This window comes from Salvia splendens, chromosome 11 (assembly GCF_004379255.2).
Source record: "Salvia splendens isolate huo1 chromosome 11, SspV2, whole genome shotgun sequence".
In the NCBI taxonomy this organism is placed as follows: domain Eukaryota; kingdom Viridiplantae; phylum Streptophyta; class Magnoliopsida; order Lamiales; family Lamiaceae; genus Salvia; species Salvia splendens.
The window spans coordinates 882,676-944,895 of record NC_056042.1 but is presented as its reverse complement, the minus strand read 5'-3'; the positions used below and the strand labels follow the sequence as shown (position 1 = coordinate 944,895).

General features: G+C 38.7%; 3 protein-coding genes, 1 long non-coding RNA gene and 2 pseudogenes across 4 annotated transcripts; 2 read left to right on the top strand and 4 right to left on the bottom strand.

Moving 5' to 3' along the window:
* The first annotated feature begins 16,973 nt into the window (after positions 1-16,973).
* On the top strand, positions 16,974-17,378 carry LOC121755408. Its single transcript, XR_006040722.1, has 3 exons — positions 16,974-17,098; positions 17,215-17,283; positions 17,360-17,378. It is a non-coding gene; the product is annotated as an uncharacterized LOC121755408 (long non-coding RNA).
* A 16,079-nt stretch (positions 17,379-33,457) lies between these two features.
* Positions 33,458-34,485, bottom strand: LOC121754163. Its single transcript, XM_042149511.1, has one exon. It carries the CDS (start codon positions 34,462-34,464, stop codon positions 33,643-33,645), a length of 822 nt encoding a protein of 273 aa, XP_042005445.1. The 5' UTR covers positions 34,465-34,485; the 3' UTR covers positions 33,458-33,642.
* An 897-nt stretch (positions 34,486-35,382) lies between these two features.
* Positions 35,383-40,551, top strand: LOC121754944 (annotated as a pseudogene).
* A 251-nt stretch (positions 40,552-40,802) lies between these two features.
* LOC121754945 (bifunctional epoxide hydrolase 2-like) lies at positions 40,803-42,997 on the bottom strand. The gene is made up of 5 exons (XM_042150228.1): positions 42,841-42,997; positions 42,518-42,729; positions 42,181-42,351; positions 41,849-42,084; positions 40,803-41,225 (listed from the first exon to the last, which is right to left on the bottom strand). The coding sequence occupies exons 1-5, from the start codon at positions 42,908-42,910 to the stop codon at positions 40,970-40,972; spliced, it is 945 nt and encodes a 314-aa protein (XP_042006162.1). The 5' UTR covers positions 42,911-42,997; the 3' UTR covers positions 40,803-40,969.
* Positions 42,998-43,685: 688 nt separating this feature from the next.
* LOC121754775 lies at positions 43,686-45,529 on the bottom strand (annotated as a pseudogene).
* Positions 45,530-50,017: 4,488 nt separating this feature from the next.
* Positions 50,018-53,733, bottom strand: LOC121755266 (pentatricopeptide repeat-containing protein At4g02750-like). The gene is made up of 2 exons (XM_042150546.1): positions 51,259-53,733; positions 50,018-51,184 (listed from the first exon to the last, which is right to left on the bottom strand). The coding sequence occupies exons 1-2, from the start codon at positions 53,629-53,631 to the stop codon at positions 50,378-50,380; spliced, it is 3,180 nt and encodes a 1,059-aa protein (XP_042006480.1). The 5' UTR covers positions 53,632-53,733; the 3' UTR covers positions 50,018-50,377.
* Between the last annotated feature and the right edge of the window lie 8,487 nt (positions 53,734-62,220).

The window sequence follows — 62,220 nt, the reverse complement described above, 5'->3', positions numbered from 1 at the left end:
CGAAATATTAAACACCTTTGCTGGAGATGTCTACCGACTCCAACACCGCCGCTGCCACCACCGCCGCCGCCATTCCCTCCACCATGGCGACCACTGGACCGGTCAACACTTCATCGATTCCCTCGATGATGCCAACTTCTGGCTTCCCAGCCGCTTCATCCACCGTCCCTTGGGTTTGGGACAACCCCTTCGGGGCGTCCACTGGTTCCACCTTTGGTGGTTCGGTTGGTTCCACTTTTAGTGGTTCCTTCGGATCCTTTAATGGATCGAGTGTTGGTGCCTTCGGGCTCAATACTAGTGTTGGATCTTTCGGGATCAACACGAATGCTGGGGCCTTCGGGTCTCATGCGGGTGCTAGTCCCTTCGGGGCTGGTACGACCATGGCGGGCTCTATGCCCAACATGAATGGTGGGGGCTCTATGCCCAACCAAGTTGTTGGCTCCTTCGGGGGCAACGGAATTGGTTCCTTCCAAGGACCAACTGCGGCACCTTTGGCACCAAGAATGATGCCACCTGCCGAGAAGCCACCAAAGTTTGGAGGATCTGACTTCAAGCGGTGGTACCAGAAGATGTTGTTCTACTTGACAACATTGGGCGTCGCCAACTTCCTCACGGAGAACGAGCCGCCCGCGCCAAGCGACCAAGAGACTAGGCTCGAAGTCATGGCGGACTATGAAGCTTGGAGAAAAGGGGATTATCTATGTAAAAACTTTATTTTAAGTGCATTAGATGATAGCCTCTATAATGTATACTCCAATGTAACCACATCTAAACAAATGTGGGAAAGCCTAGAGAAGAAATATAGCATAGACAATGCTGCAGGGACTGAACAGGTTGTAGCATCCAAGTTTATGGACTACAAGATGGTCGACTCTCGACCCATCATGGAGCAAGTCCAAGAGCTCCAAATGATCATCCACTCCTTAGTGGCTGAAGGGATGACCTTGCCCGATAAGTTCCTAAGGTGCACGATCATTGACAAGCTCCCTCCAAGTTGGAAGGACTTCAAGAGTTATCTCAAGCACAAGCGAAAGCAGATGACCCTTGAAGACTTGATCGTGAAGTTGCGCATTGAGGCCGACGTGCGCAAAAGTGATCAAAAGGCTAAGGGCTTCACCCCAAATGAAGCCAAAGCCAACCTGTTGGAGCGGGGCGGTCCCTCCAACAAACGCCCTCGCCCAAACCGTCCAAACGACAAAGGGAAGGGAAAGCAGCCTTCAAAGAAGTTTGAAGGCGACTGCTACAAATGTGGCAAACCGGGCCACTTTGCCAAAGACTGCCGCAGCAAGAAGAAGAAGCCGGCAGCCCACGTCGTTGAGAAGGAGTTCAAGGACTGGGATGAGAACGACCTCATTGCAGTGGTCACTGAAGAGGTTAACCTTGTTGATAACAAGGGAGGCTGGTACATCGACACCGGCGCTACTGCTCATGTTTGCTCCGACAGGAGCAAGTTTGCCTCCTACACTGCTGTTGAAGGGAGGAAGATCAACATGGGGAATCAAGCATCGTCAGAAGTCCTCGGCGTTGGCAACGTGATTCTCATGATGACGTCTGGCCTAACTATCACTTTGAAGGATGTGCTGCATGTCCCGGACATCCGCAAGAACCTAGTGTCAGGATCAATACTAGTTAATAAAGGGTTTAAACTTGTATTTGAGTCCGATAGGTTTGTCTTGTATAAGTTTGGAAAATCCATCGGAAAAGGTTATGTAACCGATGGGCTTTTCAAGCTTAGTGTAGTAACTCGAAGTGTTGCGAAGCCATTGGCCAATAAGAATAAAGCATCTACTTCCTCTTATTTGATTGAGTCTTCAAATTTGTGGCATTGTAGATTGGGACATGTAAATTCAAAAGCCATTAAAAGATTAGTAAATTTAGATTTACTAAAGGCTAATGAATTGGATATCCAAGATAAATGTGAAATTTGTCTTGAAGCAAAAATGACTAAGTTGCCGTTTCACTCGGTTGAACGAAGCACAAAACCCCTTGAATTAATTCACACGGATGTATGTGATTTAAAGATGTTGCAAACTAGAGGTGGTAAAAAGTACTTTATCACTTTCATAGATGATTGCACAAGATATTGCTACATTTATCTTTTAAGAAGCAAAGATGAAGCAATAGAGGCGTTCAAAAATTATAAGAACGAAGTTGAGAATCAACTTGGTTGTAAAATCAAAATGATTCGAAGCGATAGAGGAGGCGAATATGTAGCCCCGTTTGAGGAGTTATGCAACGCAAGTGGTATAATTCATCAAACAACTGCTCCATATTCACCACAATCCAATGGTGTTGCAGAACGCAAGAATCGAACTCTAAAAGAGATGATGAATGCACTGCTACTCAGTTCAGGATTACCACATAACATGTGGGGGGAAGCTGTTTTGACAGCAAACTATATCTTGAATAAAATCCCTCTCAAAGGAAAAGATGTTACTCCTTATGAGTTGTGGAAGGGAAGGAAGCCATCCTACAAATACCTCAAAGTGTGGGGGTGTTTGGCAAAGGTGATGGTTCCTCCGCCCAAAGAAGTTACAATCGGACCTAAGACGGTTGATTGCATCTTCATTGGATATGCACTTAACAGTAGTGCATATCGATTTGTTGTTCACAAGTCTGAAATATCGACTATCACAGTAGGAACAACAATTGAGTCGAGGAATGCTGTATTTCTCGAAAATACCTTTCCTTGCAAAGATAAGGAAAAAGTATCAACCAATTCTGAGACAAGAATTGAAGAAGCCACTAGTTCTAAACAAGTGGAAGAAGAAGCCACTAGTTCTAAATCAACAGATGCGGAACCTGAATCGCGCAAGCGTGCAAGGCCCGATCCAAAAGATACAGTACTAAGACGTGGTAATAGAGTCAGAACACCAAAAACTTTTGGTCCTGACTACATTGCTTTCATGTTGGATGAAGAACCAACATCGATAAAAGTAGCCTTTGCTGGCCCAGACGGGCTGCATTGGAGAGAAGCTGTTCAAAGCGAAATTGATTCAATTTTGCTAAACCACACATGGGTGTTGGTTGATTTGCCCGAAGGTGCTAAACCTTTAGGATGCAAATGGGTTCTTAAAAGAAAGTTTAAGGCCGATGGAACAGTTGATAAGTATAAAGCCCGATTAGTAGTAAAGGGTTTTAAACAAAAAGAAGGACATGACTTCTTCGATACCTATTCACCTGTAACAAGGATTACATCTATCCGGGTGCTTCTCGCTATTGCTGCATTGCACAATCTCGAGATTCATCAAATGGATGTAAAGACCGCGTTTCTGAATGGTGAACTAGAAGACGAAATCTACATGGAACAACCCGAAGGGTTTGTAGTACCTGGACAAGAGAAAAAGGTATGCAAGCTCGTGAAATCCCTATATGGATTGAAACAAGCGCCATTGCAATGGCACTTGAAGTTCGATAATGTGATGTTATCAAATGGGTTTAAAATCAACGAGTGCGACAAATGTGTCTACATCAAGAGCACTAATAACGGTCATGTTATAGTGTGTCTCTACGTTGATGATATGTTAATCTTGGGTAGCAACACTCAAGTAATTAACGATACAAAGGCCATGTTAAAGAGAAACTTTGACATGAAAGACATGGGTCTAGCCGATGTAATTCTTGGAATGAAGATTTTAAGAACGAATGATGGAATCATCTTAACACAATCACATTATGTTGAGAAGATATTGAATAAATTCAAAGCCTATGATGGCGCGCCGGTTAAGACTCCAATTGAACTCGACGTTCACTTGAGCAAAAACAAAGGCGAGCCCGTTGCACAAGAAGAGTATGCACGGGTCATCGGGTGCATTATGTACTTGACTAATTGCACTCGACCTGACATTGCTTGTGCCGTGAACAAGTTAAGTCGTTACACGAGCAATCCAAGCAAAGAGCATTGGAGAGCTCTTGTGAGGGTTTTGAGATATTTAAAACACACTCAAAATCTTGGGCTACACTTCTCGAGATACCCCCCGGTGCTTGAAGGGTACTGTGATGCCAATTGGATATCCGATAATAGAGACTCACTTTCAACAAGTGGATATGTCTTTACTATTGGGGGTGGTGCTGTATCGTGGAAATCCACAAAACAGACCTGTATAGCCCGATCAACAATGGAATCGGAGTTCATTGCCTTGGATAAGGCTGGTGAGGAAGCCGAGTGGCTTAAGAACTTCCTTGAAGACATTCCATGTTGGTCTAAGCCAGTGCCACCAGTGCTGATTCACTGCGATAGCCAAGCGGCTATTGGAAGGGCAAACAATGGTTTCTATAACGGTAAGTCTCGACATATACGTCGACGACATAACACCGTGAGACATTTGATCACAACAGGGGTGATTACAATTGACTATGTGAAGTCAATAGATAATCTAGCGGATCCGCTAACCAAAGGGTTAAACCGTGATCAAATGAATAAGTTGCTAGAGGGAATGGGTTTGAAATCCACAAACTAAAGAATTGTCATAGTGGTAACCCAACCATGATGACTGGAGATCCCAAGAACTTGGTTCAAAGGGACAACTAAGCTATGAGAGTTCATGGAAAAACACTCAAACTATATCTATTCCCTAGAGAGCAATAGAGTGTTGGAGAACTTGCCTCGTGGTAAAGGCTAAGTCTATGACTTTTAATGGTTCTTAAGGATCTCAAAGAGATGGAATTCTCAAAGAGACCAAGTATGGCAAGGTACTTGACTAAGAATCACCTACGTAAGTGCGAAGTGTGGTCGCTTCATAAAAAACGCACTTATGAATCCAAAGTGGTGTCCAAGACCGCAATGGACACAAAACGTGAGAACGGATGAGGTTGAGGTGTTTAAGTGTTAACACCATTGTCTCGGTGCACGCCGTGGGGGATTAGTTCAAAGCATCGCGCTACTAAGCCGCCTGTGTATCCGATGGTGTCGACTATGGAGGGTTCAAAGTCAACAACTACCTATCCTTATGCTTATATACCTCGCGAGGGTTGAGCTTGTGTCTGCATGCATATGCATTCGGCTATTTCCACTCATGTGGGGGATTGTAAAAAATCATGGATTAAATATGCCCGGTCAATGGATTTTGACCAAATAATAAATGTGACGAGACATTTAATTTTGTGAAATTAAATGACATAGCGTCGATCTACATTTTACGTAGGTAAATGTAGTATATTCACTTTCTCAAATCCGATTTCCGGTGAGTGAGAAATAGTGGATTAAAGTTGGGCATAATTAGCTTTTAATTAAAGCTTGGAGATGGAGCTTAGGGAATAATTAACTAGTGTTAATTATCCCACATTGGAGGATTAACACATCTTTAATGTGTATAAATTAAGTGACTTTATGTTACTTAATAATTATAGTGGACCAAGATGGGTGAAAGAGCCCACACGCGGGCACACGCGCGCGCCGCCGCCGCCCGCCCGCCCGAGCCCGAGCCCGTGCCCGTGCCCGTGCACGTGCTCGTGCTCGTGCTCGTGGTCGCGGGCGCGGGCCGCGGGCCTCGGGCCTCGGGCCTCGGGCCCGGGCCCGAGCCCGATCCCGATCTCGATCCCGATCTCGATCTCGATCTTGATCTTGGACTTGGACTTGGACTTGGACTTGGATCTTGGCAATTGGTCTTTGGGTGGTCTTTGGGCTTGGTGCTTGGCCCAAACTATTCTTTTTGGACCACCGCCGAGTCAGCAATCCAAGTGGCTTGACACGTCGTCAAGCGAGGCACAGTCACGGTTGCCACGTGAGAAATCCACACGCTCCACACACGGATGGCACACTCCTGCCACACGTCTGTAACCGACGTCGGTTACGAATTGCCATGATGACAGCCATCATGGCTGTTGACCCCCTGCAGTGGACTGAGCCTATAAATAGGCCAGCCATTCCATGCATCACTACACAATTCAAAAAGCATTCTGCATCATAAGCTCTCTCCCTCTCCCTGCATAGTTTTTTCTGTCGAAGCTCTGCCCTCTCCTCCATCCAGTTCGCCGGAGCTCTGTTGATTGCGGTGCTGCATCAATAGAGACGTAGCCGTTTTACCTTTGGGGACGACACGCCAAACCGAAGAGCACTACCGGGGCGTATCTCGTCTTGCGGGAAGAGGCCTCCTCGACTCGGCTAATCACACTGGTTTAGTAGTTTCGATTATACGTTGTATTTTTAAGTTCAGTTCTTCCTTTCCTTTCTTTTGGGTTGTATTACGCCCGGTAGTTATCTTTGTAAAACGGCTACGTCTCTATTGATGCAGCACCGCAATCAACAGAGCTCCGGCGAACTGGATGGAGGAGAGGGCAGAGCTTCGACAGAAAAAACTATGCAGGGAGAGGGAGAGAGCTTATGATGCAGAATGCTTTTTGAATTGTGTAGTGATGCATGGAATGGCTGGCCTATTTATAGGCTCAGTCCACTGCAGGGGGTCAACAGCCATGATGGCTGTCATCATGGCAATTCGTAACCGACGTCGGTTACAGACGTGTGGCAGGAGTGTGCCATCCGTGTGTGGAGCGTGTGGATTTCTCACGTGGCAACCGTGACTGTGCCTCGCTTGACGACGTGTCAAGCCACTTGGATTGCTGACTCGGCGGTGGTCCAAAAAGAATAGTTTGGGCCAAGCACCAAGCCCAAAGACCACCCAAAGACCAATTGCCAAGATCCAAGTCCAAGTCCAAGTCCAAGTCCAAGATCAAGATCGAGATCGAGATCGGGATCGAGATCGGGATCGGGCTCGGGCCCGGGCCCGAGGCCCGAGGCCCGAGGCCCGCGGCCCGCGCCCGCGACCACGAGCACGAGCACGAGCACGTGCACGGGCACGGGCACGGGCTCGGGCTCGGGCGGGCGGGCGGCGGCGGCGCGCGCGTGTGCCCGCGTGTGGGCTCTTTCACCCATCTTGGTCCACTATAATTATTAAGTAACATAAAGTCACTTAATTTATACACATTAAAGATGTGTTAATCCTCCAATGTGGGATAATTAACACTAGTTAATTATTCCCTAAGCTCCATCTCCAAGCTTTAATTAAAAGCTAATTATGCCCAACTTTAATCCACTATTTCTCACTCACCGGAAATCGGATTTGAGAAAGTGAATATACTACATTTACCTACGTAAAATGTAGATCGACGCTATGTCATTTAATTTCACAAAATTAAATGTCTCGTCACATTTATTATTTGGTCAAAATCCATTGACCGGGCATAATTGTTGGTTTCTCGGATTACAAAGATAACTACCGGGCGTAATACAACCCAAAAGAAAGGAAAGGAAGAACTGAACTTAAAAATACAACGTATAATCGAAACTACTAAACCAGTGTGATTAGCCGAGTCGAGGAGGCCTCTTCCCGCAAGACGAGATACGCCCCGGTAGTGCTCTTCGGTTTGGCGTGTCGTCCCCAAAGGTAAAACGGCTACGTCTCTATTGATGCAGCACCGCAATCAACAGAGCTCCGGCGAACTGGATGGAGGAGAGGGCAGAGCTTCGACAGAAAAAACTATGCAGGGAGAGGGAGAGAGCTTATGATGCAGAATGCTTTTTGAATTGTGTAGTGATGCATGGAATGGCTGGCCTATTTATAGGCTCAGTCCACTGCAGGGGGTCAACAGCCATGATGGCTGTCATCATGGCAATTCGTAACCGACGTCGGTTACAGACGTGTGGCAGGAGTGTGCCATCCGTGTGTGGAGCGTGTGGATTTCTCACGTGGCAACCGTGACTGTGCCTCGCTTGACGACGTGTCAAGCCACTTGGATTGCTGACTCGGCGGTGGTCCAAAAAGAATAGTTTGGGCCAAGCACCAAGCCCAAAGACCACCCAAAGACCAATTGCCAAGATCCAAGTCCAAGTCCAAGTCCAAGTCCAAGATCAAGATCGAGATCGAGATCGGGATCGAGATCGGGATCGGGCTCGGGCCCGGGCCCGAGGCCCGAGGCCCGAGGCCCGCGGCCCGCGCCCGCGACCACGAGCACGAGCACGAGCACGTGCACGGGCACGGGCACGGGCTCGGGCTCGGGCGGGCGGGCGGCGGCGGCGCGCGCGTGTGCCCGCGTGTGGGCTCTTTCACCCATCTTGGTCCACTATAATTATTAAGTAACATAAAGTCACTTAATTTATACACATTAAAGATGTGTTAATCCTCCAATGTGGGATAATTAACACTAGTTAATTATTCCCTAAGCTCCATCTCCAAGCTTTAATTAAAAGCTAATTATGCCCAACTTTAATCCACTATTTCTCACTCACCGGAAATCGGATTTGAGAAAGTGAATATACTACATTTACCTACGTAAAATGTAGATCGACGCTATGTCATTTAATTTCACAAAATTAAATGTCTCGTCACATTTATTATTTGGTCAAAATCCATTGACCGGGCATATTTAATCCATGATTTTTTACAATCCCCCACATGAGTGGAAATAGCCGAATGCATATGCATGCAGACACAAGCTCAACCCTCGCGAGGTATATAAGCATAAGGATAGGTAGTTGTTGACTTTGAACCCTCCATAGTCGACACCATCGGATACACAGGCGGCTTAGTAGCGCGATGCTTTGAACTAATCCCCCACGGCGTGCACCGAGACAATGGTGTTAACACTTAAACACCTCAACCTCATCCGTTCTCACGTTTTGTGTCCATTGCGGTCTTGGACACCACTTTGGATTCATAAGTGCGTTTTTTATGAAGCGACCACACTTCGCACTTACGTAGGTGATTCTTAGTCAAGTACCTTGCCATACTTGGTCTCTTTGAGAATTCCATCTCTTTGAGATCCTTAAGAACCATTAAAAGTCATAGACTTAGCCTTTACCACGAGGCAAGTTCTCCAACACTCTATTGCTCTCTAGGGAATAGATATAGTTTGAGTGTTTTTCCATGAACTCTCATAGCTTAGTTGTCCCTTTGAACCAAGTTCTTGGGATCTCCAGTCATCATGGTTGGGTTACCACTATGACAATTCTTTAGTTTGTGGATTTCAAACCCATTCCCTCTAGCAACTTATTCATTTGATCACGGTTTAACCCTTTGGTTAGCGGATCCGCTAGATTATCTATTGACTTCACATAGTCAATTGTAATCACCCCTGTTGTGATCAAATGTCTCACGGTGTTATGTCGTCGACGTATATGTCGAGACTTACCGTTATAGAAACCATTGTTTGCCCTTCCAATAGCCGCTTGGCTATCGCAGTGAATCAGCACTGGTGGCACTGGCTTAGACCAACATGGAATGTCTTCAAGGAAGTTCTTAAGCCACTCGGCTTCCTCACCAGCCTTATCCAAGGCAATGAACTCCGATTCCATTGTTGATCGGGCTATACAGGTCTGTTTTGTGGATTTCCACGATACAGCACCACCCCCAATAGTAAAGACATATCCACTTGTTGAAAGTGAGTCTCTATTATCGGATATCCAATTGGCATCACAGTACCCTTCAAGCACCGGGGGGTATCTCGAGAAGTGTAGCCCAAGATTTTGAGTGTGTTTTAAATATCTCAAAACCCTCACAAGAGCTCTCCAATGCTCTTTGCTTGGATTGCTCGTGTAACGACTTAACTTGTTCACGGCACAAGCAATGTCAGGTCGAGTGCAATTAGTCAAGTACATAATGCACCCGATGACCCGTGCATACTCTTCTTGTGCAACGGGCTCGCCTTTGTTTTTGCTCAAGTGAACGTCGAGTTCAATTGGAGTCTTAACCGGCGCGCCATCATAGGCTTTGAATTTATTCAATATCTTCTCAACATAATGTGATTGTGTTAAGATGATTCCATCATTCGTTCTTAAAATCTTCATTCCAAGAATTACATCGGCTAGACCCATGTCTTTCATGTCAAAGTTTCTCTTTAACATGGCCTTTGTATCGTTAATTACTTGAGTGTTGCTACCCAAGATTAACATATCATCAACGTAGAGACACACTATAACATGACCGTTATTAGTGCTCTTGATGTAGACACATTTGTCGCACTCGTTGATTTTAAACCCATTTGATAACATCACATTATCGAACTTCAAGTGCCATTGCAATGGCGCTTGTTTCAATCCATATAGGGATTTCACGAGCTTGCATACCTTTTTCTCTTGTCCAGGTACTACAAACCCTTCGGGTTGTTCCATGTAGATTTCGTCTTCTAGTTCACCATTCAGAAACGCGGTCTTTACATCCATTTGATGAATCTCGAGATTGTGCAATGCAGCAATAGCGAGAAGCACCCGGATAGATGTAATCCTTGTTACAGGTGAATAGGTATCGAAGAAGTCATGTCCTTCTTTTTGTTTAAAACCCTTTACTACTAATCGGGCTTTATACTTATCAACTGTTCCATCGGCCTTAAACTTTCTTTTAAGAACCCATTTGCATCCTAAAGGTTTAGCACCTTCGGGCAAATCAACCAACACCCATGTGTGGTTTAGCAAAATTGAATCAATTTCGCTTTGAACAGCTTCTCTCCAATGCAGCCCGTCTGGGCCAGCAAAGGCTACTTTTATCGATGTTGGTTCTTCATCCAACATGAAAGCAATGTAGTCAGGACCAAAAGTTTTTGGTGTTCTGACTCTATTACCACGTCTTAGTACTGTATCTTTTGGATCGGGCCTTGCACGCTTGCGCGATTCAGGTTCCGCATCTGTTGATTTAGAACTAGTGGCTTCTTCTTCCACTTGTTTAGAACTAGTGGCTTCTTCAATTCTTGTCTCAGAATTGGTTGATACTTTTTCCTTATCTTTGCAAGGAAAGGTATTTTCGAGAAATACAGCATTCCTCGACTCAATTGTTGTTCCTACTGTGATAGTCGATATTTCAGACTTGTGAACAACAAATCGATATGCACTACTGTTAAGTGCATATCCAATGAAGATGCAATCAACCGTCTTAGGTCCGATTGTAACTTCTTTGGGCGGAGGAACCATCACCTTTGCCAAACACCCCCACACTTTGAGGTATTTGTAGGATGGCTTCCTTCCCTTCCACAACTCATAAGGAGTAACATCTTTTCCTTTGAGAGGGATTTTATTCAAGATATAGTTTGCTGTCAAAACAGCTTCCCCCCACATGTTATGTGGTAATCCTGAACTGAGTAGCAGTGCATTCATCATCTCTTTTAGAGTTCGATTCTTGCGTTCTGCAACACCATTGGATTGTGGTGAATATGGAGCAGTTGTTTGATGAATTATACCACTTGCGTTGCATAACTCCTCAAACGGGGCTACATATTCGCCTCCTCTATCGCTTCGAATCATTTTGATTTTACAACCAAGTTGATTCTCAACTTCGTTCTTATAATTTTTGAACGCCTCTATTGCTTCATCTTTGCTTCTTAAAAGATAAATGTAGCAATATCTTGTGCAATCATCTATGAAAGTGATAAAGTACTTTTTACCACCTCTAGTTTGCAACATCTTTAAATCACATACATCCGTGTGAATTAATTCAAGGGGTTTTGTGCTTCGTTCAACCGAGTGAAACGGCAACTTAGTCATTTTTGCTTCAAGACAAATTTCACATTTATCTTGGATATCCAATTCATTAGCCTTTAGTAAATCTAAATTTACTAATCTTTTAATGGCTTTTGAATTTACATGTCCCAATCTACAATGCCACAAATTTGAAGACTCAATCAAATAAGAGGAAGTAGATGCTTTATTCTTATTGGCCAATGGCTTCGCAACACTTCGAGTTGCTACACTAAGCTTGAAAAGCCCATCGGTTACATAACCTTTTCCGATGGATTTTCCAAACTTATACAAGACAAACCTATCGGACTCAAATACAAGTTTAAACCCTTTATTAACTAGTATTGATCCTGACACTAGGTTCTTGCGGATGTCCGGGACATGCAGCACATCCTTCAAAGTGATAGTTAGGCCAGACGTCATCATGAGAATCACGTTGCCAACGCCGAGGACTTCTGACGATGCTTGATTCCCCATGTTGATCTTCCTCCCTTCAACAGCAGTGTAGGAGGCAAACTTGCTCCTGTCGGAGCAAACATGAGCAGTAGCGCCGGTGTCGATGTACCAGCCTCCCTTGTTATCAACAAGGTTAACCTCTTCAGTGACCACTGCAATGAGGTCGTTCTCATCCCAGTCCTTGAACTCCTTCTCAACGACGTGGGCTGCCGGCTTCTTCTTCTTGCTGCGGCAGTCTTTGGCAAAGTGGCCCGGTTTGCCACATTTGTAGCAGTCGCCTTCAAACTTCTTTGAAGGCTGCTTTCCCTTCCCTTTGTCGTTTGGACGGTTTGGGCGAGGGCGTTTGTTGGAGGGACCGCCCCGCTCCAACAGGTTGGCTTTGGCTTCATTTGGGGTGAAGCCCTTAGCCTTTTGATCACTTTTGCGCACGTCGGCCTCAATGCGCAACTTCACGATCAAGTCTTCAAGGGTCATCTGCTTTCGCTTGTGCTTGAGATAACTCTTGAAGTCCTTCCAACTTGGAGGGAGCTTGTCAATGATCGTGCACCTTAGGAACTTATCGGGCAAGGTCATCCCTTCAGCCACTAAGGAGTGGATGATCATTTGGAGCTCTTGGACTTGCTCCATGATGGGTCGAGAGTCGACCATCTTGTAGTCCATAAACTTGGATGCTACAACCTGTTCAGTCCCTGCAGCATTGTCTATGCTATATTTCTTCTCTAGGCTTTCCCACATTTGTTTAGATGTGGTTACATTGGAGTATACATTATAGAGGCTATCATCTAATGCACTTAAAATAAAGTTTTTACATAGATAATCCCCTTTTCTCCAAGCTTCATAGTCCGCCATGACTTCGAGCCTAGTCTCTTGGTCGCTTGGCGCGGGCGGCTCGTTCTCCGTGAGGAAGTTGGCGACGCCCAATGTTGTCAAGTAGAACAACATCTTCTGGTACCACCGCTTGAAGTCAGATCCTCCAAACTTTGGTGGCTTCTCGGCAGGTGGCATCATTCTTGGTGCCAAAGGTGCCGCAGTTGGTCCTTGGAAGGAACCAATTCCGTTGCCCCCGAAGGAGCCAACAACTTGGTTGGGCATAGAGCCCCCACCATTCATGTTGGGCATAGAGCCCGCCATGGTCGTACCAGCCCCGAAGGGACTAGCACCCGCATGAGACCCGAAGGCCCCAGCATTCGTGTTGATCCCGAAAGATCCAACACTAGTATTGAGCCCGAAGGCACCAACACTCGATCCATTAAAGGATCCGAAGGAACCACTAAAAGTGGAACCAACCGAACCACCAAAGGTGGAACCAGTGGACGCCCCGAAGGGGTTGTCCCAAACCCAAGGGACGGTGGATGAAGCGGCTGGGAAGCCAGAAGTTGGCATCATCGAGGGAATCGATGAAGTGTTGACCGGTCCAGTGGTCGCCATGGTGGAGGGAATGGCGGCGGCGGTGGTGGCAGCGGATGTTTAGAATAGAGGTTACAAATTTTGTTAAATCACCTATAAAAACATGCTTAATTTAGGGAAAGAGTTATCTTTTCCTCAATATATTAAGTTCTTAAATCACCTTTATGAAATTTCAAATATATAGAGATGCTACTTTATTTCATGTGAAAGAGGGCCACAGACGTTTCATATCCAACTTTTATACTAAATGTTTCCTATAAAAACTATTTCGAATACTTTGTGGATTTAATCTTGAAAGCTTTCGTTTTTATGAAACTAGTATTACACCCGTGCTATGCACAGACTAAAATAATTTTAAAATATTAATTTTAGAGTGTAATTAAATAACTAAATTATTAAATTTAGAATGCAAATAATTTTAAAATTATTTGTTATAAATTAAATTAATAATAAATGAGTTACAAATTATTTGACCTTTCACGTTATGATCTATTAGTAAAGAATTGTATAATTACCACTTCTCCTAATGAGATTTAAGGTATTGTTTATCAAAAGCTATAATTTAAGATTGTACTGGTGAGGCACTTCCTAGTCGAGCTTCATTTCATTGCAATATAGTGACCCTATACAATAAAAACTCAAACCTTGAAACCTAAATCATAAACCCTTAACTTTAAAATATACTGTACTCATCATGACCAACAAATGAGTCAAATATCAATAAAATTCTCCCTCTGTCCCAGTTCAATTTTACTTTGTTAATCACTTATTCTATTTTGAAGGTTTTAGATCTATAACATTTGTAATTGTGTGCAATAATAGGAACATAAATAAACAAAAATAATAATAAATCAATATATAAAATAATAAATTTGCACCAAGAATCACTTTACAGTCGATATTCATCATCCTCAATATTTATTTTTTCATCCTCAATATTCATCATCCTCATTATTACCAACCCATTCCGACCCACGACACAACAACGAAGTAGCCGAAGCTATAACTCCCAATAAACACACGGACAATGCCGATTGTCCTACCTAAAGTCCATCTTCACCATCTGATAAATTAGAAAAACAAAGGCAAAAGTTTAATATCCAAAATAAAAACAATTCACAATCACAAAACAACTAATCACAAAACAACTGAAAGTGAATTGAGGATACAAAACAAACATTATTAACACATAAACCACAAAAAGGAATCATAAAATAGAAAACTGACTTCATGTTATAATAATATAGATGAATAAGGGGAAGAATACCAAGTGAGTAAATTTCATCAAAAATTTCAACGAAGAATGTAATGAAAAAAATGTAGGAACGAGTGGATTATAACATAACAAATGTCATGTATTTATAGTAAAAAAAAATTACGAAAGTCTTCCTAAACTTTTCACTTTTCCCATTTAGAATACGAATAAAATAAAAACTTTTTAACTTCCCTAATATCGGAATTTGTAAATATCAAAACCTACAAAAATGTTATTAATATTGGGTCCAATTAATTATACGACATAAGTTAAGTTATATATTTATGAGTAAATAACGGTTACATCTATCTATGCATAACAACGTTTGATAGAATTTTATGATTGTGCATAAAATTTTAAAATTCATGATTAAACATTAAATGTAAAATTGGCATTTTCTATTTTTTCCCCTAATGTTTGAGTGTTTTAGTTATGGTAAAACTAATTAATATTAAAACATAATAAACATGAAACAACTCCAAAATATAATGTTTCAATATTAAATTACATGATATAAAACCCATCACAATAACCAATTGAATAAAAGAGTAATTGCTCATAAGTCGTTTTTGATAACTTATTTATACAATTGGTTTCATGATTAAACTATCATCACTAAAACTAAACTGTCACGACCGCCCTTCTAGGGTATAATAAATGCGGCGATCGCGACAAAACTGACTTAAATACAATTAAAGAAAAAAAAGAACTAGGGTTTTATAAAAGGGGTTTGACCAAGGTATTTAACGACAAATAATCAAAAGCAAAGGGCAGAGCGACGCCTTGACAGATAGACTAAATAGAGGAAACAATTATCATCATTTATTTCGAAATAACGAGGGTTCAACGTATTCCAAAACATATCATGTCTTTAGATTCTAAACGAAATCAAAATAGTTTAGAGAATTCAACAATAAGTAAAACGGTTTTCAGCGGAAGCATCCAAGAGAAAAGTGACGTCATGTATGAAGACACAACGACACTCGTAGTCAAAAATATATATATAAATGTTTAATTCTTCATTTAATTTGCTCAACACCGCCAACCGCTCGTCGCCGCTCAACCTGCACATAAGGAAAACACATGCAGGGCTGAGTACTAAAAATAATACTCAATGGGCTCATGCCGAAATCATTTTCAATAAAGAGTTTTATTTATCATGCCATACGAGAGTAACCATCGGGTTTTAGCTTTTAGAAAGGCCCGAGGCACTAAAATCATTTCTCATTGTAAAAGTCGACTGCAGTCATTTTCCCATAGACGTTAGCCATATCTGCCAATACATGACAAGGAATGCGGCCGCAAACCAGGTCACTAGACCGGCCAGCCCGTACGCTAGCACACGATCTACCATAGGTGTACACTAATCCAAGTAGGGTTTGCGGCCCTACGAGGACCCGAATTCGATTTATATAATAATGGCTTCAAGCCATATCAGATAGGCACGTTAAAATCAAACAAGGCATGATAAACACGATTTCATTTTCATCGATAAAAACATTTAGGACATCGTCCTTATTTAAAAGAAAGCCCACCTCAAAGTGCTTAAGTCTCAACTATATCCTTTCCCTTGGAATCAAGTTTCGCGCGCAATATCACCTTTAAATATTGGAAATAGCACATATATCAACATGAGAGGTCAAGCAAAAGCTAAGATGCATGCATCCTAAAGCTTCAATTATTCTACCGGTATGATTATGAATTCTTTCCAATTAAATCTTGATCTTTTCAATTAATTTCGCCCGCTCGCGTCTCAACAAATTATATTAAAACAAGTCTAAACCAACTAAATTAAGTGGCCAAGAGGAAGAGGAAGAGGAAGTAAGAAAGAAATTTTAAATACTCCAGCCCATACGCACACACCCATTCCCACTTTTAGCTTAATCACCAAAAATTAAAGAGGTAAAACATATAAAAGTCAAAATACTCCTTTCTTTTCAAAATACACGTATGCTTCCCCAAATTCCATTTTAAAACATATATCAAAACTATATTAAAATAAAAAGGGCAGAACTCCCTTTCCAGAACTCGTCGTTCTTTCTTTCTCCCTCAAATCTCTTTCCTCCCCAAAACAGAACTCACCCGAAAAAATTCACTAAATTTGATACACCATTTTCTCCAATTCGTCGTGGTACCAGAATCGGTGCCGCCGCAGACCCAACACCGCGACATCGTCGTCGCAGGGCTCAGCCGGATGACACCCGATTCGCGATGGTTGTCGTCAGCTCTCCGTGGTGCCGCCGCTGAAGTTGGTCGCACCGTCCAGATCGGAAGATCCGTTTTCATCCCCCGATGAATCCCGATTTACCCCGCAGATAAGTTCTTAAATTGAGTTCGTGAGTTACAGCTTGAATCTTTGGTTTAGATTGTTCGGATTTATCAATTTGATTGAGCGAGAAACATGCTATGCAGTTCATAGATTGATGAATTGAATTGGGGAAGAAGATTATACCTTCAAAAGAACAACTTGGCTTGAAACAAAAGCTTGCAGTTTCTGGCTTCCCCCTTTCTACTGCTCCCTCCGCCGTTTTTGTGAAGAGGTGAGTGGCTGCGAATTTGTGTGAGGGATAGTGATTAGGGTAGGAGGATTTATATATCCGTGTACTGAGAGCAAATTTTGGTGATTGATTTCACCTTGATTGCCATCTAAAATTAGGAAGATATGCCAGAATGGGTGAAGAGATGGAGACGTAATTGCTGCGACGTGGGAGGGGAGCAAATTTTGGTATTTGATTGCTCAATCAATTTGGGATTAATTGCTTTGACTGAATTTTACAATTTAAACGGATGTTTCCTTGCAGAATGGAGGATTCAACGTGAGGAGAAGGGTTCTGATGTCGGAAGGAAGATTTTAGAGAATTGGGCTCAAAAGGAAATGAGATTGGGCCAGAGATATTATTTGAATGAGTATTAATTTGGGCTCAAGACCCCATTTAAAATTTTATTTAAATAGTATAGCCCACCATTTATTCTTTATTAGATTGGACTTGTATCAATTATTTACAAACAAATAATTTCATCCCACATCAATTATTCAAAAATAACCACGTCACATATTCAACGGAGTTGACTCGGTCAACCCACAATCATAACTCCGAACCAAAATTAGGTCACCAAAGAAATCACATAACAAATCCACTTGTCATTTAATTTATGGCATTAAAAGAAATAAATGAAATCGTCATAGGGTTCGAAAATTAGGGTTCAGAAAGTGGGGCGTTACATCCTACCAATCTTAAAAGAAATTTCGTCCCGAAATTTGGCATCCTCAAGGAAAGAGTTCAGGGTACAGTTCTATCATCTTTTCCTCATTCTCCCACGTGGCTAGACGTCATGTATGAAGACACAACGACACTCGTAGTCAAAATATATCAATATTTAATTCTTCATTTAATTTGCTCAACACCGCCAACCGCTCGTCGCCGCTCAACCTGCACATAAGGAAAACACATGCAGGGCTGAGTACTAAAAATAATACTCAATGGGCTCATGCCGAAAACATTTTCAATAAAGAGTTTTATTTATCATGCCATACGAGAGTAACCATCGGGTTTTAGCTTTTAGAAAGGCCCGAGGCACTAAAATCATTTCTCATTGTAAAAGTCGACTGCAGTCATTTTCCCATAGACGTTAGCCATATCTGCCAATACATGACAAGGAATGCGGCCGCAAACCAGGTCACTAGACCGGCCAGCCCGTACGCTAGCACACGATCTACCATAGGTGTACACTAATCCAAGTAGGGTTTGCGGCCCTACGAGGACCCGAATTCGATTTATATAATAATGGCTTCAAGCCATATCAGATAGGCACGTTAAAATCAAACAAGGCATGATAAACACGATTTCATTTTCATCGATAAAAACATTTAGGACATCGTCCTTATTTAAAAGAAAGCCCACCTCAAAGCGCTTAAGTCTCAACTATATCCTTTCCCTTGGAATCAAGTTTCGCGCGCAATATCACCTTTAAATATTGGAAATAACACATATATCAACGGAGTTGACTCGGTCAACCCACAATCATAACTCCGAACCAAAATTAGGTCACCAAAGAAATCATGTGAGAGAACATTTTTTAGGGTTCTTACTCTTTTACCAACAATAGTAGTACATCATTTATTTATCCACTCTTTTTGTTTAATTATTTTTTAATCATATTTTGATATTATTAGAAAAAGAAAATTGAAACCAAGGAATTCATCTTCTTCGAAGACCTACAACCTAGCATAACTTAGTCGGTGAATATGGAGTCAAGGAGGCGGCGTAGATTACTCATGTGAGAGAACATTTTTTAGGGTTCTTACTCTTTTACCAACAATAGTAGTACATCATTTATTTATCCACTCTTTTTGTTTAATTATTTTTTATTCATATTTTGATATTATTAGAAAAAGAAAATTGAAACCAAGGAATTCATCTTCTTCGAAGACCTACAACCTAGCATAACTTAGTCGGTGAAGATGGAGTCAAGGAGGCGGCGTAGATTACTCATGTGAAAGAGAGTGAAAGGCAACAATGAGGAAGAAGCGAATTGGAGACTTTGGAAAGAGTCGTGTGAGAGAAGGTGAAATGAAAATAGCACTTAAATCCTATTTTGAAGATTGATCTGCGCTTTGAGTTGTGTTAGTTCATATTTTAGCTTTTTTTAATTTTTGTTTATAATAATTCTTTTTTTACATATTATATTATCAATTGATTTTGTTGCCATTATAAATATTTAAATGAAATTATAATGTGTGCTGTTTTTATTGTTGTTACAATAAATTAATAATTTAGGGGAGTGGAAGTGGAAAAGTTATAGCTAACGTAAAGAATTTGGCACAAGACGTTTCAAGGTTGCTTCTTCATAATAATAATTTAATGTAAATTTATGGCTGCTAATTGGTGAGTTTCTAGCTATTTCTTTATTTTTTATCTATAAATAGGATGTGTTATTTGCATTCTTATTACTCTACTTCCTCATCATTTGCATAAAACATTTTTTAGGGTTCTTACTCTTTTACCAACAATAGTAGTACATCATTTATTTATCCACTCTTTTTGTTTAATTATTTTTTTATTCATATTTTGTTATTATTAGAAAAAGAAAATTGAAACCAAGGAATTCATCTTCTTCGAAGACCTACAACCTAGCATAACTTAGTCGGTGAAGATGGAGTCAAGGAGGCGGCGTAGATTACTCATGTGAGAGAGAGTGAAAGGCAACAATGAGGAAGAAGCGAATTAGAGACTTTGGAAAGAGTCGTGTGAGAGAAGGTGAAATGAAAATAGCACTTAAATCCTATTTTGAAGATTGATCTGCGCTTTGAGTTGTGTTAGTTCATATTTTAGCTTTTTTTTAATTTTTGCTTATAATAATTCTTTTTTTACATATTATATTATCAATTGATTTTGTTGCCAAAAAATATGTGGAGAAACGTTTTCCAATAAATTACCATAATTTTTGGTGTAAACAAATTATAAAATTATCTTAATTAAATTATTAAATTATCTTAATTTTGCATCTAATTCTTTTATTGTGACTATAGATTTCATGGCCAATAAATATAGTAACAGCATATTAGTGTAGCAAAATAATTAGATTACCTTCCATTTTGGGTCAATCAAATTGCCTTAATTTATCAATAACTTGTAATAAACATGTAATGAAATTTATTATAGAGAGCCATTTGTTGGTCATGATGAATATATTTTAAAGTTAAGGGTTTAGGATTTAGGTTTCGAGGTTTGTGTTTTTAGTGTATAGGATCACTATATTGCAATGAAATGAAGCTCGATAATTTATAATTTCTATCTCTATTAACATCTATTAATAATTAATTGTATGACAAATATATCAAATATAGTATATTACTGATATGAAAATTGGGTATGTATATAATATTTTTATTAGAATTAAATTAGCCATTCAAATTTGGTCGACTAATCTGGAAAATGGCCATATATATTGCAATCAATTTGGTATTTTTGATTTAATTAATCATCATAAACGATTGATAAATTATATCTTCCTATAAATCTGATCAAATTAGTGTACGATTGTAATTTCTAATTTAACCGTTAGAACTTAAGTGAATCAATTCCTATATAGAATTCTAATTAAATCGGTCAGCTACTTTTAATAAAAAGAAACGCTCCTATTAAATATTTTAAATAACCATTTAATGGAAATAGCTTAGAATTTATCCTCTTTCTGTCAACCAAGATTTAAATATGAATGGCATAGGGCCTCTATAATTAAGCCATGGAATGTTTAATGTATACTAAGATTTATAACCGTTGCCTTATTAAGAATTGATTTATTAATATGTAACTGCCATGTATTATTAATAATCTTTTGAAACAACATTTTGTAAAGAATTTGGCACAAGACGTTTCAAGGTTGCTTCTTCATAATAATAATTTAATGTAAATTTATGGCTGCTAATTGGTGAGTTTCTAGATATTTCTTTGTTTTTTTATCTATAAATAGGATGTGTTATTTGCATTCTTATTACTCACTTTCTCATCGTTTGCATAAAACATTTTTTAGGGTTCTTACTCTTTTACCAATAGTAGTACATCATTTATTTAAACCCTAAACGATATACACCCGTGCATTGCAATCAATTTGGTAATTTAGGGTTGCGGTAGTGAGATTAATGAGGTAATTTTGGTAAAATGCTTTTTTATTTTAATTTTATGAACAGTGGATTTAAGGCTTACCTTAAATAAATTGCATAATACATATCAGTATGTTTAATGTATTTTAATTTGCAAACTTTGTAATTTATTGAATAATAAATTATATATTTAAGATATAAATTAGTGATAATACTACTAATACCCTGAACTACTACTTAAAGACATAATCAGAGAAATACAACTAATTAATATAGGTCCATATTGAGCATTGTGTCTTAAACAAAGTGCAAGCCTGCAATTTATATCGCATGTACTGCAAGTATCCCTCTCGATCCACGTTAATTATAAGGACAAATTTATTGGTTAAAGAATTTATAAGAAAAGATAGCCTGTAAAAGAGAGCTAATAAAGACACTGAACCAACTTCCAATACTTGGGGAGAGAGCCTTTACAGCTGCATGCAGACAAACATTTTTCAATTTTAGAATGTCTTGATATAAGGCTTACAATAGAAGATTTCAATAGAACAAGATGTTGTGAAAACACCACCAAGTTAACACCAATTGATATGCATGCAATAGAAAAAAGTTCAAATCTTAGAGCGGTAAATTCTTCATTTACTAGGGAGTAGTAAATTCTTCATTTAGAATGAGACAAGATATGTACATTTTTGTTTTTGTAAATCTTCACATTGTCTTTAATTCATTTTTCTATGTATTTATTACATTTTGGTTATTCTCGTACCCATCATGGAGCAAGTCCAAGAGCTCCAAATGATCATCCACTCCTTAGTGGCTGAAGGGATGACCTTGCCCGATAAGTTCCTAAGGTGCACGATCATTGACAAGCTCCCTCCAAGTTGGAAGGACTTCAAGAGTTATCTCAAGCACAAGCGAAAGCAGATGACCCTTGAAGACTTGATCGTGAAGTTGCGCATTGAGGCCGACGTGCGCAAAAGTGATCAAAAGGCTAAGGGCTTCACCCCAAATGAAGCCAAAGCCAACCTGTTGGAGCGGGGCGGTCCCTCCAACAAACGCCCTCGCCCAAACCGTCCAAACGACAAAGGGAAGGGAAAGCAGCCTTCAAAGAAGTTTGAAGGCGACTGCTACAAATGTGGCAAACCGGGCCACTTTGCCAAAGACTGCCGCAGCAAGAAGAAGAAGCCGGCAGCCCACGTCGTTGAGAAGGAGTTCAAGGACTGGGATGAGAACGACCTCATTGCAGTGGTCACTGAAGAGGTTAACCTTGTTGATAACAAGGGAGGCTGGTACATCGACACCGGCGCTACTGCTCATGTTTGCTCCGACAGGAGCAAGTTTGCCTCCTACACTGCTGTTGAAGGGAGGAAGATCAACATGGGGAATCAAGCATCGTCAGAAGTCCTCGGCGTTGGCAACGTGATTCTCATGATGACGTCTGGCCTAACTATCACTTTGAAGGATGTGCTGCATGTCCCGGACATCCGCAAGAACCTAGTGTCAGGATCAATACTAGTTAATAAAGGGTTTAAACTTGTATTTGAGTCCGATAGGTTTGTCTTGTATAAGTTTGGAAAATCCATCGGAAAAGGTTATGTAACCGATGGGCTTTTCAAGCTTAGTGTAGCAACTCGAAGTGTTGCGAAGCCATTGGCCAATAAGAATAAAGCATCTACTTCCTCTTATTTGATTGAGTCTTCAAATTTGTGGCATTGTAGATTGGGACATGTAAATTCAAAAGCCATTAAAAGATTAGTAAATTTAGATTTACTAAAGGCTAATGAATTGGATATCCAAGATAAATGTGAAATTTGTCTTGAAGCAAAAATGACTAAGTTGCCGTTTCACTCGGTTGAACGAAGCACAAAACCCCTTGAATTAATTCACACGGATGTATGTGATTTAAAGATGTTGCAAACTAGAGGTGGTAAAAAGTACTTTATCACTTTCATAGATGATTGCACAAGATATTGCTACATTTATCTTTTAAGAAGCAAAGATGAAGCAATAGAGGCGTTCAAAAATTATAAGAACGAAGTTGAGAATCAACTTGGTTGTAAAATCAAAATGATTCGAAGCGATAGAGGAGGCGAATATGTAGCCCCGTTTGAGGAGTTATGCAACGCAAGTGGTATAATTCATCAAACAACTGCTCCATATTCACCACAATCCAATGGTGTTGCAGAACGCAAGAATCGAACTCTAAAAGAGATGATGAATGCACTGCTACTCAGTTCAGGATTACCACATAACATGTGGGGGGAAGCTGTTTTGACAGCAAACTATATCTTGAATAAAATCCCTCTCAAAGGAAAAGATGTTACTCCTTATGAGTTGTGGAAGGGAAGGAAGCCATCCTACAAATACCTCAAAGTGTGGGGGTGTTTGGCAAAGGTGATGGTTCCTCCGCCCAAAGAAGTTACAATCGGACCTAAGACGGTTGATTGCATCTTCATTGGATATGCACTTAACAGTAGTGCATATCGATTTGTTGTTCACAAGTCTGAAATATCGACTATCACAGTAGGAACAACAATTGAGTCGAGGAATGCTGTATTTCTCGAAAATACCTTTCCTTGCAAAGATAAGGAAAAAGTATCAACCAATTCTGAGACAAGAATTGAAGAAGCCACTAGTTCTAAACAAGTGGAAGAAGAAGCCACTAGTTCTAAATCAACAGATGCGGAACCTGAATCGCGCAAGCGTGCAAGGCCCGATCCAAAAGATACAGTACTAAGACGTGGTAATAGAGTCAGAACACCAAAAACTTTTGGTCCTGACTACATTGCTTTCATGTTGGATGAAGAACCAACATCGATAAAAGTAGCCTTTGCTGGCCCAGACGGGCTGCATTGGAGAGAAGCTGTTCAAAGCGAAATTGATTCAATTTTGCTAAACCACACATGGGTGTTGGTTGATTTGCCCGAAGGTGCTAAACCTTTAGGATGCAAATGGGTTCTTAAAAGAAAGTTTAAGGCCGATGGAACAGTTGATAAGTATAAAGCCCGATTAGTAGTAAAGGGTTTTAAACAAAAAGAAGGACATGACTTCTTCGATACCTATTCACCTGTAACAAGGATTACATCTATCCGGGTGCTTCTCGCTATTGCTGCATTGCACAATCTCGAGATTCATCAAATGGATGTAAAGACCGCGTTTCTGAATGGTGAACTAGAAGACGAAATCTACATGGAACAACCCGAAGGGTTTGTAGTACCTGGACAAGAGAAAAAGGTATGCAAGCTCGTGAAATCCCTATATGGATTGAAACAAGCGCCATTGCAATGGCACTTGAAGTTCGATAATGTGATGTTATCAAATGGGTTTAAAATCAACGAGTGCGACAAATGTGTCTACATCAAGAGCACTAATAACGGTCATGTTATAGTGTGTCTCTACGTTGATGATATGTTAATCTTGGGTAGCAACACTCAAGTAATTAACGATACAAAGGCCATGTTAAAGAGAAACTTTGACATGAAAGACATGGGTCTAGCCGATGTAATTCTTGGAATGAAGATTTTAAGAACGAATGATGGAATCATCTTAACACAATCACATTATGTTGAGAAGATATTGAATAAATTCAAAGCCTATGATGGCGCGCCGGTTAAGACTCCAATTGAACTCGACGTTCACTTGAGCAAAAACAAAGGCGAGCCCGTTGCACAAGAAGAGTATGCACGGGTCATCGGGTGCATTATGTACTTGACTAATTGCACTCGACCTGACATTGCTTGTGCCGTGAACAAGTTAAGTCGTTACACGAGCAATCCAAGCAAAGAGCATTGGAGAGCTCTTGTGAGGGTTTTGAGATATTTAAAACACACTCAAAATCTTGGGCTACACTTCTCGAGATACCCCCCGGTGCTTGAAGGGTACTGTGATGCCAATTGGATATCCGATAATAGAGACTCACTTTCAACAAGTGGATATCTCTTTACTATTGGGGGTGGTGCTGTATCGTGGAAATCCACAAAACAGACCTGTATAGCCCGATCAACAATGGAATCGGAGTTCATTGCCTTGGATAAGGCTGGTGAGGAAGCCGAGTGGCTTAAGAACTTCCTTGAAGACATTCCATGTTGGTCTAAGCCAGTGCCACCAGTGCTGATTCACTGCGATAGCCAAGCGGCTATTGGAAGGGCAAACAATGGTTTCTATAACGGTAAGTCTCGACATATACGTCGACGACATAACACCGTGAGACATTTGATCACAACAGGGGTGATTACAATTGACTATGTGAAGTCAATAGATAATCTAGCGGATCCGCTAACCAAAGGGTTAAACCGTGATCAAATGAATAAGTTGCTAGAGGGAATGGGTTTGAAATCCACAAACTAAAGAATTGTCATAGTGGTAACCCAACCATGATGACTGGAGATCCCAAGAACTTGGTTCAAAGGGACAACTAAGCTATGAGAGTTCATGGAAAAACACTCAAACTATATCTATTCCCTAGAGAGCAATAGAGTGTTGGAGAACTTGCCTCGTGGTAAAGGCTAAGTCTATGACTTTTAATGGTTCTTAAGGATCTCAAAGAGATGGAATTCTCAAAGAGACCAAGTATGGCAAGGTACTTGACTAAGAATCACCTACGTAAGTGCGAAGTGTGGTCGCTTCATAAAAAACGCACTTATGAATCCAAAGTGGTGTCCAAGACCGCAATGGACACAAAACGTGAGAACGGATGAGGTTGAGGTGTTTAAGTGTTAACACCATTGTCTCGGTGCACGCCGTGGGGGATTAGTTCAAAGCATCGCGCTACTAAGCCGCCTGTGTATCCGATGGTGTCGACTATGGAGGGTTCAAAGTCAACAACTACCTATCCTTATGCTTATATACCTCGCGAGGGTTGAGCTTGTGTCTGCATGCATATGCATTCGGCTATTTCCACTCATGTGGGGGATTGTAAAAAATCATGGATTAAATATGCCCGGTCAATGGATTTTGACCAAATAATAAATGTGACGAGACATTTAATTTTGTGAAATTAAATGACATAGCGTCGATCTACATTTTACGTAGGTAAATGTAGTATATTCACTTTCTCAAATCCGATTTCCGGTGAGTGAGAAATAGTGGATTAAAGTTGGGCATAATTAGCTTTTAATTAAAGCTTGGAGATGGAGCTTAGGGAATAATTAACTAGTGTTAATTATCCCACATTGGAGGATTAACACATCTTTAATGTGTATAAATTAAGTGACTTTATGTTACTTAATAATTATAGTGGACCAAGATGGGTGAAAGAGCCCACACGCGGGCACACGCGCGCGCCGCCGCCGCCCGCCCGCCCGAGCCCGAGCCCGTGCCCGTGCCCGTGCACGTGCTCGTGCTCGTGCTCGTGGTCGCGGGCGCGGGCCGCGGGCCGCGGGCCTCGGGCCTCGGGCCTCGGGCCCGGGCCCGAGCCCGATCCCGATCTCGATCCCGATCTCGATCTCGATCTTGATCTTGGACTTGGACTTGGACTTGGACTTGGATCTTGGCAATTGGTCTTTGGGTGGTCTTTGGGCTTGGTGCTTGGCCCAAACTATTCTTTTTGGACCACCGCCGAGTCAGCAATCCAAGTGGCTTGACACGTCGTCAAGCGAGGCACAGTCACGGTTGCCACGTGAGAAATCCACACGCTCCACACACGGATGGCACACTCCTGCCACACGTCTGTAACCGACGTCGGTTACGAATTGCCATGATGACAGCCATCATGGCTGTTGACCCCCTGCAGTGGACTGAGCCTATAAATAGGCCAGCCATTCCATGCATCACTACACAATTCAAAAAGCATTCTGCATCATAAGCTCTCTCCCTCTCCCTGCATAGTTTTTTCTGTCGAAGCTCTGCCCTCTCCTCCATCCAGTTCGCCGGAGCTCTGTTGATTGCGGTGCTGCATCAATAGAGACGTAGCCGTTTTACCTTTGGGGACGACACGCCAAACCGAAGAGCACTACCGGGGCGTATCTCGTCTTGCGGGAAGAGGCCTCCTCGACTCGGCTAATCACACTGGTTTAGTAGTTTCGATTATACGTTGTATTTTTAAGTTCAGTTCTTCCTTTCCTTTCTTTTGGGTTGTATTACGCCCGGTAGTTATCTTTGCAACTACCGGGCGTAATACAACCCAAAAGAAAGGAAAGGAAGAACTGAACTTAAAAATACAACGTATAATCGAAACTACTAAACCAGTGTGATTAGCCGAGTCGAGGAGGCCTCTTCCCGCAAGACGAGATACGCCCCGGTAGTGCTCTTCGGTTTGGCGTGTCGTCCCCAAAGGTAAAACGGCTACGTCTCTATTGATGCAGCACCGCAATCAACAGAGCTCCGGCGAACTGGATGGAGGAGAGGGCAGAGCTTCGACAGAAAAAACTATGCAGGGAGAGGGAGAGAGCTTATGATGCAGAATGCTTTTTGAATTGTGTAGTGATGCATGGAATGGCTGGCCTATTTATAGGCTCAGTCCACTGCAGGGGGTCAACAGCCATGATGGCTGTCATCATGGCAATTCGTAACCGACGTCGGTTACAGACGTGTGGCAGGAGTGTGCCATCCGTGTGTGGAGCGTGTGGATTTCTCACGTGGCAACCGTGACTGTGCCTCGCTTGACGACGTGTCAAGCCACTTGGATTGCTGACTCGGCGGTGGTCCAAAAAGAATAGTTTGGGCCAAGCACCAAGCCCAAAGACCACCCAAAGACCAATTGCCAAGTCCAAGTCCAAGTCCAAGATCAAGATCGAGATCGAGATCGGGATCGAGATCGGGATCGGGCTCGGGCCCGGGCCCGAGGCCCGAGGCCCGCGCCCGCGACCACGAGCACGAGCACGAGCACGTGCACGGGCACGGGCACGGGCTCGGGCTCGGGCGGGCGGGCGGCGGCGGCGCGCGCGTGTGCCCGCGTGTGGGCTCTTTCACCCATCTTGGTCCACTATAATTATTAAGTAACATAAAGTCACTTAATTTATACACATTAAAGATGTGTTAATCCTCCAATGTGGGATAATTAACACTAGTTAATTATTCCCTAAGCTCCATCTCCAAGCTTTAATTAAAAGCTAATTATGCCCAACTTTAATCCACTATTTCTCACTCACCGGAAATCGGATTTGAGAAAGTGAATATACTACATTTACCTACGTAAAATGTAGATCGACGCTATGTCATTTAATTTCACAAAATTAAATGTCTCGTCACATTTATTATTTGGTCAAAATCCATTGACCGGGCATATTTAATCCATGATTTTTTACAATCCCCCACATGAGTGGAAATAGCCGAATGCATATGCATGCAGACACAAGCTCAACCCTCGCGAGGTATATAAGCATAAGGATAGGTAGTTGTTGACTTTGAACCCTCCATAGTCGACACCATCGGATACACAGGCGGCTTAGTAGCGCGATGCTTTGAACTAATCCCCCACGGCGTGCACCGAGACAATGGTGTTAACACTTAAACACCTCAACCTCATCCGTTCTCACGTTTTGTGTCCATTGCGGTCTTGGACACCACTTTGGATTCATAAGTGCGTTTTTTATGAAGCGACCACACTTCGCACTTACGTAGGTGATTCTTAGTCAAGTACCTTGCCATACTTGGTCTCTTTGAGAATTCCATCTCTTTGAGATCCTTAAGAACCATTAAAAGTCATAGACTTAGCCTTTACCACGAGGCAAGTTCTCCAACACTCTATTGCTCTCTAGGGAATAGATATAGTTTGAGTGTTTTTCCATGAACTCTCATAGCTTAGTTGTCCCTTTGAACCAAGTTCTTGGGATCTCCAGTCATCATGGTTGGGTTACCACTATGACAATTCTTTAGTTTGTGGATTTCAAACCCATTCCCTCTAGCAACTTATTCATTTGATCACGGTTTAACCCTTTGGTTAGCGGATCCGCTAGATTATCTATTGACTTCACATAGTCAATTGTAATCACCCCTGTTGTGATCAAATGTCTCACGGTGTTATGTCGTCGACGTATATGTCGAGACTTACCGTTATAGAAACCATTGTTTGCCCTTCCAATAGCCGCTTGGCTATCGCAGTGAATCAGCACTGGTGGCACTGGCTTAGACCAACATGGAATGTCTTCAAGGAAGTTCTTAAGCCACTCGGCTTCCTCACCAGCCTTATCCAAGGCAATGAACTCCGATTCCATTGTTGATCGGGCTATACAGGTCTGTTTTGTGGATTTCCACGATACAGCACCACCCCCAATAGTAAAGACATATCCACTTGTTGAAAGTGAGTCTCTATTATCGGATATCCAATTGGCATCACAGTACCCTTCAAGCACCGGGGGGTATCTCGAGAAGTGTAGCCCAAGATTTTGAGTGTGTTTTAAATATCTCAAAACCCTCACAAGAGCTCTCCAATGCTCTTTGCTTGGATTGCTCGTGTAACGACTTAACTTGTTCACGGCACAAGCAATGTCAGGTCGAGTGCAATTAGTCAAGTACATAATGCACCCGATGACCCGTGCATACTCTTCTTGTGCAACGGGCTCGCCTTTGTTTTTGCTCAAGTGAACGTCGAGTAACATATAATCATGGATTAAATATGCCCGGTCAATGGATTTTGACCAAATAATAAATGTGACGAGACATTTAATTTTGTGAAATTAAATGACATAGCGTCGATCTACATTTTACGTAGGTAAATGTAGTATATTCACTTTCTCAAATCCGATTTCCGGTGAGTGAGAAATAGTGGATTAAAGTTGGGCATAATTAGCTTTTAATTAAAGCTTGGAGATGGAGCTTAGGGAATAATTAACTAGTGTTAATTATCCCACATTGGAGGATTAACACATCTTTAATGTGTATAAATTAAGTGACTTTATGTTACTTAATAATTATAGTGGACCAAGATGGGTGAAAGAGCCCACACGCGGGCACACGCGCGCGCCGCCGCCGCCCGCCCGCCCGAGCCCGAGCCCGTGCCCGTGCCCGTGCACGTGCTCGTGCTCGTGCTCGTGGTCGCGGGCGCGGGCCGCGGGCCTCGGGCCTCGGGCCTCGGGCCCGGGCCCGAGCCCGATCCCGATCTCGATCCCGATCTCGATCTCGATCTTGATCTTGGACTTGGACTTGGACTTGGACTTGGATCTTGGCAATTGGTCTTTGGGTGGTCTTTGGGCTTGGTGCTTGGCCCAAACTATTCTTTTTGGACCACCGCCGAGTCAGCAATCCAAGTGGCTTGACACGTCGTCAAGCGAGGCACAGTCACGGTTGCCACGTGAGAAATCCACACGCTCCACACACGGATGGCACACTCCTGCCACACGTCTGTAACCGACGTCGGTTACGAATTGCCATGATGACAGCCATCATGGCTGTTGACCCCCTGCAGTGGACTGAGCCTATAAATAGGCCAGCCATTCCATGCATCACTACACAATTCAAAAAGCATTCTGCATCATAAGCTCTCTCCCTCTCCCTGCATAGTTTTTTCTGTCGAAGCTCTGCCCTCTCCTCCATCCAGTTCGCCGGAGCTCTGTTGATTGCGGTGCTGCATCAATAGAGACGTAGCCGTTTTACCTTTGGGGACGACACGCCAAACCGAAGAGCACTACCGGGGCGTATCTCGTCTTGCGGGAAGAGGCCTCCTCGACTCGGCTAATCACACTGGTTTAGTAGTTTCGATTATACGTTGTATTTTTAAGTTCAGTTCTTCCTTTCCTTTCTTTTGGGTTGTATTACGCCCGGTAGTTATCTTTGTAATCCGAGAAACCAACACACTAAAGACTGTCCTATTGTCTCATTCAATAGTTGATATTTGAAAAAACGACGAGAGACTTGAGCTTTTACCATGTGTTTCGTATACTTTTAAATGTGAAAATTAGTTGAAAGTGTTGTCACTAAGCTGAACTCCTATTACTATGACGGGGTTGAGTCCAAACCATCGGATTCAGAGGTTGAGGTCGAGCTAGGAAAAACTAAAATGATAGTAAGAAGAGAAGAATGAAAAGCCCGAATTGTTATCAACGTTTTATTCGTATTATTATTTTTAGGTTTTTTTCCTACTCTACTATTGTCTATACATTACTCATAGCTTCTATCAAACAAAAATTATGTGCCTGCCCCAAATCTCATTGTTGATGCCCTTATATTTTCTGATTTATTTATTTCATCTTGATTATATAAAAGTATTATTTTAGAGTAACAATAATATAATTGTTGTTGAGAAAAGATTCATGTATCTGATATTTGAGAATTGTGACAATTGTGACAAAAGAAAAATATAGAACATTGATAAGTTATCTATTACATCACAAAGTGGATAGAAATAGGAGTATATAACAAAAATACAAAATAAAATTGTCTTTCTTCTAATCCACAAGACTAGCCAACAATATTTTCTGAACTGCATTTGCTGGTTAATGGAGAATTATTGAGATTATGATTGCTCAATTTTTATTTTTATTTTTATTTTTGAATTTATTCGAACAGTATAGTGTTTTTAAATAGTGTTTATGTTGGATATATATGAAGGTTTTTTCGCAAAATTAAATATTGAGAAAAGCAACTCATGTGAATTTTTATAATAGACATACTGATTTATATAGGCAATAAATAAGCTCCTTTTTTTTATAAAACAATCAAGTAAATTAAATACAGCCTAAAATCGTATCGTGATATGTAGTCAAACATTTAGGTAACCTATTTTTATGCTATTATTACTATACATAAATGTGTAGATTTTTTCTCAACCACTTTGCTAATCAGATTTCTAATGTAGCTGGTTTATTTAGAATCGAATCTGATTTGATTTGATTTCTTTAATAATAGTACTACTATCTGATACTATTTCTTTGTAGTTCTATAAATATGGGTGGAATCCCTAGCAAAAATTAACATTATTATTTCATTTAGTAATTCAATTTATCTTTTCCTACCTCACCTCTCTCACATACTCACACGTGCCACCACACATGGTTCTTAATCTTTCTCGTCAAAATTCCTTATCAATTGGTGTTTTCATCTTGAAAGCTATTGGAGAATCGAAAGACACAAGAAAATACCATAACTTTGAGATGAAAGCACTAGTTGACAATGATTTTAGATGGATATCGTCTCCTGTCTCATATCTCTCACATCTCACTAGCTAGACACAGTCCTTTATCTCTCTCATCAAAATTCCTTATCAATTGGTGTTTTAATCTCAAAACCTATCACGGAATCGACGAGCATGAGGAGTACCTTATGAGATGAAAGCACCAATCGATAGGATTTTAGATTGAGAAAAGCCAAATTGGTGTTTCACATAGTGAAATTGGAATGAGCGCGCGAGAGAAGAACGTGACCAATTTATTCATTGATTTTGACCTATATTCATAGAGTTATAAAGAAATGGAGTAGTATCTTATATTTTTATTAACTTTGATCACTATAAAGTCCGCCAATTACGAAAACATTTTTTACAAGCTTGACAGAGTCCATCAAATTTTGCACCATTCCACAATCCAATAATTTGGTCAACAAAATATATTCTTATATTGTCACCCTCACCATTCCACAATCCAAAAAATGCACGATAATCCCGCAATAGAAAACAATATTTGATCATTAATTAGCAACATATGATCCAATATTAATATTCATATGGTAAATATTGTTAAAAAATAAAACATTTTCATTGGGTAATTTAATGATTAGATTAATACCACAAGTTATCTAATAACATGTAAGTCTAATAATGTAAATTATTAGTCTAATAATGTTGCTTGACTAATAATGTAACATCTCAATATAATAATGTAGCTAGTTTAATAATCTTATCACAACCATGTAATCCAAGGATTCAAGAGTTGTGAAGACCCTAATACATCCATAACATACATATATATTTATCCTTTACGCCTATTAATAATTGATTCGGTTAGAGGTCTTAAAAAGAATGTGCTGAATTTCATACAACTATTGTGGGCATTGGAACTAATTTCTAGTTAGCACTTACAAGATACAATGTCATGTCATTACACCAAATCAAACTAATTAACTTCCTTCCATAAAAAACTAATTCACGAATTAGCTATGTTTTAGAAAGTACTACGAATAAAAATTGATAAATTGTCATAAAAACAATTAAAGTTAATTAAATTGAGATGTAGATATAAAATTTCGTTGTTTATTATCATGAATGGTGGGTTTAATAGTAAATTTTGGAGAAAAAAATTTATATGGTTACTTCAAATATTTATCATATGATCACATGCTCAACTGCATAAAAGTTTCTGAAGTTGAATATAAATATAATGACATGTGATTTACGACCCAACCTGCAAATTCTTAGCAAAATTTATAAATCAAAACCGTCGTTTTCAATTTTCTATTTCTCAATCCAGTAAACAAAGAGCCAAGTTAGATTACAGATACTAATTGCAGATCTAAACACTCGAAATTCATTAAATAAGAAATAAAAAAGGAAAAAAATCTAATCCTAATTCCACTGAGACAAATCATCAAACACCTTCACTCCAAACCCAATCAACGCATCTTCGACAACCGTGGCGAGCTTCTAATTCCGGCAGCAGCAGCCACCACCGCTCCCCCAATCTTCCTCCCTCCCTTAACCAATTTCCTCTTCTCCCCCTCTCCACCACCGCTCAAATTCACCCTACTCCTCGTCCTCGCCGCAGCGCCACCCCCAATTTCTCCACCGGAGCTGCTCGCCATCACGCTCTCCCTCGCCACCCTCTCGAAATCATCCCCCAATTTCCTCACCGCACCTCTCTTCACCGCCACAACCTCCTCCTCCTCCTCATCCTCATCCATCAATCCGACCACTCGCCGCCGCTTAATCGCCACCGGAGCGCGCGGCGGGGAGGGGGATCTACCGATCTCGACGTGGATCTCCTCTTCCGCGGTCAATTTCGCGGCAGATTTCTTCGGAATCGGAGTGCGCTTGAAGATCTGCTCCTTCTGCGCCCGGAGCTTCTCGACGCTGCCCTCAATCCGCCCCTGGAGGCGGTGGCGCTTGACGTTGAGGCCGCCCATGGACCAGTGGGCCTCCTGCGCCCACGACATGAGCGGATCGGTGACGGAGGGCGGCGGATCGACCCTCTCGGAGTTGAGCTTGACGTCGGTGTAGAAGCGCGGGCGCGGCAGGCTGCTGCCGTAGAACTTCCCTGGACCTAGTGGCACAACCATTTCTGCGGCGGATTGTTGTGTCAGTGTGTGGAGATCTGATCGAAGGCGTTGTTTCTGCTCGATTGATTTGAGTGTGTGAGTGTGTGTGTGTGTGAGGGAAGAGGCGCGACTTTTGTAGGGGCGCGGTTTAGGGATTTGTGGCGGGAAAATTGGCGCCATTGATGGAAATGGAGCGGCTTCAGTAACCGCGCCAAAACCAAATCATTTTGAGAGAGGATTTTCCCTCCAAATTGTGATTAAATTTGTAGAGTAATTTATTAATCATTATTAATACTATCGTCATATTCATTTTTTTTCTATTCATATTATATTTATTAGTCATTAATAATGTATTAGTAGTTTTTTCTTTCTATATACAGTGGATGAGCAACTTTTATTAAAAAAAGTAACATTCCATAAGTCTAATTTTTATAGATGGAGAGAAGTAAAAAGCAATTACGTACAAGATTTTGCCCAAAAATGTTCGAAAAATTCTACTAAATTAAATTAAAAAACAAAACATAATTTCAAATGCCAAACACTCAGAAAAATTCTACTAAAATTTTAGAAATATAGTTAAAAACAATTTCGAGCACCTAAGTGCTGATAATATCTAAAAAGGCTTCTCATATAGTTTTAACACCAAAATTACCAATAACATTTCAGAGTGCTCGGAAAGCGTTCGCTATGCCCTTAAATTTTTCGACATTTTCCAGAAATTTTGCACGGTACTGATATTCTTATCGTCCGCTGATCAGAATTTGGTCGGAAAGTGTTCGGTATCTCTTGAGAAAATTATAGACCATTTTTTTGGTAACAATGGAGGGAGTAATTTAGAATATAAAGGGTCACATTTCACAAATAGAATTTGGAACATAAAAAATTAAAAAATAAAAAGTGAAAAAAGTATATTTTCATGCATGCTAAAAATCTAAAATATAGTCTTCACTCTAATAAACAGATTGAGAATTAAAGCCAACATTTCGCCATCTCTGCCTCAAAATTCTGTTACGATTTTCCAAAATCACTAAAAAAATGTTTTTAAGTGATTCAGATTCATTTGAAAACTCTATAAACGAGAAAAAAAATGAAAAAATAGGCTTTACAGGGGCTTAAGCCTCTTCGTAAATCCATTTGTAGCGTTGAAGCGCGTTTTTTTGTAGGTTGCGCTTGATTATATAGGAAAGAGAGGATCCACTGTCGGTGTTACAAAAGAGAAGAGAATTATGCATCAAATCAAATTTTGTTTTATGCATAAATTTTTACAACTGTATATGTTATTAATCCTGTTTCTTGAAAAGGTATGCTAGAGAAATTCTCCAACGGGAGATGCTTCCACACGTTGGAATTGGAGATGGACACGAGCACAAGAAAGCTTACTATAAATCTTCTCATCTTTTTCTTTCTTTTCGGAACAAGAATCTTTGATTCCGATTTCCACATCGATTCTTGCATATCCAGGTGCTCAATCGCTTGACATTTGCCTCAACACTTTCCCATCTGAGACGACTGAACTCACCTATTGGCTGCGAGGGTAAGCATATATTATAGACTCCAATGTCGCACATCAGATGTGAAATATGCTAGTCTGTGTTGGGATGCGTTCTCCAGTTTGGTCTGTATTGTGACAGTGAGTCTCTTTAGTCATTTGCGACGAGTTCTTCAGTTTGGTTTGTATTTCATGATTCGTGTAGGCGAACTGGCGAAGCCGCGCCAGCTGCATAACTCGCATTGGGGGATGATGTGCCCTGCAGAAACACCTGAAGGACAAGTAATGCAAAAAATTTAACGATTGAGTACTGTTTCCGTAGTTGTGAGTTCATTGACATGATTTGTTGAGAAATTGTGTGAATTTAGGCATGTGGGCTTGTCAAGAACCTTGCACTTATGGTCTACATAACCGTCGGCTCAACAGCTAATCTGATTCTCGAGTTTTTGGATGAATGGGCACTGAGAATTTTGAGGTGAGCAAATTCATGTAGTAGTATAAAGTTTCAAAATTGCATTAGTTTGTGTTAATATATATCATTGTGTGACATAATTTCATTTTTTCGTGGTGAAGGAAATATCACCAGCAGTGATTCCTCAGGCCACAAAAACATTTGTGAATGGCTGTTGGGTTGGCATTCACCGCAACCCGGAGCTGTTGGTGAAGACTCTCCGGCAGCTTAGGAGACAGGTTTCAGCTCTACAATTTCTCGTTTCTTCTTCGTTTTTTCCATGTAGTTTGAGATGGAAATTTCGCTCGTTGCAGGTTGATGTGAACACGGAAGTTGGAATCGTACGAGACATACACCTCAAGGAGCTTCGTCTGTACACAGACTACGGCCGCTGCAGCCGTCCCTTGTTCATCGTCGATAAGCAAAGGCTGCATATAAAGAAGAGTGACATTCTTGCCCTGCAGCAAAGAGTGTGTTTTTTTGTCATGATAAAAAAATGTGTTCTGTGGCGACCTGTTTCGACTGATACTGCAACCTTTCACACGCAGGAAAGTCCTGAGGAGTATGGATGGAACGATCTCATTAGGAAAGGATTCATTGAGTATGTTGACACGGAAGAAGAGGAGACGACGATGATATCAATGACCGTGAATGTAAGTAGCCTTCGATAAAAAAAAATGATGAAAAATGATCAACGAGAGTGATACGCAAGAAATATGACCGTTTGATGAGTCTGGTAGGATCTTATACGGTCAAGGCGAAATCCAGATGATGCATATTCGGAGACGTACACGCACTGTGAGATCCACCCTTCGTTGATATTAGGCGTCTGCGCTTCAATCATACCATTTCCTGACCACAACCAGGTTTGCTTGCGTAGCTCTTGTTTTTTTTCCTCTACTTGATTCGAGTCGAGCTCATTCGTCTCTTCTTCAATGGTAGTCGCCTCATAACACTTATCAGTTTGCAATGGGGAAACAAGCAATGGGAATCTATGTCACCAATTACCAGCTAAGAATGGTAAGACCATTTCCACTCCTTTTTATCTTCGCGTTCAGATATTCACATATGAGTTGTTTTACATAAATTTTATGTGAACTACAAAGATATCAACTTAAATACGAAGATATAATATGGTATCAGAGCAAGCACCATGCTCGAGCCATATGTGTTGTCGCAGTTATGATATTAACAAAATACGAAAATGTGAAGTAAAAAAAGATCATCTCTGAATCCGCATATTTGTTGTGTTTTCGTGTGTTTGTGCAGGATACTCTGGCATACGTGCTTTACTACCCGCAGAAGCCTCTTGTAACGACGCGCGCAATGGAGCATCTCCACTTCAGGCAGCTCCCAGCAGGCATTGTAAGATAAGAATGTGTAATTTTCTAATCCTTTTTTTTTTCTGTTTCTTATATAAGTAATCGTGACATATATCTACTTTTTCTCTTTCTCTGTCCTTATGTTCGAACAAGAATGCAATTGTTTCCATCGCGTGCTTCTCTGGCTATAACCAGGAAGATTCTGTGATCATGAACCAGTCCTCTATAGATTGAGGATTCTTTCGTTCTCTCTTCTTCCGTTCGTATAGGTAAGCCTGGTTTTCTTTCTCCGTTTTCTTTGTTTCGTGGATGATGTCTACTGCATTATTTTTTTCTCCGGGTAGAGACGAAGAGAAGAAGAAGGGGACGCTAGTGAAGGAGGATTTCGGGCGTCCGAATAGGGATAGCACCATGGTTAGTTAGTTAGTTAGTTTCAGTTTATATGAGTGTTTTTGGTTTGATCAGTCATTTTTGAAGAAAAAGCAACTGTTGCAATGGTTTTTTATCAGGGAATGAGGCATGGTTCTTATGAGAAACTAGATGATGATGGCTTTGCACCTCCTGTGAGTATGACTTTAAATTCTCACTCCTTCTAATAAGATATTCATACGTGAGTTGTCCAATATTGAAAATGCAAAATTCTCCATTGAAAATGTGAAATATAAAGAGATCAACTTAAATATCTAATGAGACGCTGCCATTATCATTAGTTGGTTTTGAGATGGAACTTCGTCAGGTTCAGTTGGTCTTCCCTTCACGTAATCAGGTATGCTTCAACAAATGAGACAGTACAAAATCCAACACTTCAGACATTTTTTTTTCATCTGAAATCAAAGGCAGCCTTTGGTGTCACATGTAGATATTCTGGTGCGCCGGAAAATGATGTTTTAGTTTCTATAAAATACCATTGAGTACTGTCCCATTCAAAATGACATATTTTTAATAGAATATTATTTTCTCTCATTTTTACACTTTCCATATGATTGGATAGAATTTTTACGGAGGAATACACGATAATATAATGAGCCATTTTAAACATATGAAAATCGACTGCCACATCATCGTATATTTCTAACAACAACGACTTATTCAAGGCAAATATCGCAACCAAAGAGAACACTCCATTTGAACAACAATGACTTTTTCGAGGCATATATCGCGCCTAATTTGTGTTCGTACCAGGGAACTAGAGTCTCTGGCGACGACGGGATCATCGGCAAGACAACACGAGTTACACAAGAAGAAGCTCAAGGGAAATCAGCAAGATTCACCAGCAAGGATCACAGCACTAGCCTACGCCATAGTGAAACCAGAATTGTTGATCAGGTAACATCTTTGTTCTTCATTTCTACTAGCAATATATACATTCTCTCTCTCTTATCATATCTCATTAGGTTTTGCTGACGACAAACGCCGATGGACTGAGATTTGTGAAAATACGGATGCGATCAGTTCGAATTCCACAGATCGGAGACAAGTTCAGCAGCAGACATGGCCAGAAGGGAACAATTGGGATGACCTATACACAAGAAGACATGCCATGGACGATCGAAGGGATCACTCCCGACATAATTGTGAACCCTCATGCTATCCCTTCCCGTATGACGATTGGTCAGCTCATCGAGTGCATCATGGGTAAGGTGGCGGCTCACATGGGCAAGGAAGGCGACGCCACCCTTGTGAACCCTAAACCCCCTTCAGCCGGCGGAGGGGAGGTCGAGGGATGGCGGCTTGAGGTTCGGGGAGATGGAGCGTGACTGCATGATTGCTCATGGAGCCGCGCACTTCCTCAAGGAGAGGCTGTTTGATCAGAGCGATGCGTATAAGGTGCACGTGTGCGAGAGGTGTGGGCTCATCGCCATTGCTAATTTGAAGAAACTTAGCTTCGAGTGCAGAGGATGCAAGAACAAAACGAACATTGTTCAGGTAAAATATACAGTTCTCTTTTTACACCGATATGATACATCTGTTCGTTTTATTTGCCAACACCCTTCTTCAAATCCTTTAAGGTGCACTTGGAGGGGTTTGATTTTTTTTTCTCCTGATTGAGTTTGATGAACATTTTGTGAGACTGGACCAAATTTGAAGTCCATATATACTGCTAGGTCAATCATTTTTCCTTTTCGACCAAAAAACAGTTGTGCCAGTTAAAGTTTTAGCCTACAGTTGAATAGAGCTCATGAGACATATATAATGGTTTCAGTTAATTGTCTCTTTACACCGATGTAAAAAAATGATTTTTGTCATTGGCTAACAACAACAAGAAGGCTCTACTCATGTTTTAACAAATAAATATCCCTTATGCATGCAAGCTTCTACTTCAAGAACTCATGTCCATGTCAATTTCTCCACGGCTACTCACCAAGGATGTTCTGATAGCCAAGGGACAAAAGAGGGGGGGCGGATAGTCGTAGCCACGGATACGATTCTCAATCAACGATGCAGTCCTGTACAATGGCAATAAGGTGCTCTTTCTTTGTCTTGTCAAATTTATTAGTTCCTACATTGAAGAATGAAATATTGTTGCATTACTTGCATACCACCATTGATTTATCAATTAATACCTTCACGCGCGTTTAATACCTTCACACAATACATACACTGCACATGTAGACGCATAGCACACACAAACACAACATTGCACACATAATACGCAACGCTCCCTCATTGAGGAACACAGAAACGAAATGAAACATCAAATTATTACATCCTGCAATGGTTAGAAACAAATTTATTTTACTGGATTGTTGCATGCTTATTGATGAATACGATATAAAGGTTGTTGACTTGATCAGGTAACTGTTCTTCAAGTAAGAAGGTGATCTCCAAATCAGGAACATAGGTCTTCTTCACCATTCACCTTCTGATGTGATGATCAAATCCTGCACATTTCAAGCCATTATCATCTTCTCCCATTACCAGCTGCCATGCATTGAAGACGCAAAAGTGAAACACGAGATGTAATACGAATAAACACGGTGGAGAAAATCCGGACCGTGCCATTGTTTTACCTGCATGGAAACCTGGAGTGCTGACTCGAAACCGGATTTCTCGTAAAATTCTCAGTATACTTGGAGATCTCCGTATAATCAGGCGGGAGACGGGGCAGATTCGTCTACCAAATCCATGTTATTCTGGAACCTTTAATTTTGAATTTTGGTCATTGAAAGCTATCAAGAAATGGCAAAAAAGTTATTGCCACTTAAGATGACAATTTCAAGTTAGACTGTGACTTTTGCAGCTTCGTCGACTATAATTGCATAAGGAATTATAATATTACAAACTAAAATTAAAATTGCAATTACAGCGCAATTCCAATTTCATGACGATACCAAACACACTTTCACGAAGAAGAAGGCGTAAACGAAACGAAAACATCAAATTATTACATCCTATATATAATGATTGAAAACAAATTTTCTTTTAGTAGGTTGATGCATGCTTGTTGAGGAATTTTATAAGGATGCTGTTAACTTCATTAGGCAGCTGTTCTTGAACAAAATGATTTCCTTGAGGTATGAAAACAATCTCCAAATCTGGAACATTTTTCTTCACCATTCCACTTGTGATGTAATCATCAAATCCTGCAAATTTCAAGGCATAATCCTTTTCTCCCATAATCAACAGCCCTGGGGCTTCAATTTTCAGCTCATCAACTCCATACCCTTCCAACCATTTCCTGCACAAACGCCACGAAGGTGAAATACGAGACGTAACTGATATGTTCGTTTCATTTCCAACACCGTCCCTTAAACCTAGAGTGAAGCTTGGAGGGGCTGGACTTTTTAGTCCAAAATATATCACTAGGTCGGTTATCATCCACTACCAATAGTATTTGTTGCTGGCGACCCGAATTTTAATATAAAATTAGTAAAAAAATATTGGAGTAGAATTAGTTGAAAGTTGATAAACATGAGAGAACAAGGGAAAGCGATGGACTATATCACCAAAAATAGAAAGATATTAATTTTCGTGGACGATCAAAATGAAAAAGGAGGCTATTAGTTATAGACGGAGGTGGTACTTTTAGGCCGTGGTTGGAGAGGTTGGACTTTTTTAGACGAGTGATACTATTGGGCTAGTTATTTTTTGTTTAAGTCCAAGTTAGCGATCCGGTCTGATACCACGTGTGAAGTTCGTGCAATTCCATTTCAAAACTAATTAATGATAAGTGGAACATCTGATACTTAAATAATGATTTCAGTTCTCTATTTATACTGATGTAAATTATATTTGATTGTTTCATTTCCCAACTATGACATTTATCAAATAAAACATCCAACCATTTTCTTGTGAACCTACCTGTATGGAATCTGGAGTGCTGTCTCGAAGCCGGATTTCTCGTATAACTCCGCGTACACCTGAAGATCTTCCTCGGTAAACCAGGCGGGCAACGGGGACGATGCATCCACCAAATCCATGATTTCTTGATCCTCAGAGGCCACCTGGAGCTCACTTGCTGTGAACATTATGTAGATCTTCTTGATCACCGTTTTCACGTCGAATCGTGCAAAATCTTTCTCAGCTCTCCCTACTTCCTGCTCATTTTCACATTAAGTTTTTTTTTTATCAAAATCATTTGATTCAATTCAAATCCTTGAATAGAGGTTTAAGTGAAGGGTTGTGGAATTTGCCCGGAATCTCATGACGTAGAATCCTTTCGGGTGAGAAGCTCGGAACGCGTGAGGGTCGGGTGGGACGACGAAGGGGACACCTAGTGTAGCAACTGCAGCCACTCTTTTAGGGTGGACGAGGGCAAAATGGTAAACTACCTTGGCACCAAAGTCTTTCCCTACAAGTACAACCTGAAATATCACGCCAGACAAGATAATAGTGAGATATAATAAGAGATAAATTAATATTAGACTTTTTCCTGAATTAAATTAGTCACATGGGTCCGGGTGAGATAGATAATCGTGAGACACAGTGTAATCTTAGCGATTCGATTTGCTAATCACTCAAACATTTTACCTTATTGATCTCAAGAAGGTCCAGCATCACCACCAGGTCATCAACCATATCCTTAAAAGTTGTTTTCTCGGGTTCCGGCGCGGGTTGAGACAGGCCATAGCCCCGGAAATCCGGCGCTATCGCCCGGAATCCGGCGCCGGAAACAGCTGTCATCTGATGCCTCCATGAATACCAAATCTCTGGAAAACCATGCAGGAATACTACTATAGGACCTAATTAATGGACATTTTTCAAAAAATTAGAGTAATTTGAAATGTATTAAATTCATCACAATTGACATATATATTGTTGAAAATGAATTAAAAGAATTATGAAACTGAAACCTGTTCCAATTTCTGCATAATGAAGGTTGAGGCCTCTAACATTTACAAAGCAGTGCTTTATGTTTTCCATTGAAGAGGTGAGGATTTGGTGAAGTAGTGATTTTTTAACTCAAGTGAGGTTGATTCATATAGAAAAACATTCATAATTTTTTATATGGATTTGATGTGTATGTTATATTTTTAATTAATATATTATAATTCATGATAGGGTTACCGCTGTCGCGTAATTCATGTTAGGGGTAGTATCTCATAAATTGTGATCAAATCATCTATTGTATAAATAACACAATGATCAAAGTCTAATTTACTAGTTTTGTTCCTTCTTTAAAGTTAAAGGGAAAAAAATCAAATAAATTTTGATCTTCACATTATTTTTAAAGTTTATAATAATGTAATTTATGACATATATAGAAAAAAAGGAAAAAGAAATACTGACGTGAACCCTGTGGTTGTGATGGAAATTTCTTACCAATCAGGGTATGTTGTGATGACAAAGGGCTCTTGCACAACAATTCATATAAAATAACGATAATTTTTAAAGTTAACATGTACTGCTATCAATTATCAACTAAGATGTGCTTCATTGTCGAGCAATTAGAATTTATATGGTGAACATATACCTCCAAGGATTATTCTTGTTCACATTTTGTTTGATGTATATATCAATTTCTGATTTGACATTACTTGTTATTATGAAGATTCGAATCGATTCGTCTTTGTTGCCTATGTTTAATTAATATTTTGGAATGGAACATTTGAACTAACTGAAAAAATACAAACAAATAACATGACACACGTTTATGACGCAGCATCAAAGCTACGAGTAATCGTTGAATGGAGGAAAACAACACAACAATTGAAAACTTTAATTTATAAAAAAGGAGAATAAATAATAAGGGATGACTGCAAAATTTTAAAGAAAGTATATAAAGTTTTCTAAAATAACAATAATAATAATAATAATTGGAAACAAATTATTTTACTAGGTTGATGCAAGCTTGTTGATGAATTTGATAAGAATGCTGTTAACTTCATTAGGCAGCTGTTCTTGAACAAAATGGTTTCCTTGTGGCATGAAAACAATCTCCTAATCTGGAACATTTTTCACTTGTGATGTAATCATCAAATCCTGCAAATTTCAGGCAGTAATCTTTGTCTCCCAAAATCAACAGCCCCGGGGCTTCAACTTTCAGCTCATCAACTCCATACCCTTCCAACCATTTCCTGCACAAATGCCGCCAAAGTGATATACGAGACGTAACCGATATGTTCCTTTCATTTTCCAACACCGTCCCTCAAACCGGCCAAACTTTTTTAGTCCAAAATATATTACCAGTCCACTACCAATAGTCTTTGTAGCTGACGACATTATTTTAAAGGTAAAAAAAGAAAAATATGATTGAAGTATTATTAGTTGAAAGTGGATAAACGAAAGAGAATAAGGAAAAGTGGCGGACGATCAAAATGAAAAAAAAGACTATTAATTATAGAGGGAGGTGTAAATACTAAATCAATAACTTTTTACTTTTATCCTGTAGTTGGAGATGTTGGACATTTTCGTCGAGATATATTACTGAGTCAGTCATTTTTTTGTTTAAGCCCAAGTCAGCGATTTTCTTTGAACCAACATGGAACCTGAAGTGCTGTCTCAAAACCGGATTTCTCGTATAAATCCGCGTACGCCTGAAGATCTTCCTCGCTAAACCAGGCGGGCAACGAGGCCGATGCATCCACCAAATCCATGATTTCTTGATCCTCCGAGGCCACCTGGAGCTCACTTGCTGTGAACATTATGTAGATCTTCTTGATCACCGTTTTCACGTCGAATCGCGCGAAATCTTTCTCAGCTCTCCCTACTTCCTGCTCATATTCAGCATAAGTTTTTTTTTTTTATAAAAATCATTTGTTTCAATTCAAATCAAAGTTTAAAGTGAAGGGTTGTAGAATTTGCCCGGAATCTCATGACGTAGAATCCTTTCGGGTGAGAATCTCGGAATGCGTGAGGGTCGGCTGGGATGACGAAGGGGATGCCTAGTGTAGCAACTGCAGCCACTCTTTTAGGGTGGACGAGGGCAAAATGGTAAACTACCTTTGCTCTCCAAAGTCTTTCCCTACAAGTACAACCTGAAATATCACGCCAGACAAGATAATACTGAGATATAATATGAAATAAATTAATATAATTTTTTTCCTGGATTAAAGTGGTCACATGGGCCATGGGCCAGGGTGAGATAGATAATCGTGAGACACAGTGTAATCTTAGCATATTCGACTCGATTTGCTAATCACTCAAAATTTTACCTTATTGATCTCAAGAAGGTCTAGCATCACCACCAGGTCATCAACCATATCCTTAAAAGTTGTTTTCTCCGGTTACGGCGCCGGTTGAGACAGGCCATAGCCCCGGAAATCCGGCGCTATAGCCCGGAATCCGGCGCCGGCAAGGGCTGTCATCTGATGCCTCCATGAATACCAAATCTCTGGAAAGCCATGAAGGTACTACAGGACCTAATTAATAGACAATTTTCGAAAAAATTAGATAAATTTCGATTGTATTAAATTCATCACAATTGACTTGTATATTGTTGAAAAATAATTAAAGAATGATGAGATTGAAACCTGTTCCAATTTCTGCCTAGTGAAGGTTGAGGCCTCTGACATTTACAAAGCAATGCTTTATGTTTTCCATTGAAAAGTAGTGATTTTTCTACTCATGTGAGGTTGGTTCATATAGTAAAACATTCATAATTTTTTTACATGGATTTGATGTGTATATTAATGTTTTAATTTACTATTTATATTACAATTTTATGTACATATGTGAGCACCGCTGTAGTGTAATTCATGTTAGCGTTTGTCCTTTTTAAAATTTTCCCTTTTATATTTACTCTTGTATCTAATAAATTGTGATCAAAATCATCTGTTGTATAAATAACATAATGATCGACGTTCAATTTATTAGTTTTGTTCCTATCTTTGAAATTAAAGAGAAAAAAATTAGGTTTTGATTTTATATGATTTTTAAAGTATACAATAATGTAATTTATGAGATCTATGAGAAAAAAGAAATAAAAAGAATAATACTGACGTGAACCCTATGGCTGTGATGGTTCGAATCAGGTTGGAATGGAAACGTCTTACCAACTATTTGGACTATATATCCTCAAATTCGAATTCAAAATTTTAAGACATTAATTATATATGTTTTGTAGTGATGACAAGGGCTCTTGCATAACAATTCACACAAAATAACGAAAATACGACAATATTTACAAATAAAAAAGTTAATTTAATAGGGGCTTAATACTTGTTAGCTATATATACTGTTGCCAACTATCAATTAAGGTGTGCTTCATTGTCCAGCAATTAGAATTTATATGGTGAACATATACATCCAAGGATTATTCTTGGTCACATTTTGTTTGATGTATATATCAATTTCTGATTTGACATTACTTGTTTGTATGAAGATTCGAATCAATACGTCTTTGTTGCCTATGTTTAATTAATATTTTGGAATGTGACATTTGAACTAACTGAATAAATACAAACAAATAACATGACACACGTTTATGACGCAGCATCAAAGCTACGAGTAATGGCTGAATAGAGGAAAACAACAGAAAACTTTAATTTATAAAAAAGGAGAATAAATAATAAGGGATGACAGCAAAATTTTAAAGAAAGCATATAAAGTTTTCTAAAATAACAATAATAATAATGGTGTTTGAAGAAAGTATATAAAGTTTATTATATAAAGGAGAATTAAAAATAATAAGGATAGATGGAAAATTTTAAAGAAAGTCAATTATAATAAAAAGTAAAATAATATATTGTTATAATTAAATCAAATATGAAATTTAAAATCTTGAGTGTTTTGACATTTTTTTATAAGAGCATCCACAATAGCGGCGAGCGCACCGGCTCGCCGATTTTTGGCGCTCGCCGAACTATTGTAGCCGGCGAGCGCCAAATCGGCGGGAATTTCGGCGAGCGCACGCCGATTCCTGGGCGCTCGCCGATCGGCTCGCCGCTATTGCAGCCTCCCGATCGACGAGCGACTGGCGAGCGGATTTTGTTTGTTTTTTTAAATTTTCGAAACACTATATATACGCGATTTGCACGTTATTTTCATTCGCACCACTTGTTTTAACGAGTACTCTCTCTATCTTAATTTCTGTACAAGATCAACAACGCGAAATGAGTAACGCGGGTGGTAGTAGTAGTGGTAGTGGTGGGGATGCTGAGGAGTACGAACGGCATTTGAACGAATATTTGGATGCCTATACGTCCCGAGAGATAGACCGGCTGTTACAACGGGCCTTGCAGCCGGCGGTACCTCGACCCCGACCAGTTGTCCACCACCGAGTAGTGATTGACCGGGATCACGTAGCTGCACATCAGCGGCTATATGACGACTACTTCGCACCGGAGCCGCGGTTTAACGCCAACCTTTTCAGGTGGCGCTTAAGGATGAGCAGGGCCTTGTTTATGCGTATTGTTGACGCTTTGGAGCATCGATATTTGTGTTTCCGCTTCAGGCACGACGCGTCTGGTAGACCCGGCCACACACCTATTCAAAAGTGCACTGCGGTAAACAGGCAGCGCGGCAGACTTGTGGGACGAGTACCTCCACATCGGCGAGACGACTGCCCTTGAATGTATGAAGTATTTCTGTTAGGGCGAGATTGAAATATTCGGTGAGCAGTACCTTCGAAGTCCTACTCCCGAAGATTGCCAGAAGCTGATGCAGATGCACGGGGCGAAGCATGGGTTCCCGGGTATGTTAGGCAGCATAGATTGTATGCATTGGGAGTGGAAGAACTGCCCCGTTGCCTGGAAAGGGTTCTACACGACCGGCTACAAGGGAAAGAATCCCACGATGATCCTCGAGGTCGTAGCTGATTACCGGCTGTGGATTTGGCATGCATATTTTGGGGTAGCCGGGTCGAACAACGACCTCAACGTCCTCAACTAGTCGCCCCTTTTCAACGAGCAGTGCCAGGGCGTCGGTCCGGCCATCAGTTTTGTCGCCAATGGGACCCAACATGATATGGGCTACTACTTGGCGGATGGGATATACCCTAGGTGGCCCGTCTTTGTGAAGATGATCAGATGCGCATCGGATGAGAGGAAGGCCTACTTTGCGGAACGCCAGGAGTCGGCGCGCAAGGACGTGGATCGCGCATTTGGCGTGCTCCAGTCTCGATGGGCAGCAATTAGGGGTCCAACGCGTTTGTAGCATATCGACTGCATTGCTGATATAATGTACACCTATATTATCATGCACAACATGATTGTCGAAGATGAAGGTGTACAACTGACTAGTTGGGCCAACGACGATAACGAAGCCGGTCCAAGCCACGACGTGGCCACCCCCAACGTACGAAGTGGGGTACCTCACGATGAAGCCGGCCGCCTCCAAGCACATGTCAACTTGCGCCAAGTGGAAGCTCATATTCGACTCTAAAAGGATTTAATTGAAGAGTTGTGGGAGCGGAGGACTGCACGACGTTAGGGTTTTTTTTATTATGTAATTTTTTTTAATGTAGCTTTTTTAATTTAAATGAAATTATTGCATTTTCCCGTATCTGTTAAGTTGAATTCCGTATTTTGTGTGATTGTTATTTTTATAATTTTGTTTATTGTGGCTGGGCTATTGCTTGTCCTGATGATGTGGCAGGAGGAGTTTTTAGTGCTGATGATGTGGCAGAGGAGTTTGTGGCTGGGCTATTGCTTGTCCACTTCCTATTGTGGATGCTCTAAGCTTGGACGAGCAAACCCTATATAGAACTGGACCAAATCTGAAGCTCATATATACAATTGGGTGAATCATTTTTTTTTTGTTTCGGCCTAATTATATTGTTTGGTCATTTAATGTATAGCTGACAGTTCGACGACCAATTAGTGATACGAGGAATGGTTCGGGATACTTAACAGTGGTTCTAATTTTACCTTTATGCCGATGCGTGGGGCATTTCTTATATTTGTTTGTTTCGTTTGTCAATAATTTTCTATTGAGAATCTAATACTACTTCTAACACATAACTTATAGTAGTATTTAATTTGTTAGTTTCGTTTGTCAATAATTTTCAACTAAGAACCTAATACATGGTTCAGTGTTGCCTTTAAGTAAAATTTAATTGAAAATCAATCATTAATGTAGAAGTACAAGGCTTTAATAGAAAAAGACGTGCTTAATTCCTTCATGCATAAAATTTTGACTTTCCTTCATATAGTGGAACAAAAATATATACTCCGCGCTACATTTTAGCATGAATTTTATATTCATATAAAATATTAATCAAACCTAAGCTGTTTAGGAATGAGAAATAATAACCATAAAGGGTAAATGGTTGAATAAAATATGCATATAGTTAAACAGGTTCCTTTATATTGCTTATAGCCTCATAATTCAAAATCTAGACCAAATCTCTACCCTTAGATTTTAAAATAAGTAGATGAGATTAAATCTTACGAATTTCAATAAATAGTAGACAAAATATCAACAAATTAAAAGGGTAATATCGCCCGTCTATTATGATATCATAATTTCGTGTTTTTTTAATATCAACATTGTGTATTACAAATATCAACACAATGACATGAGTATTTCAACACAAGTGCACGAAAATATCAACACAGTTTTATTGAGATTTTACATGCATTAAATTGAGATTTTACATGCATTATATTGAAATTTTTTGATGTATTTGTTGATAAAAAAATCTATTATCAACATATACGAAAATTGAAATAAAAATCATCAAATTTCGTCATCCGAACGTCGTCGGAACATGTGCAATTGAGATCTCGTTAGAATACTTATAAAATTATTTTTAATTTGATATATTAATTGATAGTTGATTCTCAACTAATTGTAACTTAACTGCAAATATCACCAACTTTGTTGTTGTTGTCAATTAAATATATGGTGGTTGATCAATAAACTTAGTATAAGAGTTTGGGGTTTGTTGTAGATATGGACTAGAATGATACGAGGTTTAAACTTTTTCACTGTAAAACACCAAACTACATCAAAACAAAGTGAATATTTCATGTAAATAGCAATAAACAAATTTGGCAATACTAAAAAAAAGATCCATTACACAATAAATATAGATATAAAATAAAAGAACGATACATTTAAAATTTACCATTGTAACTTCATTGGGTTGAGTTTCTATAAAACAACATGCGCATGTATTCCATACACTCAAACTCTTTACTATGATCTCTACACCGTTCAACGTGGTATCAGAGCACTGTCGATCTTTGGGATCATTATTTTCACGACACAAATCATGATGCAAAACCTAGTAAACAATTCCGAAATCCTAATGGGAACATCTCAAGATTAATCTCCTAATACAAATCAAACCAAATTCAATGACAATATGAATCAACGATTCGAATAAGTCAATCATCAAAGCATAATCGATATTGACAGTGTTATCCCTTATAACTGAAGCACAAATAAACTATGAATGTGTAGCATTATGCTTATTTCACGTTAGACCCAAAGCATGTGCGAATTTCACCAATAGTCTCCACAATTACATTCACCACCCGCAATGTGGTGAAAACGATTATTATCACGTAAGATGATCGATCTTCCCGTGATCTTGGATATGAGTTTCATCGCAACGTGGCAGTCCTCACAGCTGCACAAGTTCTTGAAAACACGAACAGGCCTTCCACTTGGTGTCTTCATAATCCCATAAGCAACAGCTAACCTTTCACTATGATATTTGATTGAATGATGCTTTTCTTCCTCTTCCACATTATACGGCACCGATTTTGTCAATGAAACATACCCGTTTTCTTTCATTCTAACATACAACTCTTCCAAGAAAGAGCATATGCTTTCACTCTCAGGATGAGTGAAGTCCCCAGCAGAAAATTTGTGAGTCTTGTTTGACACTTCAACCCAGCTATATGCAATCGTTTTTACAACACCCAAATCCCTCCTTTTTAATCCAATCCTCTCGACATCTTCCCATCGACCTGAAGCAGCATATAAATGAGCAAGTTGAACATACACCGAAGAGTTCCATGGATCAATAAACAACAGCATCTCAGCAGCTTTTTCTCCCAGTATTATATTTCTATGTCTCTTGCTAGCACCAAGGAGAGATCTCCATATAATCGCGTGTGGCTCAAAAGGCATGCTTTTTATTAGGTCGTGAGCTTCATCTAGGCGCCCAGCTCGACCTAGAAGATCAATCAAACAGGAATAGTGCACTAGATTTGAGACTATGCCGTGATCTTCGGTCATGGAATAGAAATAATGTTTTCCCTTTTCTACGAAGCCACAATGACTGCAAGCCGTTAAAACTCCAACCTACATCAAAACAAGTGAGTACTCAATCAACACAAGTATTTAGAAAATGAAAAAACAATACACGTAAAATTTACCATGGTAATGTCATTAGGTTTTTTAGACGCTAGTTTCATTGACTCAAAAAGTTGGAGAGCTTCTTGGCCTAAGCCATGTCTTGCATAACCAACGATGAGTGTATTCCATGATATCACATTCTTCTTTTCAATTCTCTCGAAAATCTCATATGCCTCAGTGATGCTTCCACACTTGCAATACATGGAAACAAGAGCGTTTTCCACTTTGCAGTTAGCGAATCCTCCCTTAACAACATGCCCGTGAATTTGCTTTCCAAGCTCAAAAGCAACAATATCTGCACACGCACTTATAACACTAGCAAATGCAGATGCACTTAACATTTCCCGATCATTCATTGCTTCAGTAAACATAAGCAACGCTTCTTCGTTATCTCCATTTTGATTATACCCAGCTATTATAGAGGACCACGCCATACAATCTCTATGTGGCATTTGATCAAAAACTTTCCTAGCCTCATCCATTGATCCATTCTTTGCATATCCACACAAAATTATTTTCCACGACATATCATCCTTGATAAACAATTGATCGAACACACCCCTGGCGTTGTCCATTAACCCATTATGTGCATAAACAGATATCATTGTCCTCAATGACATGACATCCTTGACCGGCATTTGATCAAAAACTTTCTTCGCCTCATCTAATGACCCATTTTGCACATACCCGAACAACATTGTGTTCCATGAGAGAGCATTCTTGGTTGGCATTTGATCAAAAATTTTCCTAGCCTCGTCTATTAACCCATTTTGCACGTACCCAGACACCATCGTGTTCCACGAGACAACATTCTTAACTGGCATTTGATTAAAAACCTTTTTTGCCTCGTCCATAGACCCATTTTGCACATAGCCAAACATCAATGTGGTCCATGACACAACATCCGTCACCGGCATTTCATCAAAAACTTTCCTAGCCTCGTCCATTAATCCATTGTGTGCGTATCCAGACAAAATTGTGTTCCACGAGATATCATCCTTGATAGGCATTTGATCAAAAACTCTCTTGGCCTCGTCCATTAACCCATTTTTCGCATAACCAGACATCATTGTGGTCCACGAAACAACATTCTTGACCGGCATTTGATCAAAAATTCTGTTTGCCTCAGCCATGGACCCATTTTGCACATAGCCAGACACCATTGTGGTCCACGACACAACATCCTTGACCGGCATTTGATCAAAAACTCTCTTCGCATCGTCCATTGACCCATTTTTCACATAACCAGACATCATTGTGGTCCACGACACAACATCCTTGACCGGCATTCGATCAAAAACTCTATTCGCCTCGTCCATTAACCCATTTTTCGCATAACCAGACATCAATGTGTTCCATGACACAACATTCTTGACCGGCATTCGATCAAAAACTCTCTTCGCCTCGTCCATTAATCCATTTTTCACATAACCAGACATCAATGTGTTCCATGGCAAGACATGCTTTACTGGCATTTGATCCAAAACTCTCATAGTGTCATCCATTAACCCATTTTGCACATTCCCAGACACCATCGCGTTCCACGAGACAACATTCTTGACCGGCATTTGATCAAAAATTTTCCTAGCCTCGTCGATTAACCCATTTTGCACGTACCCAGACACCATCGTGTTCCACGAGACAACATTTTTAACTGGCATTTGATTAAAAACCTTTTTTGCCTCGTCCATAGACCCATTTTGCACATAACCAAACATCAATGTGGTCCATGACACAACATCCGTCACCGGCATTTGATCAAAAACTTTCCTAGCCTCGTCCATTAATCCATTGTGTGCATATCCAGACAAAATTGTGTTCCACGAGATATCATCCTTGATAGGCATTTGATCAAAAACTCTCTTGGCCTCGTCCATTAACCCATTTTTCACATAACCAGACATCATTGTGGTCCACGACACAATATCCTTGACCGGCATTCGATCAAAAATTCTTTTTGCCTCATCCATTGAACCATTTTTCACATAACCAGACAACATTGTAGTCCACGAGATAACATTCTTGATAGACATTTGATCAAATAGCTGCCGGGCAGCTCTGAGATTGTTGTTTTTAACATATCCCTTGATCATTATATTCCGAGCCACCAAACCCTTGACAGGCATTTCATCGAACAGCTGATGGGCCAGTTTAACATTGCCATTGGAGAAGCAGCCAGATATCATAGTGCCGTAGGCGACCTTGCATTTGCGAGGCATGGAGTTGAATAAACGCAATGCGGCGTCACATCGGCCACTGCGCAAATGGTTTCTGATAGCAATCGTGCATTTCACCATGTCCGAGTCTGTAAATTTGTTGATTTTGGCATTATTAGTGGTTGATCTGTTCCAAGTCGAGCGTACGACAGTGGTGTGGAAATATCTGAAACGCATAGCAACGAATCGGAAGAAATTTGAACTGATGAATTGGGATCGGAAGTTGAAATGGAAGTGAAATCGACACTCTAATTGGATAAGAAATCACTGAGAATATCACTTTTTATAACCTAATCTTACCCTTTAATAAAAGTAGATGTAAATTAATTATCAGGAAAATAATATTTTATCATACAAAAAAATAATATTAATAAATATGATAGATATGTATTCATGATCCCAATTTCTTCATAATTCTCCATAAATCTCAAATCATATGTTTTCCATAGATTTTACCAATATTCAAATTAAATTGTTTAGATATCAAACATGTTCTGTTATGGCAGAATAGAGCAATTGTGTAATCGACAAACGAAAAAACGTAAAGAGACACAAAATTTACGTGGTTCGCCAATTGGCTACATACACGGGCAAGAACGGAGAACAAATTGCATTATGACTGCAGTTACAGATTTCAGATCTAAGATCACGATCATGTGCTCTACTCCCATATAAATAGGCACATATGGGACCTATCCTAATTTGAAAACATAATCCTATCCCAATTAGGAAACATAATCCTATCCAAATTAGGAAACAAATTCAAGGCATACTAACATGTTCAATAACTACGATTTAGTAATATAATTCATAGTTTAGGAAATTAAAGAGACAGTGGGAGAGAATTTATCAACGTTGTGCCGGCCTAATGAGCATGTCTCGATAGTTTGACAACTTTAAATATAAACAAATATTAATCAACTACAACCTATACTAAATTACACTCCCCGACACTCATTAAATATCTCACATTTTCTTATTTGGACAGTTCTCAATAAATATCTCATTTTATTTTTACTATTTTTGACAATGAATCTTACCTTCTACTAACTCATTCTTAATCACATTTTATTATAAAACTAAGTAGTAAATAAAAGTATGACTCATATTTCACTAACTTTTTCTACTTACTTCTATTAAGAAAGTCTAACAATTTCTTAAATCCCACACGAGTTAAATATGAGACATTCACGGTCATATATAATATACATTTAATGGAGACCGGAGGGAGTAATATACAACATCTAAACATACCTTGGCTTGAAAATACTAAACGCACCTTGATTCAACATAGTTATGCGTATAGGAAAATAAAAGGGATAATTTTTTCCCACATAAAAGGTGCAGTTTGGTTGGTAGAGTGCTTCCCCTGTAATAACCAATATGAAAAGAAAGGCACATGTCCTTATAAATTAATTTATAAGTCAAGGTGTTAAATCCACAAAGAATGGTAGTATATTGTTGCACTTAAAAATATTTGGTGATAATTATGGATTAGAAATTTAAATAGCTCCAATTTCGTAAACGCATTGCCACGAATCATAACAAACTCATGAAAGGGTAATTGGAAAATAAATCGCTAAGAATGAGCATTTTACATAACATTCATGTTGACTTAGTTATCACGACCCAACCTAAGTATCGTAACTTATCAGACGATAAATTGAACACGTCTCAAAGTCTCTACTTACTAATGTTTACTATTTGCTAAATGCAAAACTAAGAGCAACTTGCAACAAACAAAACCCCATTAAAAATTCGAAATCAACAATATGAAAATATAATTAACTTAAACACTTGGAAAGAGCAAGAAAACAAGTTACAAAAAGACAAAAATGAAATCTACTAAACAACAACCCACCTTTCACACACTTCAAATAACAAACAAAATCACCAAGATCATTTAACTAGGCATGACCGAAAATAGTAAGTTAAAGACAAAGATTTTCAGAACAAACTCAAGAACACCAACAACCAAAGTAAACAAACAAAGTCACCAAGAACATTTAACTAGGCACGAACCGAAAGTAGTAAGCTTAAAGACAAAGATTTTCAAACCAAACACTCAAGAACACTAATATGCTCTTTAAGAGGTTGGGAAATGGTTCCAAAAACAAGTGATCCAAAGAAGCTAAGCATTAAAGGCAATAAATACTACTACAAGCTTCACCCGATGATGAGCAAAAGATCATGCAACCTAAAGCCTGAGTTCGAAAATCTCCCTGCTTAAAGATCATGGTCTGGTCGATCCAACAGCTTGGGCAACTTAGTCGGTTAATGCTTCTCCCTTCACATTCTTTGAATTCCTCGTCGCATGTAGCCTTTTTCTCCAACATTTGGGACCAATGCTCCATCCCCTGTCAAATATCTGCATACGACACACATGGGAAAACTCTACTTTCATTTTCCTTTATAACGAAAGCACAAATAGACAATGAATGCGTAGTGTTATGCAACTGGAATACATAAACACAGCATGTTAACCAACTTGGAAATCTATATGCACTACTTTATATGACCATAAGCAAGAAAAATACCCGGTAACTTCGGTATGTATATGCTGAATTCATTTGGAATAAAGCGTATGAGAATTTCACCAATAGTCTCCACAATTACATCCACCACCCGCAATGTGCTGAAAACGATTATTATCACGTAAGCCGATCGATCTTCCCGTGATCTTTAATCAGAAATTTACGAATGTCATTCGTCGTGTCCAGGACCTTCATGACAACTCTATACTAGATAGAGTAAGTCTCAGGTTCTGCTTTCGTCTCACTTACACGAGAGGGGAGCCACAAGATCCTGATTAAGCTGATATTGTGGAATGGGAGGCGCGTACATCAACTGAAATCGACAAGCTAATTCGCTATGCTATGAGCAGAAAAGTGAAAGTTTTGGATCTTGACTTAAACGGGGACGAGTTTGTGGAGTCCTGGGATGCCTAGAGTCTCCCTAATGTCTTGAGAAGTGATGACTTAACATATCTTAAGCTGGTTATTTTCGATATGACATCTTGTAATGACAGAGAATTTGAAGTCACTAAAAACCTTAGTTCTCCATAATTTTGCACTAAGTGATAATGAAATGGAAGCCATTCTCCTTCATTGCCCCATCCTTGAAGATCTCATCACTTAGTGAAAGTTCATTGAGAAATATGACTCTTAAGGACTTCAAATCCATGACTTTGCAAGATGTCATGTCGAAAGCAGTCAGCTTAAGATATGTCAAGTGATCACTTCTCAAGACATAAGGGATGCGGTAGTGGTTCCAGGTATCCACAATCTTGTCACCGTTTAAGTCAAGATCCAACTCTTTCACTTTCCAGATTATAGCATAGCGAATCAGCTTCTCGATTTCAAGTGATGTACACATCTCCCATTCCACTTTTTCTTCAACTCCATCCAACAGTTTTCTTGTGTACTCGAGAGAAAAGCAGAACTTGCGGTTTAGTTTGTCTAGTGTGGAGTTGTCATGAAAATCCAACACACGACGAATTACATTCACAAACTTCTCATTAACATCGTCCGGACTTTTGTCGGTGTCTTCAAAGTTGTGGTAAGAACAGCTATCAAAGTCAAGAACTCGGATGTCACGCCACATGTCACCAAATCTTCAAAAGAGGACAGTTCGAATAGCGTCTTTCAGAGGAAGAAATGATAAAATATTCTCAAAAATTGGATATGGTAAATCGTAAAAGAAGTCCCCCACGCTTAGAAGTCTTCACCTCCCTCAAACTACAATCGCAGATACTGCCATGACAGAGGCTGACCTGATTTCTAAGCCCAATAGAACAATCAAACAAGATCAAACACAAAGCTATAGCAATTAATCTATCATCAACAAGAATTTATCAACAAATACACTGACAAAATCAACCTAAAATACAAACCTTAAAGTCAAATTTGTGTTTTATCCATTTTAAGCATTCTTTTTCTAGCTAGTGTAACATCTCTAAATATGTTGCAAACTTGAAAACCAACAATGAAAAGATTAAAAGATTTAACACTTTATGCATCTAAAAGGCTTGTAATAATGAAAGGAGGCAAAAAACAGTTTCCATATGTCCCATAATAGCAAACCATAACAAATTCATATTCCTGTTTCAAAATGAAAAACTAAAATCAGTGATCTCAAAAATCATTATATGGTTTTTACTACACTATAAAAAGCAAATAAATCACAGCAAATTAAAAGCTTTTGCAACATGTAAACTAACTTACTAAGAGTATATGTTTGTTTTCCAATGGGAATGAACTTTTACACCTTTCAAAACTTCTCCAAGTTTTTCACACCATTACACAGAAGTAAGCCTACAAATAATTGAATTTTCTCAACATAAATAAATAAAAACAAATACTAAAACCACATTGAAATAACTAAGAAATTGAAAATCTAACCATAATTTCACCTATAAATCAGATCAGTGTTTAATCGAATGAGGTTTCTGTAGAATTTACACCAAATGAGGTCTTCACTGTCCATAAATAAACGATCACATCTATAATTACCTATTTTTTTCGAAAATAGACGAAAAATACAAATTTCTGTGAATTGGAGCAAACATGCGTTAACATGAATTTTCTACCATCAAATAGGATGTATTTATCTAATAGTTAAGGGTTTAGTATTGACTCTAAAATAAAGAGCTAATTAATTATGTTAATTAGCATTAATTTACATTAATTATAGAATAAGGAGAAAATAACTAGAGCTGGGGAAAAATATCGAAAAAATGATATATCGCTCGTATCGTATTGAAAAATATCGAAAAATTATCGGATTTTCGATATATCGTAATTTTCGATACGAAACGATACCGTATCGTAAGTTTTCGATACGATAACGATATGAATTTTCTTATATCGCGATATATCGTTTTATATCGAATATACGATATATATCGATATTTTCGATATATCGTTTTATATCGAATATACGATATATATCGAATACACGATATATATCGATATTTTCGATATATCGTTTTATATCGAATATTCGAATATATCGTATATATCGAAACATATTTGAAATTATAATTTTCGATATACAGGTATTCGATACGATATCTATATTTCGATATATCGTACTGAAATTCGATATATCGATATATCAAATTTCGGTACGATATATCAAAATATCGATACGATAACGATATTGATATTATCTATATCGAAAGTTCGATATATCGAAATTCGATATATCGAAACTTTCGATACGATAACGATATGAAATTCTTTCATATCGATATTTTCGATACGATATCTCGTATCGACCCACCCCTAAAAATAACTGACGGAATTCATTATACTATTAAGTCTCTTATAATTATAATAACTCCCATATTAATCAAATGATTTGTAACTGCCACATTAATTAAAATTTATTTATTATTTATAACATACCCAAATTCGTTCCTCAAAACTTGTCTTTTATATATTGGAAATTAGCCAAATCTATTTTATTCTATTTATATTAGTGTAATTTTATTGGGCTTTCGAAAAAATGGGAGGTTAGAAGTAATATGTATTTTAAAATATATAATTATACATTAAAATCACTTGAAATAAATAAAGAACTAATTATGCGACATAATAAAAATGTGTTTATCTTATTAAAACATAAAGAAATATAGAAAACTAATGTTGAACACTTTAATTAAAAATTTATTTATTTTAAACTTACATGTCCTATTAATCACAATTCAAGGTATTATTAATAACTATAAAAACGTTGTACATCGGGTTTTACCGAACACGTACGTACAATCCTTGGAAATTTCCGAGCACATCGAGCATGAAAGAGTAGTCAGAAACGTCGAAGGAATGGTGTGCTTAGCGAGTACTTCCCAAGCAGAGTCGAGGTTCTTGGAATTTTTTCGGAATATTCCCATCAGCATCAGAGAAATGGTGCTGTAAATTTGGTGGAAAATATGTAGTGATATTGTCACTAATATCTAAGTAACAACCTCAACTCTAGCGTTGGCTACAAGGATTTAGTCAAGAAAGTTTTACAATAATATAAGTATTTCCTATGTTGTTGCTTATTGTTTACATGTCGTTGGCTAATGCCTATGGAGAAAATGACATAAATTGTTTATTAAAGGTACTGCTTTTATATCTGAATAGAAACTCATTTCCTTTCAAAAAAACCGATTAATTATTTAAAAAAAAGTAATCTTCATATTGTAAAGATAAAAATGGTTATAAAAACTTTGGCTCAAAGTAACTTTTTTCCCTTAATTAACGAATCCAAAACCAAATTTACAGTTGTTGCTCCATTTCGTCAACAATCAATGGTGCTATTCTTCATTTTTTCCATTGAGATGAACTCATTCGCCTTCTCTTTTTCATTTTATTTATAATGAGATGAACTTCATTCTTCATTAATAATAATCGAACTATTTTTTCTCTAAATCTGTCCTATACATTTTACTATTAATTTACAAAGCAAACGAATCAAACTCCAAATGTGTGACACTAGAGTTCAACCATACCGTAACAACTTACATCATTTAATACTTTTAGTCTTGAACAAAATAATAAAATTATTTAATTTATGAAAAATGTTTTGGAGACATAATGTCTAAGACATAATGAGGTTAAAGCAGTAATTTTGTATTATATTGTGTTTATTATTAAATTAATGCTTTACATGTATACTATTTTACCCTTAATGGTATAAAAGGTATGTATGACTTCAATTAAGGAAGGTGTGTGTCTTAATGAGATTTGTGCCTAGCAATTAATTAAATTTCAAAGATTTTTAATTCATTTTTATTAAGTTTTCTCTCCTCTTCTCTAATTATAAGTCTATCAATAAATTCTCTCTTTTTTCTCACATTATAATTCTCCATCAATGAATTCTCATTTTCTTTTTCTCCAAGTATAGTTTTACATCAACAACTTATCTCTTTTCCAATTTGCTCATTTCTAATTTTCTATAACAATAAAAAATTTATTTATATCATTTTATCACATACAAATTAAAATATGCATTTGATTAATTCCCTTTGCTTTGTCTCTTCACAAAATTAATACTACTAACTTTTTATTCATTAGAACAAAATTATTTATTTATGAGAATAGTAACTTTATTTTCAAAATAGTAACTTTTATTTGCAATAACAGTAACTTTTATTCCCAAAACATTAACTTTTATTTACAAGGATAATAAATGTTATTCATAAGAATAATAAATTTTATTTATTGGAACAATAATTTCATTTAACTAGAACTATAACTATTACTCCATCCGTCCCCAAAGAATATGCACTTTGGGGTCGACACGAGTTTTAATGTAAAATTGATAAAGTAAGAGCGATGTAGAGAGAAAAAGTAATTAAAGTATTGTTAGTGGAGAATGAGTTCCACCTCATTAGAGAGAAATGACTTTCCAAAATTAGAAAGTGCATATTGTTGTGGGAATGACTAAAAAGAAAATAGTGTATATTCTTGTGGGACGGAGGTAGTATTTGTTACAATAATGCTTTTATTGATTTAATATTTTATTAATTAAAATGATTATATTTTTAACAATTACAATCTCTTGTCAAATAGCAAAAATAAATAACTTTTTTCTGCAATAAATAACTTGTATTTGCAACAAACTAAATTAGTAAATTTATATAGTATTAAACACTAATTTTTCATAGTAAATGTAAATTTTATTCCCAATAACAATACTCTTTATTCTATGGTGAAGTATAGTAAATAACAAGCTCTCTATCTATCCAATAGACCAAAGGATTTGAGTCATCACATGTTAAATAGAAACCTATTATTGATCCTTTTAAAATAATAAATTTTATTCAAAAACAATAACTTTTCTTGAAAATATCAACACAGTGACATTAAAATATCAACACAGTATATTGAAATGTCAACAAAATTATTTATTGTCATTTTAATGTCACTGTATTGACATTTTTAATTCACTGCATTGATAAGTTATCAGAGTTTGCAACTTAAGAAAGCCTCCCATGTAACAAAAGCTATAGAAAATAACACAAAAAATAAGATAACGCAAAAATTCTTCATCATAATAACTATATTATTTTATTATAAAATTCAAATTTGAAGAAGAAAAATGTTTTAATTTTTATTTTTTTCATATATTAAAATAAATTATTTAATTGTTGTATATTTAGAATATTTTTAAAAAAAGAACAAGATATAAAAGAATAGTAGTACTATATTAAGTTATCAAATTATTTTATAATTAAATATAACATTTTAGTTATATAGTGTGTAATTAATACTACTATAATGATAAATTTATAATCTAAATTAATATTTTTTAAATAAGTATTAAATTAGCATGACATAAGTATATATATACATATGATTTTTTTGAAATCCATTTATAACTTTAATGCATGATTCACGTTTATCTCTAATAAATGAGCATGCATTTAGATAAATGTATTTAATTTGATACAATTTTCCTTAACTAGATATATATCCATTTAATATGATATTAGGGTAGATTAGTCACAATATAAAATATAGTTATGGCAAAGTGACATAGGGGCATTATGTCATAGAGACATTATGTCTCTAAATCACTACCCTTAATTTATTATGTAAAACAATAACATTATTTGTGATAATAAATTTGAAATTAATTAAAGTATGACTATCAACTACAAGAAATTTAGAATTTAATATAAATAAATTATTATAAACAATATTCACATATATACATAAAAATGAATTTATCATTATACTAATAATTGACCATGAACGGAAGAATGAAAATATA

Excerpts from the sequence above, each read along its gene's own strand:
- LOC121754163 (XM_042149511.1), bottom strand. The coding sequence starts at position 34,464 with ATGGCGCCAATTTTCCCGCCACAAATCCCTAAACCGCGCCCCTACAAA.
- LOC121754945 (XM_042150228.1), bottom strand. The coding sequence starts at position 42,910 with ATGGAAAACATAAAGCACTGCTTTGTAAATGTTAGAGGCCTCAACCTT. Across the intron at positions 42,085-42,180 it reads TCTACGTCATGAGATTCCGG|GAAGTAGGGAGAGCTGAGAA; the intron begins GCAAATTCCACA and ends GAAAATGAGCAG. Across the intron at positions 41,226-41,848 it reads GCACTCCAGATTCCATACAG|GAAATGGTTGGAAGGGTATG; the intron begins GTAGGTTCACAA and ends GCGTTTGTGCAG.
- LOC121755266 (XM_042150546.1), bottom strand. The coding sequence starts at position 53,631 with ATGCGTTTCAGATATTTCCACACCACTGTCGTACGCTCGACTTGGAAC. Across the intron at positions 51,185-51,258 it reads AACCTAATGACATTACCATG|GTTGGAGTTTTAACGGCTTG; the intron begins GTAAATTTTACG and ends GTTTTGATGTAG.